The sequence below is a fragment of the Crotalus tigris genome, unplaced genomic scaffold (assembly GCF_016545835.1).
Source record: "Crotalus tigris isolate CLP2741 ecotype Arizona unplaced genomic scaffold, ASM1654583v1 scf7180000018151.1857312, whole genome shotgun sequence".
NCBI classification, from domain to species: Eukaryota; Metazoa; Chordata; class Lepidosauria; order Squamata; family Viperidae; genus Crotalus; species Crotalus tigris.
In genome coordinates, this window is record NW_024096849.1 from 738,362 (window position 1) to 808,975 (window position 70,614).

The 70,614-nt window shown below is 46.2% G+C and overlaps 2 protein-coding genes across 4 annotated transcripts; one reads left to right on the forward strand and one right to left on the reverse strand.

The window, feature by feature from the left end:
* The first annotated feature begins 4,662 nt into the window (after positions 1–4,662).
* ADRA1D (adrenoceptor alpha 1D) lies at positions 4,663–39,867 on the forward strand. The gene is made up of 2 exons (XM_039348366.1): positions 4,663–5,849; positions 39,017–39,867. Exons 1-2 carry the CDS (start codon positions 4,895–4,897, stop codon positions 39,586–39,588), a joined length of 1,527 nt encoding a protein of 508 aa, XP_039204300.1. The 5' UTR covers positions 4,663–4,894; the 3' UTR covers positions 39,589–39,867.
* An 8,862-nt stretch (positions 39,868–48,729) lies between these two features.
* Positions 48,730–66,376, reverse strand: LOC120310213 (spermine oxidase-like). 3 transcript variants are annotated; one of them, XM_039348369.1, is made up of 6 exons: positions 66,119–66,376; positions 59,619–59,845; positions 55,586–55,759; positions 53,403–54,105; positions 51,320–51,408; positions 48,730–49,054 (listed from the first exon to the last, which is right to left on the reverse strand). In XM_039348369.1, exons 1-6 carry the CDS (start codon positions 66,324–66,326, stop codon positions 48,917–48,919), a joined length of 1,539 nt encoding a protein of 512 aa, XP_039204303.1. In that variant the 5' UTR covers positions 66,327–66,376; the 3' UTR covers positions 48,730–48,916. The 3 variants fall into 3 exon arrangements, with proteins under 3 accessions (XP_039204303.1, XP_039204302.1, XP_039204301.1); XM_039348368.1 differs by having other exon boundaries at positions 51,248–51,408; positions 53,403–54,102; positions 66,119–66,375; XM_039348367.1 differs by having other exon boundaries at positions 51,248–51,408; positions 66,119–66,375.
* Positions 66,377–70,614: the final 4,238 nt, after the last annotated feature.

The window sequence follows — 70,614 nt, forward strand, 5'->3', positions numbered from 1 at the left end:
GTCACTTGTCTGAGATGGTATAGGTTCTTCTGCTTGAGCAGGGGGCTGGACTAAAAGACCTCCAAGGTCTCTTCCAGCTTCTATTCTATTCTATTCTATTCTATTCTTATTCTTATTCTTTCCTATTTTTATTCTTTCCTATTCTATTCTATTCTATTCTATTCCATTCCATTCCATTCTATCATTATTCTATTCTATTCTATTCTATTCTTATTCTTATTCTTTCCTATTCTATTCTATTCTATTCTATTCCATTCTATTCTATTCTAATTCTTTCCTATTCTATTCTATTCCTTACTCTATTCTATTCTATTCTATTCTATTCTATTCTATTCTATTCTATTCTATTCTATTCTATTCTATTCTATTCTTATTCTTTCCTATTCTATTCTTTTCTAATGCAGTATAATACAGAATGTTACATTATACAAAACCTTTATAATGCTCTGGAAGCATTATACAGTGCTTCCAGAGCTTACTCATGACAGTGAGATCACAGGGTGTGCAAAACATCCTCAAAAAAAGATATTTCAAGAGTTCCCAGTTCATAAAAACAAACACCGTCACTCCCAAGCTTTGTCCCAGGAACAGGATCATCAAAGGAACGATTTCATTCCATTCTGCTTTGAATAATCCACACGGGGAAGAATAAGCATTCCAAGCATGCTCTTTCCTCTTGTTTCACAGCCATAAAACTAATTAGATTAATAAAGGGTCTAGGCAAGGATTATTACCCTATCTTCAAAAAAAATTGGCCAAGGAGATGATTTTTATTTCAAAACATAATATCTAGGCAGCATTCCTGGAGGGGAGGGAGGGAGGGAGGGAGGGAGGGAGGGAGGGAGGAAGGAAGGAAGGAAGGAAGGAAGGAAGGAAGGAAATGAATCCATTCAGGGTTACAGTTGGAAATGAAGGGAGGGAGGGAGAAAGGAAATAAATTCAAACAGAATTACAGTGGGGAAAGAAGGAAGGAAGGAAGGAAGGAAGGAAAGGAGGGAGGGAGGGAGGAAGAAAGGAAATGAATTCATGCAGAATTACAGTGGGGAAAGAAGGAAGGAAGGAAGGAAGGAAGGAAGGAAGGAAGGAAGGAAGGAAGGAAGGAAGGAAGGAAGGAAATAAATTCATGCAGAATTACAGTGGGGAAGGGAGGAAGGAAGGAAGGAGGGAGGGAGGGAGGGAGGGAGGGAGGGAGGGAGGAAGGAAGGAAGGAAGGAAGGAAGCATTTCCTCCATGGCTTTCTTCAACAGATGCTTTAATTTCCCCAATCCAGGGTTTCCAGGGTCCTCCCATCCAAATGCCAACCACGTTCAATCCAGCTTAGCTTCTTTCGGAACCTCCAACATGACCAAGGAAAGCTGCTCTCCAGTCCAGCTGGAGTCTTGCCTGCTGTGGGGACCCACCCCACCCCCCTCCCTCCAGGGGCTGCGCAGGGGTGAAGGGTGGCTGGGCAGCGCAGGAGCACCCCTTAGCACCCGTCTTCTCCCTGCCCGGTCACCCATGAGAACAATTACCCAGTGGAACGACTTGCCACCAGAGGTTGTGGGTCTTGCTGGAGGTTTTCAAGAAGAGATTGGACAACCATTTGCCAGAATGGTATAGGGTTTCCTCCTTCAGCAGGGGGTTGGACTAGAAGACCTCCAAGGTCCCTTCCAACTCTGTTATTCTGTATTCTGTAAACATTCAGAAGAGAAGGATTAGGGGTAACATGATAGCAGTCTCCCAGTATTTGAGGGGCTGCCACAAAGAAGAGGGAGTCAAGCTATTCTCCAAAGCCCCTAAAGGCAGAACAAGAAGTAATAGGTGAAAGCTCATTAAAGGGAGAGCCAACATAGAACTAAAGAAAAATTTCCTGAAAAATGAGAACAATTAACCAATGGAACGACTTGCCTCCAGACCTTGTGGGTACCTCATCACTGGAGGAGAAAGAATAGAATGGAATAGAATAGAATAGAATAGAATAGAATAGAATAGAATAGAATAGAATAGAATAGAATAGAATAAGAAATAAGAAATAAGAATAAGAATAAGAATAAGAATAGGAAAGAATAGGAAAGAATGGAATAGAATAGAATAGAATAGAATAGAATAGAATAGAATAGAATAGAATAAGAAATAAGAATAAGAGTAAGAGTAAGAATAAGAATAAGAATAAGAATAAGAATAGGAAAGAATAGGAAAGAATGGAATGGAATAGAATAGAATAGAATACAGCATGGAATACAGAATGGAGTATAGAATGGAATAGAATTAAGAATAGAATAGAATAGAATAGAATAGAATAGAATAGAATAGAATAGAATAGAATAGAATAAGAAATAAGAATAAGAAATAAGAATAAGAATAGGAAAGAATGGAATGGAATGGAATAGAATAGAATAGAATAGAACAGAATAAGAAATAAGAATAAGAATAAGAATAGAATAGAATAGAATAGAATAGAATAGAATAGAATAGAATAGAATAGAATAGAATAGAATAGAATAGGAATAACAATAGGAAAGAATTAGAATAGAATAGAATAGAATAGAATAGAATAGAATAGAATAGAATAGAATAGAATAACAGAGTTGGAAGGGACCTTGTAGATCATCTAGTCCAACCCCGCGTCCAAGAAGAGACTGGACAGCCATCTGTGCGGAATGGCAAAGGGTCTCCTGCTCCAACAGGGGGGGTTGGGCCAGATGACCTCCAAGGTCCCTTCCAGCTCTGATGGGTTTGTTGTTGTTTTTTCCCCCCTGCCAGGAGCCACCCGGGCACAGTCGGCGGCTCGGAGCGCTGCGACAAGTCGGGCGCCCTCCCGGCCCTTTGCTGCCCTCTAGCGCCTGCCGGGCGCCCGGTCGGAGCGCTGGGAATCCTTCAATGGAGCTATTTCGGGCAGCGGCGAAGCCCCGCCCGCCTCCCGCCGCGCCTCCGCGGACAAACGCGGCGGGGACCCTCCGCTCCCGCCCCGCCCCGCCTCGCCTCGCCTCGCCCCGGCCGGGGACTCGCTCCGCTCCGCGCCGCTTGCCGCTCCGCAGCCCCCCGCGCGCGGCACCTGAGCGCCCGCGGCTCGGTGCTGCGCAGGGACCGCCGCCGCCGCCGCCACCGCGTAGCCGAGTCCGGGCTTTGCAGGCTGGCTGCTGCGGGAGCGGGGAATTGAAGAAGCAGGCTGGTTGTCCGGTTCTGCGGAACGAAGGAGGCTTGAGGGAGCTCGAGAAGGGGTGAAGAGGCTTTCTTTCTTTCTTTCTTTCTTTCTTTCTTTCTTTCTTTCTTTCTTTCTTTCTTTCTTCCCTTTCCTTCCTTCCTTCTTCCCTTCTTCCCTGCCTTCCTTCTATTATTTCACCCACTTTATCCTTTCTTTCTCTGGTGCTTGTCCCTTCCTTCCTTCCTTCCTTCCTTCCTTCCTTCCTTCCTTCCTTCCTTCCTTCCTTCCTTCTATTATTTCCTGCACTTTATCCTTTTTTTGTGCTTGTCCTTCCTTCTTCCCTTCCCTCTATTATTTCACCCACTTTATCCTTTCTTTCTCTGGTGCTTGTCCTTCCTTCCTTCCTTCTATTATTTCACCCACTTTATCCTTTCTTCTGCTTGTCCTTCCTTTCCCTTCCTTCCTTTCTTCCTTCCTCCCTTCCTTCCTTCTATTTTCACCCACTTTGTCCTTTCTTTCTCTGGTGCTTGTCCTTCCTTCCTTCCTTCTATTATTTCACCCACTTTATCCTTTCTTCTGCTTGTCCTTCCTTTCCCTTCCTTCCTTTCTTCCTTCCTCCCTTCCTTCCTTCTATTTTCACCCACTTTGTCCTTTCTTTCTCTGGTGCTTGTCCTTCCTTCCTTCTTTTCTTCCTTCTTCCCTTCCTTCTATTATTTCACCCACTTTATCCTTTCTTCTGCTGGTCCTTCCTTCGTTCCCTTCCTTCCTTTCTTCCTTCCTCCCTCCCTTCCTTCCTTCCTTCTATTATTTCCCACACTTTCTTCTGCTTGTCCTTCCTTCTTTCCCTTCCTTCCTTCCTTCCTTCCTCCCTCCCTCCCTCCCTCCCTTCCTTCTATTTTCACCCACTTTTTCTTTTCTTTCTCTGGTCCTTGTCTTCCCTCTCTCCCTTCCTTCCTTCTTCCCTTCCCTCCTTCCTTCTCTTATTTCACCACTTTATCCTTTCTTTTTCTTGTGTCTTTCCTTCCTCCCTTCTTTCCTCTCCTTTTTCCTTCCCTTCTTTCCCTCACCCTCTCCCAGCTCACGGAAGGATAAAAGGCCTCTCAAAATAGCTCTGCTGTCAAACATTCCGGTGAAGAGTGCTGGGGTGGGGGGGGGAGAGGAAGTGTTAGCCTTAAGATTTGCTATAACCCGAAGAGAAAGGAGAACAGACGCCTGAAGGCGCATCGGTTGGGAGAAGCCAAGGGGAGGCGGACTTCTTGAGATCCAGCTCCTTTGCGGAATAAATCTGCCAGGGATGCTGCGTGGCTGGGGACGGAGAAAGCGGTGAGAAATGTTCGGACAAAGTCGACCTTCGCAGGAATTAACTGCAGGGGACAGGAGATAGTGTGAGAAAGAAAGGGAAAGAAAGACAGACAGACAGACAGACAGACAGAAAAAGAAAGAAAGAAAGAAAGAAAGAAAGAAAGAAAGAAAGAAAGAAAGAAAGAAAGAAGGAAGAAGGAAGGGAAGGAAAGAAAGAAAGAAAAGGAAGGAAAGAAAGAAGGAAGGAAAGGAAGGAAAGAAAAAAGAAAGAGAAAGAAAGAAAGAAAGAAAGAAAGAAAGAAAGAAAGGAGAAGGAAGGAAGGAAGGATTATCTCCAAAGGCTAAAAAAAGGGGAGGGGTCTTTGGGATTTTCCAGCCTTCCTGCTAAGATGTGGTAGGGGGCGTGGGAGACACAAGGCAGCGCTTCTGAGCCTGTCCCCAATGGAGTCTCAGCCGTCTTGAAAAAGAATGACTTTCTCTGACCGGATTAATGCCAGCTTGAATGGGAACCACACAGGAGACCTTGGCGGGATTAACGGGTCCTGGATCAGAGGAGATGTCCACTCCGACAGCGGCCGCAACGCCTCGGCGGCTGTGGGACTGAGCCTGCAGTCGGTGGGCGTCGGGGTCTTCCTCGCCATCTTCATCCTCCTGGCCATCGTGGGCAACATCTTGGTCATCCTCTCGGTGGCCTGCAACCGCCAGCTGAGGACGGTCACCAACTACTTCATCATCAACCTGGCCATCGCCGACTTGCTGCTGAGCACCACCGTCCTACCCTTCTCGGCCACCTTGGAGGTCCTGGACCTCTGGGTCTTCGGCCGCATCTTCTGCGACATCTGGGCCGCGGTGGACGTCCTGTGTTGCACCGCCTCCATCATGAGCCTCTGCATCATCTCGGTGGATCGGTACATTGGGGTCAAGTACTCCCTCAAGTACCCCACCATCATGACGGAGAAGAAGGCCGTCGTCATCCTGGGGGTGGTCTGGCTGTCCTCCATGGTCATCTCCATCGGACCCCTTTTGGGTTGGAAGGAACAGCCTCCGGAAAGCGACCAGCTCTGCACCATCACGGAAGAACCGGGCTATGCCATCTTCTCCTCCCTTTTCTCCTTCTACCTGCCCCTGTTGGTCATCCTGGTGATGTACTTCAACATCTACGTGGTGGCCAGGAGGACCACCAAGAGCCTGGAAGCTGGGGTCAAGAAAGAACGGAACAAGTCCATGGAAGTGGTGCTCAGGATCCATTGCCGGAGCGTCCTGGAGGATTCCTTGGCCAGCACCAAGAGACACACTTTCAGAAGCTCTCTCTCGGTCCGGCTTCTGAAGTTCTCCAGGGAGAAGAAGGCAGCCAAGACGTTGGCCATCGTGGTTGGAGTCTTCATTCTCTGCTGGCTGCCGTTCTTCTTCGTCCTGTCTTTCGGTAAGTGGGATCCCCCCTCGGCCTCATCACGTTTCCGGGGGTTGGTTGAGCAAGTGGTGTGGCCTGCCCATGTTTTATCTCTGGTTCAGAAGAAACAATTCTCTCCTCTTAGAAGAGATCAAGCATGGAGATTCTTATTCTCCAGTTGGGCCCTCCAGTGTGGCCTGACAAGTTTCTGGCTTTAAATCCAAATTCAGGGGTCCAAGGTGCTCTCTTGAGCTTGGTGGTTTTCTTGCAAACGGTTCATGACCCATCTAGGTAACATCATCAGTGCTAGAAGGGAGAAGGGTTTGTGGAGAGGAGGAGGAGGAGGGGGGGCAATGACGACAACTATGGGGTCCTTAGTGCTCTCTGAGCTTGGTGGTTTTCTTGCAGACCTTTCATGACCCATCTAGGTAACATCATCAGTGCTAGAAGGGAGGAGAAGGAGGAGGAGGAGGAGGAGGAGGAGGAGGAGGAGGAGGAGGAGGAGGAGGAGGAGGAGGAGGACTGTGGGATCCTAGGTGCTCTCTGAGCTTGGTGGTTTTCTTGCAGACGGTTCATGATCCAACTAGGTAACATCATCAGTGCTAGAAGGGAGAAGTGTTTGTGGAAAGGAGGAGGAGGAGGAGGAGGAGGACAACAACGACTATGGGGTCCTCGGTGCTCTCTGAGCTTGGTGGTTTTCTTGCAGACCTTTCATGACCCATCTAGGTAACATCATCAGTGCTAGAAGGGAGAAGGGTTTGTGGAGAGGAGGAGGAGGGGGGGCAATGACGACGACTATGGGGTCCTTAGTGCTCACTGAGCTTGGTGGTTTTCTTGCAGACCTTTCATGATCCATCTAGGTAACATCATCAGTGCTAGAAGGGAGAAGGATTTAAGAAGAGGAGGAGGAGGTGGTGGTGGTGGTGGTGATAGCGGTGGACTGTGGGATCCTAGGTGCTCTCTGAGGACTTTAAATGGACCTTTGACGTGCTTTTCATTACACGCAACTGGAAAGGTGTCGTTCTCGGTGGGTTGTGGGCCTGCAGATTGGGCAGGGCTGATGGGAGCTATAGTCCGACCGGGTCTGGAGAATCCCAGCTCTTCCTGTCCTGTTGCATTTCCTGCTTCCTTAAATCAGCGCCTCGCTGAAATTCTCAGTAAAATTATCTCTCGCCACAGATGTTTTCCAATACCTTCAGGTTCTTTGGAGAATAGCTTGGCCCCGTCTTCTCTGTGGCAGACCCTCAGATAATGGAAGACTGTTCTCCTGTCACCCCTAATCCTCTTCTGAACTTTTACAGAATAGAGTTGGAAGGGACCCTGGAGGTCATCTAGTCCAACCCCCTGCTCAGGCAGGAAACCCTATACCATTTCGGACAAATGGCTGTCCAGTCTCTTCTTAAAAACTTCCAGTGTTGGAGCATTCACAACATCTGGAGGCAGGTTGTTCCACTGGTTAATTCTTCTCACTGTCAGGAAGTTTCTCCTTAGTTCTAGGTTGCTTCTCTCCTTGATCAGTTTCCACCCGTTGCTTCTTGTCCTGCCTTCAGGGGCTTTGAAGAATAGCTTGACTCCCTCTTCTTTGGGGCAGCCTCTGAGATACTGGAAGACTGCTATCCTGTCCACCCTCGTCCTTCTCTTCGTTAAACTGGACATTCCCAATTCCAGCAACCGTTCTTTTTTCACTCATCCTGGTTTGAGGCACCGGGCTGTAAGCCAATCTTAAAGAACAGACAGGCAGCCCCAAGAATTGAAGAATGTGTAAGTTGGAAGGGACCAGTCAAACATGTCAAACTCACGACGTCACGTGATGTCGTGCAATGTATCGGGACTGTTTTGCCATTGCCGGGGTTTTTCCCTCAAGGACAGGGTCTTCCTTTTGAACCAAATATTGGTCCATTGGTTGTGACAGGATCCGATTGACTGGCGTGTCACCTGAGTCTGACGTCCGGGGCTGAGAGGAAGTGACTGGCCCAAAGTCACCCAGCCGACTTTTAGGTCTAAGGCGGGACTAGAACTCACCGTCTCCTGGTGATTGGCCCAAAGTCACCCAGCCGGCTTTTAGGTCTAAGGCGGGACTGGAACTCACCGTCTCCTGGTGATTGGCCCAAAGTCACCCAGCCGACTTTTAGGTCTAAGGCGGGACTAGAACTCACCGTCTCCTGGTGATTGGCCCAAAGTCACCTAGCCGACTTTTCGGTCTAAGGTGGGACTAGAACTCACCGTCTCCTGGTGATTGGCCCAAAGTCACCCAGCTGACTTTTAGGTCAAAGGCGGGACTAGAACTCACCGTCTCCTGGTGATTGGCCCAAAGTCACCCAGCCGACTTTTAGGTCTAAGGCGGGACTAGAACTCACCGTCTCCTGGTGATTGGCCCAAAGTCACCCAGCCGACTTTTCGGTCTAAGGCGGGACTAGAACTCACCGTCTCCTGGTGAATGGCCCAAAGTCACCCAGCCGACGGTCTAAGGCGGGACTAGAACTCACTGTCTCCTGGTGATTGGCCCACAGTCACCCAGCCGGCTTTCATGCCTAAGGCAGGACTAGAACTCACCATCTCCTGATTTCTAGCTTGATGCCTTAATCATTAAACCCAAACCGGCTTTCTTCTTGCTCTTAGAAAAATAGTATTCCTCTGTGGAGCAAATGAGGAGTAGATTCTGAAACCCATCCGATATAGTTAGCCTGGATTGCTGATGCATTAAGCAAACTCAAGTTAACGGTCAATTTTTTATTTTTTCCTTTTGGGAAATTGGGATTTACGACCACAGGAACCTCAGGGGGGAAAAAAAATCACTGTTGATTAGTGTTCCTGGTTAGCTCATTATAGCCTGCCCACGCTGGCTGACTAAAATTGAAACTGTTGTTTGGCTTTGCATCCCACTCCCAAATTAAGGAAAATTCCCTGAGCCTTTTTTCTAGATTAAAGGAAAATTAATTCTCCAGTATTATCCCTGAACGTTATTAAATAGGCTAATATACCAGTTTATAGAAAATATCCAGGCAGGAAACACAGCATTGGATCAATTGTCTGAAAAACGGTGTTTTGTTTTTTTTTTCAACTTTGGCACCTTTCAGCTGTGTAGGCTTCGACTCCCAGAATTCCCCAGCCAGCATTCTGGCTGAAGGATTCTGGGAGTTGAAGTCCCCACAGTTTAAAGCTGCTGAAATTGAGAAACACCTAAAGGACACTAGGCAATGTGTATTTCTAATCAACCTAAGGAGGCTTAGGTGGATGGGAGACCACTAAGAAATCCAGGAACGATAAAGTAGACTGAGAATTTGAAATATCCCAGGAAAAGGTAGCGGTTGGGTTTGTGGCATGGGTTGTGTAGACTTGTTGGTCAGTTATAGGGGGATCATGATGTGTATTCAATGCAGGGCGTGGTGTCTTGGAAATCTCAGGCCTTTTTTAATCTGACGTTTCTAGTCCATATTATGGCCAAAAAAAAACCTGTTAGAAAGCGGCTTGCACTAATCTCAGCATGTGAAGCAAGCAGTTTATGGAGAACAATGTTCAGTTTGTTTGGCTCTCTCTCCTGCAAAAATAATCTAAAAAATAGCTTGGGTGGGTTGCAAGAAATGAGGCATCAATAGAAGAAGTAACATTTATTCAGTGCAAAAGCGGACTTTCTAATCAGCTTCACAAAGATGTGGTGATGCCTGAACACTTTGGAGTATTTTTAAAAGAGAAAATTGGGTCTTCAATGTTTAAGCAGGGCTGGCTGGGGAATTCTGGGAGTTGAAATCCAGCATCTTAAAGGTGCTGAGGATAATAAACACTCCTCTAACGGAAGCTTATCGTCCCAATAGCTGATTTTTAAGCGTGTACATGTGGTGCCGTCTTTCACATTCACACACAAGGTGAGGCACAATGACTTTAAAAGGAAATACAAGTCAAAGAAATAGCCAGTAAAAAGAGCCACTAATTTTTGTCAGCCAAACTTTTTTGCCTGTTTCAGAAATTTAGGTGTGTTTGTTTGTGTCTTTTTGTGCTTGTGTCTGAGAGACAGGAAGGAAGGAAGGAAGGAAGGAAGGAAGGAAGGAAGGAAGGAAGGAAGGAAGGAAGGAAGGAAGGAAGGAAAAAAAGAAGGAAGGAAAGAAGGAAAGGAAGGAAGGAAGGAAGGAAGATATAGAAAGGGAAGGGAGGGAGGAAGGAAGGAAAGAAGGAAGGAAGGGAGGGGTGAGAGGAAGAAAGGAAGGGAAGAAGGAAGGAAGGAAGGAAGGAAGGAAGGAAGGAAGGAAGGAAGGAAGGAAGATATAGAAAGGGAAGGGAGGGAGGAAGGAAGGAAGGAAGGAAGGGAGGGAGGAAGGAAGGGAGGGGTGAGAGGAAGAAAGGAAGGGAAGAAGGAAGGAAGGAAGGAGGATATAGAAAGAGAAGGGAGGGAGGGAGGAAGGAAGGAAGGAAGGAAGGAAGGAAGGAAGGAAGGAAGGAAGGAAGGAAGGAAGGGGTGAGAGGAAGGAAGGAAGGAAGGAAGATATAGAAAGGGAAGGAAGGGAGGGAGGAAGGAAGGAAGGGGTGAGAGGAAGAAAGGAAGGGAAGAAGGATATAGAAAGGGAAGGAAGGGAGGGAGGGAGGGAAGGAGGGAGGGAGAAAGGAAGGGAAGAAGGAGATAGAAAGAAGGAGAAGGAAGGAATTTCCCAGCTTTAAGAGCCAAAATTCATGGGGAGTTATAAAATAGAACGGAATCAATGAGACAACTCTTGAATCTGAATGTTGAAGACAACTGCTAGATCTTTTTAGGCACCAGAAGGCACACGGAGCTCATTTCCACCTTACCTGTGGCAGTGCAGTGTTGTGGTTAGTGCTGGGTGTGAATCCAATTTCCTCTCAACCGTGGAAAGCCCGTGGAAAGTCACTCCTTCGCGCCCACGCACACCCGCTTTCTGCACGTTTGCACAATCTCCATCTTAGCGTTGTTGAGGAGAGCTCGACCAAGAAATTCAAAGCGTGGTAATTTTGCCTGCGAATTTTGATCACCTGACCGTCACCAGGTCGTAAAGGTGAAATACGGTCATCAGTCCCTTTTTTCCCAGTGCCGCCGTAACTCTGAGCGGACACTAAATGAGCTGTTGAAAGTCAAGCACCGGCTGCCGTTCGTCCTTGCTCTTTGCTGTATAAATCTTTCTCCTTAAAAAAAAAAAAAAGGGTACAATTGATTCGCAAAGCTTTGCAGGCTGGCAACGACAGCGACACCCTATGAATAATAGCGTGCAAAGGACAAAATGTTGGCATCCCACTTGAGCTGCTAGCTTTTTTTTTTTTTAAATGCAAGCCAGCTCTTTATGCAAAAGACCTCGAGGTCTCCAGCCTTTGGGGCAGGGGGTCAGACTAGAAGACCTCCCGGAGCCCTTCCAGCCCCAGGCATCTATGACTCGAAGACGTGGTTAGCGTAGAATTTGTCTGTCGGCTGCATACAGGTAGACTTTGACTCCTAAGCCCAGCTCGGCCTCAAATTTCTGTTGGCCAAGCAAGACAACGTTCAAGTGAATTGTGGCCAACTTTACATCCTTTTTTGCCATGTTGTTAAGTGAATTGTTTCCTTCGTTAAGTGACTCATGCGGTCGTTAGACCTTGCTAGTGACAATGGGCAAGACTCCAGGATGCTGCAATCATTTTAAATACAAGCTAGCTGCCAAGAACCCATAGCTTGATCATCGTGACTGTGGGGGGCTGCTGCCATAGTCATAAGTACGAGGACCAGCCATAAGTCACTTCTTTCAGTGCCATTGCAACTTTGAGCAGGCGTTAATTGAATGGTTTAAGTTGAGGATGCCTTGTATTGAATAGATATCAGAAGAACTAAGGAGAAACTTCCTGACAGTGAGAACAATTAACCAGTGGAACAACCTGCCTCCAGAAACGGTGAATGCTCCAACACTGGAGTTTTTTAAGAAGAGACTGGACAGCCATTTGTCTGAAATGGTATAGGGTTTCCTGCCTGAGCAGGGGGGGTTGGACTAGATGACCTCCAAGGTCCCTTCCCACATTATTATTATTAACATTAATATTATTAATATTATTATTATTATTATTAAAACAATATGATATTCACTGGATCCTTACAGCTTGGGGCATGTGAAGTACCTCTTTACAATGCCTTGGTATGGCCATACTTGGAATACGGCATCCAGTTTTGGTCACCATGATGTGAAAAAGATGTTGAGACTCTAGAAAGAGTGCAGAGAAGAGCAACAAGGATGATCAGGGGACTGGAGGCTAAAACATATAAGGAACGATTGCTGGAATTGGGAATGTCCAGTTTAATAAAGAGAAGGACAAGGGGGGACATGATAACAGTGTTCCAATATCTCAGGGGCTGCCCCAAAGAAGAGGGAGTCAAGCTATTCTCTAAAGCGCCCGAAGGCAGGACAAGAAGCAACGGATGGAAACTAATCAAGGAGAGAAGCAACCTAAAACTAAGGAGAAACTTCCTGACTGGAAGAACAATTAACCAGTGGAACAACCTGCCTCCAGAAGCGGTGAATGCTCCAACACTGGAAGTTTTAAAGAAGAGACTGGACAGCCATTTGTCTGAAATGGTATAGGGTTTCCTGCCTGAGCAGAGGGTGGGACTAGATGACTTCCAATGTCCCTCCCAACTGTGTTATTCTATATGCGTTGGTGCAGTCTTGAAAAACACAAAAAACGCCGCCACCAGCTACCGTATTTACGCCTTTCTCAAAACAAAGGGAAGAGTGTAGCTATTATCTAAACAAATACAGCAGTAAACATCTGCTAACTCCACTTTACTAAGGTTCCTCGGTCAACAATCTGGCCGGTGAGCTCCTCAAATCCGGAATTTTAGAGCTGCGTCGAGCGTTTCCCAGCGAGATATATTTAACATAAGTCTCCTCTCTGATTGAGAAGATGTAAAAGTGACGGAGCTATTTTTACGCAGTCCAGCGCTACAGACATGAGTCAGCTTCCACCTCTTCTGAATACAGATTGGCAGTTCTGGGCTGGAGAGAGGAGGTGGTGGTGGTGGGTGGTCCAAAGCCAAAAAAGAGAAGTGGGGGAAATAAGAAGATTTGAGACCCCAGATCTGGGCATTTCCCCCCTCTGCAATGCATCTCTGGGGCTTCGAACCGAAAGGGGGGGTCCAGAGCATGGGACACACTGAGGCTCCTTGCCAGGTATTTGTCACTGCAAGCCGCGTTTGCGTTAATAAAGGAGAATCTTTGTAGCTCAGGGTTGAAATGAGGGGTCCTGGGTGCTTTCTGAGCTTGCTGGCAACATCATCAGTGCTAGAAGGGAGGGAATGTGCAGGGGGGGGGAGGAGGAGGAGGAGGAGGAGGAGGACGACGACGACGACAACTGTGGGGTCCTTAGAGTTCTCTGAGCTTGTTCATTTTCTTGCAGACGTTTCATTACCCCACTAAGCAACATCATCAGTGCTAGAAGGGAGGGAATTTGCAGGGAGGAGGAGGAGGAGGAGGAGGACTGTGGGGGTCCTTGGTGCTCTCTGAGCCTGTTCGTTTTCTTGCAGACGTTTCATTACCCAACTAGGCAACATCATCAGTGCTGTGATAATGAACCACTGATGAAGTTACCTACTTCGGGTAATGAAATGTCTGCAAGAAAGCAACAAAGCTCAGAGAGCACCAAGGACCCCTCAGTCTTAGCATTACCCAGTGCCAACGTCCTTGTATGTGTGGTTGGAGGGAAATGTTGCTGGCCTGGCTGAGGAATTCTGGGAGTTGAAGTCCACCAGTCATCAAAGGGCCAAGTTTGAAAGGCCCCCTGCTCTATAATATTATCCCACCTCTCAAGGGCAGTTTGGCACGTCTTGTGCACCACAGCGAAAGGAGATGAATTTCATTTTCATTGAGCTGCCTGGAGAACAAGCCCAGTGATGTAATGTGGGATTAACTGAATTGGGCTGATTCACAAGCCATGTTTCAGCAGATCCTGGCTTAGTGCAATGCCTAGACTGATATCTACCAGGAATTAAGAACTACTGTGTGATAAAGACGTTCTGGGTGGCTGAGTTTTGACTGTTTTGACTGTTTGTGGATTTTGTTATGTTTTGTTTCGTGTTTTAAAAGATCCAGACACACCAAGCTATCCGGAGCATAATCCATCTTTATTTCTCCATTCATTTCCTGCTCTCCAAAAAAAAATCTGCAGGAACTTTCACCAACCTGGTTTGATAGTGCAAACTTGGGAGACTCCAAGTGGTCTTGCAAAATAATCTGGGGAACCATCATGCCATATCACTCACACACACACACACACACACACACACACACACACACACACACACCACATACATGGGGAGGGAAAGAATTTACAGAAGCATCTTGAAGCCTCGTTTATTATTTTTGTGTTTTCGAAGGGTTACACGTGTCTCTAGGATGGATCAAAGCCTGGGAAATTTGGAGTAAACCTTTTCATGCCAGCTTGTCCTCCAGACCTGCTAGAGATCTTAAATGGCTTGACCACGTTCGTGGAGGTGTCTGAAAGTTGTCTGAAGGTTGTATCCTTGCAACTGGACTCATTTTTTTTTGTTGTGAGTTTGTGAGGGGTTGGGCTGCCCATGCAGGCCGCTTCATCCGTCAGAGCAAGCAAATTATTGTTGGAATGTACCAACTTCAACCTCAATCAATGAATCAGAATAGAGCTGGAAGGAACCTTGGAGGTCATCTAGTCTAACCCTCTGCTCAAGCAGGAGACCCTATACCATTTCAGACAGATGGCTATCCAGTCTCTTCTTAAAAACCTCCAGTGATGGCGCGCCCATGATTTCTGAAGGCAAAAACTGTTCCACTGGTTAATTGTCCTCACTGTTAGGAAGTTTCTCCTTAATTCCAGGTTGCTTCTCTCCTTGCATTAGTTTCCCTCCATTGCTTCTTGTCCTGCCCTCTTGTGCTTTGGAAAATAAATGGTCCCCCTCCTCTTTGTGGCATACTGCTATCATATCCCACCTAGTTCTTCCTTTCTCTAGACCAGTGGTTCTCAACCTGTGGGTCGGGACCCCATTTGGGGTCGAATGACCATTTCACGGGGGTCGCCAAACAACGCCGTCCGCCATTTTTTCCCCCCTTTTCTTTAGCTGTGCTACTCCCTTTTATTCTACTGGCTTTTGAAAGCCAATAGAATAGACTCTCTTGAATAGAGTCTAATTCTATTGGCTTTCAAAAGCCAATAGGAATTGTCCAGGCTGTCTCTGCCCTGCTGAGCCCGCCAAAAATCCCATTCTGCAAACGGTGCTGCACCGGTTGAGTAGTCCTCGACTTACGACCGGTTGAGTAGTCCTCGACTTACGACCGGTTGGGGTTCGGGGCATTAAAAAGATTGAGAACCACTGCTCTAGAAGGCCATACCCAGTTCCTGTAGCCGTCCTTCATATGTTTTAGTCTCCAGGCCTTTAATCATCTTAGTTGCCCTTCTCTGCCTTTTTTCCAAAGTCTCAACAACTTTTTTGTAATGTGGTGATCAAAACTGGATGCAGTATCCATCCAGTTTTGCAACATCCATCCTCCCCAAAGTGCATCGCAATACGTCGATGAAGATTCTCAAGCTTCCTGCTACAGTTGTCTGAAGGATGAGTCATTTGCAACTGGGCTCATTTGTCGTTGTTAGTTTGAGAAACATCTCCCAAATGAACAACAACAATTAGTCCAGTTGAAATCATTCAGCCTTCACTGGTCCACCTCTTCTCCAAAGCGCCAGAAGGCCAAGACAAGAAGCAACGGATGGAAACTGATCAAAGAGAGAAGCAACCTGGAATTAAAGAGAAACTTCCTAACAGTGAGAACAATTAATCAGTGGAACAACCTGCTTCCAGAAGTGGTGTTCCACTGGTTGATTGGACAACCATTTGTCTGAAATGGTGTAGGGTTTCCTGCCTGAGAAGGGGGCTGGACTAGATGACCTCCAGGGTCCCTCCCAACTCCGTTATTCCGTTATTCTATTCTGTTATTGAGAACCTTCATGGAAAATCGTGGAGATGATTTGCTGTTGCTTACGCAGAGAAGGAGATAGCTCAGCATCTTCGATAGCTTCTTGTTGTTGTTAGTTGTGAAGTCGTGTCCGACCCATCGCAACCCCATGGACAACGTTCCTCCAGGCCTTCCTGTCCTCTACCATCTTCTGGAGTTCATTGAAGCTCACGCCTACTGTGATTCCATCCAGCCACCTCGCTCTCTTTCGTCCCCTTCTTCTATTGCCCTCCATCTTTCCCAGCATTAGGCTCTTCTCCAGTGGATCCTTCCTTCTTATTAGGTGGCCAAAGTACTTGAGTTTCAACTTCAGGATCTGGCCTTCTAAAGAGCAGTCGGGGTTGATCTCCTCCAGGACTGACCAGTTGGATCGCCTTGCAGTCCAGGGGACTCGCAGGAGTCTTCTCCAGCACCAGAGTTCAAAGGCCTCCATTCTTTGGCACTCAGCCTTTCTTACGGTCCAGCTTTCACAGCCATACATTGCAACTGGGAAAACCATGGCCTGGACTATACTATACTATATTCGATAGCTATCTGGAAGCTATTTGGTTTCTTAAAATCAAATATCAGGAGCTGAAGTCCGCTTCAGTTTTTGAAGCCTGAACTCAAGTTCCCCTGATCTTTGTTTATTTTCTCAATTCTTAGATTGAGGGTTCTTGGGATGGAAACCAAATTATGCTTGGAATTCTGAACGTGGGGGCTGAACATTGTGGTCTTAACATTTCAGCGAGAAGACTCAAGTTTTAGGCATCATTTTTCAGGCAGCCAAGGAAGCTGTTCTCAAGAACAACATTGGGAAAAGGCCAGGGCATCCTTTTATTTTATTTTATTTTATTTTATTTTCTCAGTTAAATTTGGGTCCTGAGACGTGGCATATCTAGGTTTCAAGACGTGACCAAAATACAGATTCAGCTCCTGAGCTGAAAGTCAGTTAAACTGTCCCTAGCTAAGAGCATGAGATTCAATGTAGCTTTTCTTTCCCACACTAGAAAAAAGGATTTTTTTTAGAGGATTTTTTTGGGGGAGACATCATATATCAGGTGGATTAAACTGTGAGATCTGGGGCTCTAGAAAGAGTGCAGAGAAGAGCAACAAAGAAGAGGAGAGGTCTGGAGGCTAAAGAATACGATGAACGATGGAGGGAACAAAGCACCAGAGGGAAGGACGAGAAACAATGGTTGGAAACCGATCAAAGAAAGAAGCAACCTGGAATTAAGGAGAAACCCTGTCCCATTTCAGACAGTGGCTGTCCAGTCTCTTCCTATAAATCTCCAGAGATAGAACACCCAGAACTTCTGGAGGCAGGCTGTTCCACTGGTTAATTGTTCTCACTGTCAGGAAATGTCTCCTTCGTTCTAGGTTGCTTCTCTCCTTGATTCGTTTCCATCCATTGCTTCTTGTCCTGCCTTCCGCCTCTTTGGAGAATAGCTTGACTCCCTCTACTTTGTGGCAGCCCTCAAGACTCCACATGTTTGAAGCCCTCAGCAACATCTGGTGTTCCAGCTTCGGATTCTGCATTGCCCTAATTTGGTTACTCTGTTTTGGCATCGAGAACTTAAAATATCATTCATTTCCCCTATTTTTCCAAGGAGTTGTCTTTCTGGCCACAATAAAGCTCCACCTGGTGTTTCCTTCAAGAGCTGTTTTGCAATCGGAGCAAAGTCCGTCTCTGGCACTTTCCCATCGCTCCCACGTTAAATGCAGCAGGCGAGCTAAAATACCCTGAAATTTACAGCCTGCCAGCTAAAAAAGGACTCCCATTATTTAATATAGGTACTCTGCCCAAGAAAATATGGCTTATCATCCAAAGGCATTTATTTTCTGGAAACAGAATGTCCTCTTTAAAATGCTTTTAACGCTGAACCGCCCACTCTGGCAGGGAGTAATTAAATTAAATTTGGGGACATCACAGGGCATATTAATCCCGCATTACATCCCGGCGAGCCCCGAAAGATACAAATATGGATTGGAAAGCCATTTTTTCTGGGTTTGTTTGCACAGATGCATATAAAAGGACCGCCTATTTATACGTTATTTTTTTTTACCCTTTATCTCTTATATCGTAATTATAGCTACTTTGTTCATTAAGCTAAATGGCCTTGTAAAAAAAAATTCCTTAGGATGGGTAAGTCGTGAAACGCATGTAGTTATTTGTCTGTCTGTCTGCCTCTCTCTCTCTCTCCGTCTGCCTGCCTGCCTGCCTATCTATCTATCTATCTATCTATCTATCTATCTATCTATCTATCTATCTCTCTATCTCTATCTCTCTGTGTGTCTATCTGTCTATCTATCTATCTATCTATCTATCCATCTATCTATCCAATTCGATCTATCTGTCTGCCTGCCTGCCTGCCTGCCTATCTATCTATCTATCTATCTATCTATCTATCTATCTATCTATCTCTATCTCTCTCTCTATCTATTTATTTATCTATCTATCCATCTATCTATCCAATTCTATCTATCTATTTATCTCTATCTATCTATCCAATTCTATCTATCTATCTATCTATCTATCTATCTATCTATCTATCTATCTATCTTTTTCTCTATCTATCCATCTATCTATCCAATTCTATCTATTTATCTATCTATCTGTCTGCCTATATCTATCTATCTATCTATCTATCTAATTCTATCTATCTATCTATTTATCTATCTATCTATCTATACAATTCTATCTATTTATCTGTCTGTCTGCCTGCCTGCCTGCCTATCTATCTATCTATCTATCTATCTATCTATCTATCTATCTATCTATCTATCTATCTATCTATCTATCCTATCTATCTATCTCTATCTATCTATCTATCCAATTCTATCTATTTATCTATCTATCTGCCTGCCTGCCTGCCTATCTATCTATCTGTCTGTCTGTCTATCTATCTATCTGTTCTATCTATCTATCCAATTCTCTCTCTCTCTGTGTATGTGTATATATATATATATATATATATATATATATATATATATATATATATATATATATATATATATATCCATCTAGCTATCCAATTCTATCTATCTATATTTATCTATCTATCTATCTATCTATCTATCTATCTGATTTTTATCCTGTCTTTGTAACTTTATATTCAACTCAAGGCATTGAACATATCTAATATTCCTTCCTCCCCCTATTTTGCCCGCAACAATAACCCTGGGAGGTGGTTTGGCCTTGGAAAGAGGGACTGGCCCAAAGTAATCCAGCGCTTTCATGCCTAGGACTAGAATTCACTGTCTCTGGGTGATTGGCCCAAAGTCACCCAGCTGACTTTTGTGCCTAAGGCAGGACTAGAACTCACCATCTCCTGGTGATTGGCCCACAGTCACCCAGCTGGCTTTCGTGCCTAAGGTGGGTCTAGAATTCACCGTCTCCTGGTGATTGGTCCAAAGTCACTCAGCCAGCTTTCATGCCTAAGGCAGGACTAGAACTCACAGGTTCCAGCCTGCAGGGTTAATCATTAATCAAACCGGCGTATAGTATTTATATCCGTGTTTCTTAGATCTGGCCCTGTTAAGACAGGTGGATATCCGCTCCCAGAACACTCCAGCCAGCATAGTCACCCAGTGTCCTCTGCATGATGGTTAGATCATCTAGGAATTCAATAGATCTGACCAGCATTCCATTAAGGAATGTTGTCCTAGCTGAAGAAAGTTCTCAGACTTCCGACATTAATTCATCCTGTCTCAATACACAGGGATTCCTCAACTTACAACAATTCAGTTGTTGTTGTAAGCTGAGAACTATCTATAATAGATAAAGGAGCGCCTGTTGAGATTTCTATCATGCATGATAAACGCCACTAGGATTAGAACTCGGTACGTTGAATGGCAGAAGAATCATCTCATTGTCCAACCAACATGGAAGGAAGGAAGGACTTCGCAAGCCAACGAGAGGCGTAGGAAATGTGGACCTTGCTACAAGAAAAAGCCTGGGAATTGTTATCAACTCTTGCAGTCAAGTTTAGCCTATTGGCGGCTAGGTTGGCGCTATAACTCCCAAGGAATCTGGCTCAAAGCCGTGAGTGGTAATGAAAGCTTGTCAGGCCAAACCAGAAAACCCCTGCATTTCATAATGTCCTGTAATTTATTGGCCTGGCAGAGAACTTTTGAGTGCTGATCTTGATGGATAGCTCTCTTGATCTGAGCCATGCTAATGTGTTTGGCTCGGGTCAGAAATAAGTAATCCCTCTCAAAGTAATCACACAAATACGCACACATACACAGAGAGAGGGAGGGGGAGACAGAGAGAGAGACACACACACAAATACACAGAGAGAGAGAGAGAGAGAGAGAGAGAGAGAGAGAGAGAGAAAATGAGAGAAGGAAGGAAGGAAAGGGAGGAAGGAGGTGGAAGGGAGGGAGGGAGGAGGGAAGGAAGGAACAAAAGGAGGGAGGCAGGGAGGAAGGAAGGAGAGAGGAAGGAAGAGGGAAGGAGGAAAGGAAGGAAGGAAGGAAGGGGAGAGGGAGGTAGAGGGAGGAGGAAGGAAGGGAGGGAGGAAGGAAGGAAGGAAGGAAGTGGAGAGGAAGGAAAGAAGGAAGGGAGGGAGGCAGGAAGGAAGGAGAGAGGAAGGGAGAGGGAAAAAGGAAAGGAAGGAAGGGAGAGGAAGGGAGGGAGGGAGGAAGGAAAGGGAGGAAGAGGGAAGAAGGAAAGGGTGGAAGGAAGGGAGGGAGGGAGGCAGGAAGGAAGGAGAGAGGAAGGGAGAGGGGAAAAGGAAAGGAAGGAAGGGAGAGGAAGGGAGGGAGGGAGGAAGGAAAGGGAGGAAGAGGGAAGAAGGAAAGGGAGGAAGGAAGGAAGGATGGAAATTTACTCCTGCCTTTTTCAACATTCTGCACCCAGAAAACGCAGGTTTGTACTTCCTTCGCTGCCTGCTCAGAAGGCCTCTGCAACAGTTGTGTGGTGTGTTGATAAGAGCTGCATCTCCTTGTCTCTCGACAGGGACAAACCGGCCACTGAGGCTCTATTTATGGACCCAGCGGCTGGCAGTGTTTCCACAACCCGGTGCCCACCTAGGATTTGCAACTGGGTTCCCAGCCTTCTCCCCAGGGCTGAAGCCCCCCCCCCTGCGAAATCACGGCTGCAATTTCTCCCTGAAAACGTATCTTTTTCTCCCAGGTTTTTTTTTCTGCATTTCCCCCCCCCCCCCATTAGGCATATTATATCAAGTGTGTTACAGGCGGTCTGGCCCATCTCCTTGGCCTTGATGGCTGAGCTAGGCTGAATATTTTGGAAAGTTTATCAGCGTTCCCTTTTTTTTTTTTTTTTTAGCCTCCTAAAAGGGTCGCCAGCCGGTTAAAAGGCCCGAATTATAAAATTATAAAAGGATAAGGATATCTTGGGCGAAGGACAGAAGCTGCTGACCCGGGTACAAAGCCAGACAGAAACAAGCTAATGTACGCAACCTGGCCTTTTCCAAATCAGGGCTGCCTGGGGGATGCTGGGAGTTGAAGTCCACAAGTCTTAAAAGTTGCCAACTTTGGAAGTCCCTGCTCTAAATGATTGACAGCCTCAGCGTGGCTGGCTGAGGGATGCTGGGAGTTGAAGTCCACAAGTCTTAAAAGTTGCCAACTTTGGAAGTCCCTGCTCTAAATGATTGACAGCCTCAGCGTGGCTGGCTGAGGGATGCTGGGAGTTGAAGTCCACAAGTCTTACAGTTGCCAAGTTTGAGGACTCCTGCTCTAAATGATTGAAAGCCTCAGCGTGGCTGGCTGGGGGATGCTGGGAGTTGAAGACCAGTTGCCAAGTTTGAGGACTCCTGCTCTAAATGATTGACAGCCTCAGCGTGGCTGGCTGGGGGATGCTGGGAGTTGAAGTCCACAAGTCTTACAGTTGCCAGATTTGGAGACCCCTGCCCTAAATGATTGACAGTCTGAGCGTGGCTGGCTGGGGGATGCTGGGAGCTGAAGTCCACAAGTCTTACAGTTGCCAAGGTTGATCCCTCCTTCCTCCTTTGATCCCTTTGTCTATGTCTCCCTTCACTGGGACTGTCTGCCAAGGTTTGATTCCATCTGTCATCGGCTCGCTTAATGACGATTAAGGATTGGCGCATCTTTGGAGCCCTTCCAGGTCCTTGTCAGGCATTTCCTGTTGGATGACAGGCTGCATCTCTCCGCTGGCTTTTTAAATGCTTTCCTGTTGCCATTAAAGGCCCTAAAACTCTTCCCCAGGGCTTATAATTTAACGTTGGCTTTAATAGTTTAAGCAGTGGTTGTTGTTTTTTACATGCATTTGGATTGCAATTGATCTTGGCAGTCAGTTTAAAGAGGCTAATAAACACAAATATAGAATAATAATGAATAGATATCTGCTAGCAGCAGCGGGACCGTCGTGCCCCCTCCCTTTGGTGGGGGGATTTTTGGTTAGAGAAAGGAGGAAGATTTTTAAGAACGGGGGGGGGCAAATTCCTTCCCTTCGCACCAAATATGACACATTTGCTTTGTTCACACAAGGAAAAGACTGAAAGCAACAATCTCTAAGGGGCTTGAGCAGGGGTTTCCATTCAATGTTCAATTCAGAATAGAGTTGGAAGGGGCCCTGGAGGTCATCTAGTCCAACCCCCCCTGCTCAGGCAGGAAACCCTATACCATTTTAAACAAATGGCTGTCCAGTCTCTTCTTAAAAACTTCTAGTGTTGGAGCATTCACCGCTTCTGGAGGCAGGTGGTTCCACTGGTTAATTGTTCTCACTGTCAGGAAGTTTCTCCTTAGTTCTAGGTTGCTTCTCTCCTTGATGAGTTTCCATCCGTTGCTTCTTGTCCTGCCCTCAGGTGCTTTGGAGAATAGCTTGACTCCCTCTTCTTTGGGGCAGCCCCTGAGATACTGGAACTCTAGAGAAAAGAAGGATGAGGGGTAACATGATAGCAGTGTTCCAATATTTGAGAGGCTGCCACAAAGAAGGGGATCAACCTATTCTCCATTTTCACCAGCACTGATGATGTTACCTAGTTGGGTCGTGAAATGTCTGCAAGAAAACCACCAATCTCAGAGTGCACCAAGGACTCCACAGTCTTCCTCCTCCCCCTCCCCCTCCTCCTCCTCCTCCCCCTCCTCTCAGCACACCCCACTCCCTTCTAGCACTGATGATGTTACCTAGTTGGGTTGTGAAATGTCTGCCAGAAAACCACCCAGCTCAGAGAGCACCCAGGACCCCACAGCTTGGTTCTGAGCTTAAATACTCTCTTTCTGTTGAGTGATTTCACATTAGAATCACAGCATCACCGCAGATTTTATTATCTGGCTGGTAAAGCAGCCAGAATCTAGAAATTTGATAATTAAACAAATGCATAAATAAATACATAACTATCCCAGAGCTGGCAGGAGCTTCTGCAGTTGTGAATGGCCCCGATTTGATTCAGTGTGGTTGTTGTTGTTGTTTCTGAATCTAGCAAAGATCGTGCAACAGGCTCTTTAGGTGATCACCCCTAAAATCTTTTTAGATTTTAGTACACAGCTGGTATCTGCTCCTACTCTTATTTCTTTGTGATCATTTTTGGCAGTACTCTCCCTCTGAAAACGCTGAGCTTTTTGTCCTCCCCGCTTTTAATTGCTGCTTTGATTAATTGTCTAATGAGCATGTTGCAATTTGACAGGTCTTATTTATGTCTTTTATTGGATGTCACCCTGACGGCGAATCGTTGTAGGGCAACTTACACCTTACAGGAATTACGTAAAGTGCAGCGCCCCCCTCCCCTGCCCCCCCTGCATCTTGTTTTCCCCAAATTAATTACACCTGGAGAAAAGGATGGGCTAGGCAGATGTTTAGACCGGATTTGACATTGTGATCCACCTGTCGAGCGCTTCCCTGAGATAGACAGGTGTGGATTGTTTGGCGGTGTTACAAATATTGTGGCAGGATGGAAGCTGTTCTGAGTAAAAACTGCCTTCCGCAATTGATTGGTGGTTTTTCTCAGCACTGAGGGTGCTCAAGTGGTGCTCCAGATGTTTTGGGATTGTACTCTGTTGCTACTACCTTTGCTTTCTTTCTGTTTGCAGATCTTTCTCTTTGGTTATCTTCTCCGGTTCTCTCTTCTTATTTTGGTTCGTTGCCATCAGCCAGATGTTCAGAGCAGAATTGGCCTTTTTTTGGTCCACCTACTGAGTCCTTCCCAAGGACCTGGGATAGACAGATGTTGCTGTTTGATGGTGTTAAGGGGTCTCCTCGCAGGATGTTAGCTGTTCCGGGCACAGCTGCCTCTTGCAATTGACTGATGGCGAATTTGGTTACTATTATGGTTTGTTACACGGTCAGCCAGATGTTTAGACTGGATTTGGCATTTTTGTCCACTTCTCGAGTCCTATCCATGGACCTGGGAAAGGCAGATGTGGTTGTTTGATGGTGTTATGGGTATCGTTGGAGGATGTAAGCTATTCCGAGTAAAGCTGCCTTTTGCAATTGACTGATGGATAATCTGTCAATGACGATGGGGTTCAAATGGTACTCCAGATGTTTTGGGATTACACCCAAGGCTCCTATTACTATCAGTACTACCCTTGCTTGCCTTTGCCACAGTCATTCTATTTCTATTTGTAGGTCTTTGTATCTTCTCCCGTTCTTTCTCTTTTCTTCTGCTCTTTCCAGGCATTGCCACATCCACTATCCAGACTTTTGTGTCTTTCTTATCGACAATTGTTAAGTCCGGAGGTGTGATGTGGCCGGTTTAAATTCTAAAGTCTCAGAGCAGTTGTAAATTTTCCATTTTCTACCACTCTCTCTATTTTATGGTCCCACCAGTTCTTGCTTGCAGGCAAATGATATTTCTTGCAGATCTTCTAATGCACCATTGTTGCTACTTTGTCATGCCGCTGCTGGTAGTCAGTCTGTGCGATCTTCTTGCAGCAGCTTACCAGGTGGTCCACTGTTTCTTCAGATCCTTTGCATAGGTGGCACTTACTGTCTGTTGCTATCTTCTCAATTCTGGCTTTGTATGCATTTGTCCTTAAGACTTTGGACCAATTCACCAGGAGACAGTGAGTTCTAGTCCTGCCACAGACATGAAACCCAGCTGGGTGACTTTGGGCCAATCAGCAGCTGACTGTGAGTTCTAGTCCCACCTTAGGCATGAAAGCCAGCTGGGTGACTTTGGGCAAATCACCAGGAGATGGGGAGTTCTAGTGCCGCCTTAGGCATGAAAGCAAGTGAGTAACTTTGGGCCAATCACCAGGAGATTGTGAGTTCTAGTCCCACCTTAGGCATGAAAGCCAGTTGGCTGACTTTGGGCCAATCACCAGGAGATGGTAAGTTCTAGTTCCACCTTAACCATGAAAGCAAGTGACTAACTTTGGGCCAGTCACCAGGAGATGGTAAGTTCTAGTTCCTCCTTAGCCATGAAAGCCAGCTGAGTGACTTTGGGCCAATCACCAGGAGACAGTGAATTCTAGTCCCACTTTAGCCATGAAAGCAAGTGAGTAACTTTGGGCCAATCACCAGGAGATTATGAGTTCTAGTCCCACCTTAGGCATGAAAGCCAGCTGGGTGACTTTGGGCTGATCATCAGGAGACGGTGAGTTCTAGTCCCACTTTAAGCATGAAAGCCGACTGGGTGACTTTGATTTACGTATAAGGTAATAAAGGCAGGATAAAAATCTAATGAATAAATAAGAATAGCTTGGCTGATAAAACCAGTACTGCCCTCAGCTCAAGACGTCACATTTAAGTATCTTTGCTTTGTGCCCGGTCCCTGTATTTAAAAATCCCACATCCAATACACTGCAGTCGTGTGGTTCTTCAACAAAAATGAAAGGTTAAAACTAAAGTGGAAAGGGAGCCAATGTCTGCCCTTAACTATTGCCGTCAGTTGTCAGAAGTGTGTCTTTTCCATCGTAAACCCCTCTTCCTTCTCCTGCCCGTTGGCGTTGTGTTTAGATTGAAAACATTCCACAGCTACTTCTCTGTGCCGTTGTGTGTCTGTTGTGCAGCAATCAGCACAGTGTTTCTTATGTTTAATTACATTCACAAGAGGCTCTAAGTTCGTCTAGCCTCAATGGGGGAAGATGCACACAACTGTCGCTTTTGCGTTAACTCGGCTGTTATTTATAAAAGCCAGAAAATGACCACAAAGAAATTCTCTTTCCGAAAAAGATCCAGCTGCCGTTTTTTTTAAAAAAAAAAAAATAATAAAATAAAATAAACAGCATAACTGAGGTTTCCAGATGGAATTTTGAATATTCAGCCGGAAGGACGATGCTCGAAGAAAAATCTCCCAACTCAAGAAAAGGGAGGTCCCGGGAACTTTTCCAATCTTGAAAATTAGGATGGTTGTGTTTTTTTAAAAATTTAAAATTAAAAAAAAAAAATCTTCATTCCTCGTTGCCTTCTGCACAATTAGCTAAATCAAAATAAATGTTGTGGCTCTCCACTGGCTAATGCAATCCTTAATTGAATTTGTTATAGTACATTACGTTTGTTGAGGAGGTGTTCAAAAGACCATCTCCTTTTTCTCGCTTTGCTAAGCTTGGTTTGCAAAAGAGGGGAGGGGGGGAAAGCAAAAATCAAAGGCAGATGGAAACAGGGAAGCCTCATGGAAAGGCAAGCAGGAAGGGAAGGAAAAATAAAATCAAAGCAGAATTACACTTTTTCCTAACTACAAGGCTTAGGCCTAGGCAACCTTGGCTCTTTTATGACTGGTGGACTTCAACTCCCAGAATTCCTGAGCCAGCCATGCTGAGGGGGAAAGGGAGAGGTTTCCATGCTCAGCCATGCTGGCTCAGGAATTCTGGGAGTTAAAGTCCACGAGTCATAAATCAGCCTAGGCCTAGGCCAGAGGTAGGCAACCTTGGCTCTTTTATGACTCGTGGACTTCAACTCCCAGAATTCTTGAGCCAGCCATGCTGAGGGGAAAGGGAGAGGTTTCCAAGCTGAGCGGTGCTGGCTCAGGAATTCTGGGAGCTGAAGTCTACGAATCATGAAGGGGCCATAGTTCCCCCATGCTGGCTCAGGAATTCTGGGAGTTGAAGTCCACGAGTCATAAAACAGCCTAGGCCAGAGGTAGGCAACCTTGGCTCTTTTATGACTCATGGACTTCAACTCCCAGAATTCCTCAGCCAGCATGGCTCAGCTTGGAAACTCTCCCTTTCCCCTCAGCATGGCTGGCTCAGGAATTCTGGGAGTTGAAGTCCACGAGTCATAAAAGAGCCAAGGTTGCCTATCCCCAATCTAGTCTCTTCTTAAAAACCTCCAGTGATGGAGTGCCCACGATTTCTGGTGGCAAGTTGTTCCACTGGTTAATTGTCCTCCCTGTCAGGAAGTTTCTCCTTAATTCCAAGTTGCTTCTCTCTTTGTTCAGTTTCCAACCATTGTTTCTCATCCTTTCCTCTGGTTCTTTGGTGAACAACGTGACCCCCTCTTCCTTGTGGCAGCCCCTCAAATACTGGAACACTGCTATCGTGTCTCCCCTATTTCTTCTTTTCTTCAGACTAGCCAAACCCAAGTCCTGCAGCCGTTCTTCGTATGTTTTGGTCTCCAGAAGTTGCTCTTCTCTGAACTTTTTCCAAAATCTCAGCATCTTTTTTTTTTTTTTGTAGTGTGGGGACCAAAACTGGTTGTAGTACTTGATACTAGAGGAGGAACTGACAGGGTCTGAGAAGGAGATATCCAGGCAGGGGTAGAAGATACTTTTGATCCGTTGAAGGATGGGCACAGCACCCTTCAACTCGGTAGAACTTTCAAGCTGGATCTTCATCCAAGAAGAAGAACAATTGGAAAAAACGTTGGATTAAAATGAGCTAAACGTTTTGGTTATCCACATGGGAAAACATGTGGCCGAGGGGCTTGAAATGTACATTGTGTTCCAGTCTTAAAGAGGGTTTTATTTAAATTTCCCCCTGAGAAATCGCCTAGAATGTATAAAGGCACTTTGGAGGCATGTTGAACACGGGGACAGCGTGAAGGGGACATTCGGTCATGTTTGGTCACGGCTGTGTGAAAAGCCAGAAACATTTTGCCTACAAATACGTGCACTAATTCAGAAGATTTTAAAGACAAATGGAAGAGAATGTTTGTATCTCAGGGCTGAACGGTGGGGCCCGGGATGCTCTCTGAGCTGGGTGGTTTTCTTGCAAAAGTTTCATGACCCAACTAGGGAACATCATCAGTGATACATGGGTGTGGGGTTTGGGGGGGAGGAGGAGGAGGAGGAGGAGGACTATGGGCTCCTTGGTGCTCTCTGGGCTTGGCTGTTTTCTTGCAAATGTTTCATGACCCAAACTAGATAACAACCTCAGTACTAGAAGGGAGTGGGTTTGTGAGGAGGAGGAGGAAGAGGAGGAAAAAGACTGTGGGGTCCTTGATGCTCCTAAGCTTGGTAGTTTTCTTACAGACGTTTCATTACCAAGCTAGATAATATCATCAGTGCTACAAGGGAGGGGGGCTTGAGGAGGAGGAAGAGGAGGAGGAGGAGGACGACGACGACGACGACTGTGAGGTCCTTGGTGCTCTCTGAGTTGGTTGTTTTCTTGCAGTTATTTCATGACCCAACTAAGTAACATCATCAGTGCTAGAAGGGAGTGGGATTGTGAGGAGGAGGAGGAAGAGGAGGAGGAGGAGGAGGAGGAGGAGGAGGAGGAGGAGGAGGAGGAGGAGGAGGAGGAGGAGGAGGAGGAGGAGGACTGTGGGATCCTAGGGGCTCTCTGAGCTTGGTGGTTTCCTTGCAGACGTTTCATGGCCCAACTAGATAACATCATCAGTGCTAGAAGGGAGGAGGAGGAGGAAGAGGAGGAGGATGAGGAGGAGGACTGTGGGGTCCTGGGTGCTCTCTGAGCTTGGTGGTTTCCTTGCAGACGTTTCATGACCCAACTAGGTAACATCATCAGTGCTAGAAGGGAATGAGGAAGGCAGAGAGGAGGAAGAGGAGGAGGAGGAGGAGGAGGACGACTGTGGGGTCCCTGGTGCTCTCTGAGCTTGGTGGTTTTCTTGCAGACGTTTTCATGGCCCAACTAGGTAACATCATCAGTGCTGGAAAGGAGTTGGATTTGCTCTCATCTTGTATACTAGTGACTTGCCCTGTCGGGGTTCCTGGCGGTTCCTTGATTAAGTTCTTGTTTGCTGTTTGTTTGTTTGTTTGTTTGTCAGAACTGACAGTTTCTTGGCTGGGGTATTGTTTATAATGCCAACAAGCTAAAAGCAAAGAATAGATTAATCAGGGAATCAAATAACTTTATACAATATACTATTGTAGATGATGGTGGTGATGATGATGATGATGATGATGATGATGATGATGATTCCACTAATATATGAGAGCAATCCCACTCCCTTGTAGCACTGATGATGTTACATACTTGGGTCATGAATTGTCTGCAAGAAAACAAGCAATTTCAGAGAGCAACAAGGACCCCACCGTCGCCGTCCTCCTCCTTCCTCCTTCCTCCTTCCTCCATTCCACAAACCCCACTTCCTTCTAGCTCTGAAGATGTTACCTAGTTGGGTCATGAAACATCTACAAGAAAACAATCAACTTAGAGAGCACAAAGGACCCCACAGTCGTCCTCCTCCTTCTTCTTCTTCTCCTCCTCCTCCTCTTCTCCTCCTCCTCCTCCTCCTCCTTCTCCTCCTCCTTCCTCCTCCTCCTCCTTCTCCTCTCTGCAAACCCCCCTCCCTTCTGACACTGGTGATGTTACCTAGTCGGGTCATGAAACGTCTGCAAGAAAACAACCAACTTCAGAGAGCACCCAGGACCCCACAATTTTAAAAAACTAATGCACAACTAATGAAAGCAGAGGCTTTTCTGGTAGGGCTAATGGATAAACGGCTGGAAAAAAAAAAACTTTGTTTTTATGCATGACAACTGCAGCGAGACCGTTACACGTTCCAAAGTGGAAAGATCCAGTGCTGCCCACAAGGGAAGAGTGGTTGGTGAAGATGATAACTTTATAATTTTAGAACTGTAAGCCGTCCAGAGTGACTTGGTTGAGTTGGGTGACTATAGAAACTGAACGAGTAAATAAGAAAAATAAATAAAGGATGGAACTTGCAGAGATAGCTCGCTAAACCGGCTTGCGTGATTAGGGGGACAACCTCTGCTAGAAACCTTTTATAGACTTTTCACGCGAATGGCAGAAAAGAGGAACTTTTGATTTGTGGTTTGGATGATTAGGAAATATTTGATAATGGAAAAAAGAAAAAAAAACTTTTTTGTCGCCACAAAATAAGAGATGAAACTTTTGTAATCGTACTTGTATGGGCTACAAATACATTTGGAAACCTTTTCTATTTCTGGGTGATTTTTTCAGCCAGTCACCAGGAGACGGTGAGTTCTAGTCCCGCCTTAGGCATGAAAACTGACCGGGTGACTTTGGGCCAATCACCAGGAGACGGGGAGTTCTAGTCCTGCCTTAGCATAAAAGCCAGCTGGGTGACTTTGAGCCAATCACCAGGAGACGGGGAGTTCTAGTCCCGCCTTAGGCATGAAAACTGACTGGGTGTCTTTGGACCAATCACTAGGAGACTGAGAGTTCTAGTCCTGCCTTAGGAATGAAAGCTGGCCCAACCCACCTAACAGGGTTGTTGTTGTCTGAAAGAAAAAAGAAGGTATCTTGGATATGTTTGCCATATTGAGTTATTTGTAAAAAAGGTGGATTACAAATAAGATAAAAAGGAAGGGAAGGGGAGGAGAGGAGAGGAGAGGAAAAGGGAGGAGAGAAGAGAAGAGGAAGGGAAGGAGAGGAAAGGAAAGGGAAGGGAAGGAAAGGAAAGGAAAGGAAAGAAGACAGAAGGGAAGGAAAGGAAAGGAAAGGAAAGGAAAGGAAAGGAAAGGAAAGGAAAGAAGACAGAAGGGAAGGGAAGGAAAGGAAAGGAAAGGGAAGGGAAGGGAAGGAAAGGGAAGGGAAGGAAAGGAAAGGGAAGGAAAGGAAAGGAAAGAAGACAGAAGGGAAGGAAAGGGAAGGAAAGAAGACAGAAAGGAAAGGAAAGGAAAGAAGACAGAAGGGAAGGAAAGGAAAGGAAAGGAAAGAAAACAGAAGGGGAGGGAAGGGAAGGAAAAGAAAGGAAAGAAGACAGAAGGGAAGGAAAGGAAAGAAGACAGAAGGGAAGGAAAGGAAAAGAAAGGAAAGGAAAGAAGACAGAAGGAAAGGAAAAGAAAGGAAAGGAAAGGAAAGAAGACAGAAGGGAAGGGAAGGAAAGGAAAGGAAAGAAGACAGAAGAGAAGGGAAGGAAAGGAAAGAAGACAGAAAGGAAAGGAAAGGAGAGGCTTTTTAGGCTAAAACTGATAAAGCCCAAAAGAGGTGATTGTATTAGGGAAGGACAAAGAAGTTTAAAAACAAAGTTTTCCCTGTTTCCCCTTTGGCACATGGGCCCTGCCCGGAGCCAATTCCCTATTCAGGGTGTCCTGTTTTCACCCCTCTTCCCTTCCTCGGCTGGCATCAGCCTGGAATGTCTCTTCCGAAGCTGCCACTCCTTCAGCCATCCCAAAAGAAGACGGGAGTTTTGAGGAAAGATTTTCCTGGGCATCTGCTCTGCCTCAAGGGATCCCTAGGTGGGCAGGAAAGGGCAAGCAAGGACATCAGGAGCCCAAGGAGACCTCAACACACAGACACACACACACACACACACACACACACACACACACGTCAAAGACCATGGGAAAATATGTGCATTTTTTCACACGGAATCCATGCGGCCAAAAGCTGGAACTTGGCAAATCACTGGTGTTCTTTTTGGCAAAGGAGCCCCGCTAAGCCTGGAAAAGGAGCATTGGGGGGGCCACATTGTGCAAAGGTTTGCTTCTGCAGCTTTCCAGATAAAGTCAGCCATCCCCCCCCCCTCTCTCTCTCCCTCCCTCCCTCCCTTCCTTCCTCCCCTTCTCTTGCTTTCTCCTTCTCTCTCTCCTTCCCTCTCTCTTCCTCTCTCTTTCCATCTCCCTCTCCTTTTCTCTCCCTCCCTCTCTCTCTCCTCCCTCCCTCTCTTTCTCCCCCTCTCCTTCCCTCCCTCCCTCTACTCCCTTTCCCTCCCTCCCACCCTCCCTCTTTCTCTCCCTCCCACTCTCTGTCCTTCTCCCACTCCCTCTCTCTTCCATTCTCTCTCTCTTTTTTCCCCCTCCATCTCCTTTTGCCCGCCCCTCCCTCTCCCTCCCTCCCATTCACCATCCCTCCCTCTCTCTCCCTCTTCCCCCCTCTCTCCCTTTCTCTCCCTCCCTCTCTCTCCCTCTCTCTCTCCCTCCCTCTCCCTCCCTAGCTAGCTTTCATGGCTTAAGCAGAACTAGAACTCACTGTCTCCTGGTGATTGGCTCCAATTCACCCAGCCAGCATGAAAGCTAAGGCAGAACTAGAACTCACTGTCTCCTGGTGATCGGCTCTAAAGTCACCCAGCCCGCATGAAAGCTAAGGCAAAACTAGAACTTACCGTCTCCTGGTGATTGGCTTGAAGTCACCCAGCCCGCATGAAACCTAAGGCAGAACTAGAACTCACTGTCTCCTGGTGATTGGCTCCAATTCACCCAGCCAGCATGAAAGCTAAGGCAGAACTAGAACTCACTGTCTCCTGGTGATCGGCTCTAAAGTCACCCAGCCTGCATGAAAGCTAAGGCAGAACTAGAACTTACCGTCTCCTGGTGATTGGCTTGAAGTCACCCAGCCCGCATGAAACCTAAGGCAGAACTAGAACTCACTGTCTCCTGGTGATTGGCCCAAAGTCACCTAGCTAGCTTTCGTGGCTTAGGCAGAACTAGAACTCACCATCTCCTGCTTTCTAGTCTGGAGTCTTAACCAGCTGAGCCAACTGACTATGGTTACGATTAATCCAGACAGGGCAAAAAACTAAAGCCACAACTCACCTTGAATCTGTTCCATCTTCGAAGGAAGGGATGGGCATTACAGACTGGAAACCGTTCTTCGACGCCAGGGAAATGAATTTTCTAAAATCCGCTGAAAATGGGGACATTTGTAGCTGCAAATATTCCGAAGGGACCCAGCCTTTTTGAACATCCCGCGATTCCTTGCTTGCTCGCTTCGAAACCTTTGAAAGAGAGTCTTGTTTTGGGAAAAGCCAGGATGAAAAGAGAAAAGCTGGCAGGAATCAGGGGTTGGGGAAAAAAATGTCTCGCTTTCGTTTTGTCTTGGTTTTAAGAAAAACTAACCGGAACTGCTATCTTGGTTTGCATCCCAGTTCATGGTGGTTAAAACCAGGCTTTTGGTGGCATTGCTTGTGTTGGGGGAAAAAAAACGTCGAAATTCTTGCAACGGGGCCAAATTGGGGCCCAGGTGAGAAACCCCAGAGAGCCGTCAAGTTGCGCTTTTAACACTGCCGCAACGTAGCTACCGGAACTCACTTAGCACATCATAAATATCACCCACCACGCTTCGCCGGCAGATAATTTTAATCTGCTGCAAAGTTTTAATGGCTCCCTTTGGCCCACACAGATTCCGAAGCCAATTTGTCTGCTGAATCGCTTTGGAAGTTATCCGCGATCCTCAGTTTACGACCACGATAGAGCCTCAAATTTGCATCGCTAAGCAAGACGGCTGTTGAGTGGATTTCGCCCTGTTTTACAACCTTTCTCGCTGCAGTTATAAGTAAATCGCTGCAGTTGTTAAGTTGTTAAGTTGTTAAGTTAGTGACACGGTGGTTAAGGGCATCTGGGTTCCCACTTTGCCAGTCAGAAGGTCACCAAAAAAAGGGATCACGTGATCCCGGGATGTTGCTGCAACCGTCATAAATAGGAGTCGGTTGCCAAGCGTTTCACTTTTGATCCCGTGACCAACGGGGAGGCTGCGACGGTCATGAGTGTGAGGAAAAGTAAGTTGCTTTTTTCAGTGCCGTTGTAACTAAGGGTCACTAAATTGAACCGTTGTAAGTCGAGGACTACTCATACTTTTTAAAAAAATGAGAAGGACAGAGACAAACATCTCCCCGTTGTGAGTTGTGTAGTCTGCAGTGTGTTACAGCCGCAAACTTCAGCCCTTGCATTTTGCAGTGTGGAAATAATCTGTCCGTGCGCAGTCTTTTCTGCATCACAATGATGGACATGCCCACTCGAACACACACACACACACACACACACACACACAGGCAGGAATCCTGGCTTTGGCCAAACCGGGAATTGCAGAATGAATAAAATCTTCATTTTTGTTGTGTAACAGATCACTCTTAGCCGAACACAGAAGCATTGTGAAGCGGTGGAGCAGAAGGATAATTTGGCTGGACCCACTGATGTGTGTGTGTGTGTATGTGTGTGTGTGTGTGTGCATGTGTGTGTGTGTGTGTGTTTCCCCTGTGGGGGGGAGAAATGGGTCTGGGGAGGGAGCATGGCCACAGCACAGCAGAAAAAAAAGTGATTTATTTATTATTATTCCCCCCCTTGTTTCTGTTGGGCTTCCGTTCTTTTTTCTTCAGCCGCTTGTGAGGTGGATCCAAGAAATGGACCTCATCTCAAGGTGGTGAGAAACGAGGCTGCAAAGGATCAGTGGTTTTGGCCAGATGGGAAGGGGTCATTAAGCGAATCACATAGTCATTAAGCGAATCTGGTTTCCCCCGTTGACTTTGCTCGTCGGAAACCAGCTGTCATAGATCACAGGAAATACCCCCCCCGAGGTGCTGCAATCCTCTCGTCAATACACGCTGGGCACCAAGCACCCGAATTTTGATCCTGCGACCGTGGGGATGCTGCGACGGTCGTAAGTGTGAAGACTTTGGTCGTAAATGCGAGGACTGTGGGAAAAACCTCACTTTTTCAGGGCCCTTGTAATGTCGAACCGTCGCTAAACAAACAGTCGTCAGTCCAGGAAGACCCGTGTTTCTTTACGAACGTTGGTTCCTGCTTTTTGAGTCGCCATGTGTATTTTATGTTTTGTTTTTGTTGTTAATTGTGTTTAAAAGGCGGGATACGCTGCTCAGGGTGAGCGTGGCTTGGACGGGCTCAGGCCTGTTTCTGTTCCTTTCAGGAATAAAAATAAATTATTAGAGAAATAAACTCCTTGCAAGCTACACGAGAGAGACAGACAGGTGAGGAGAGAGAAAATTCAGCTCCATTTTGGCCTTTTCCAGTGCCGGAGTCAGAATGAGGGAAAAATCTTTTCCTCAGAAAAGAGGAGATTGCATTATAGTCTCCATTGTTGCCAGCCAGCGTGAAAGGAAGCTTAAGAATTCAAAATTAATAGAATTAAGGAGAAATTTCCTGTCAGGGAGAACAATTAATCCGTGGAACGGCTTGTCTCCAGAAATTGTGGGTGCTCCATCATTGGAGGTTTTCAAAAGGAGACTGGACAGCCATTTGTCTAAAAGGGCATAGAGTCTCCTGCTTGAGCAGGGGGTTGGACTAGATGACCTCCAAGGTCCCTTCCAACTCTGTTATTCTGTAAAGGTTCAGAAGAGAAGGACTAAGGGTGACATGATAGCAGTCTTCCAGTATCTCAGGGGCTGCCCCAAAGAAGAGGGAGTCAAGCTATTCTCCAAAGCACCTGAAGGCAGGAGAAGACGCAAACTAGAACTAAGGAGAAACTTCCTGACAGTGAGAACAATCAACCAGTGGAACAGCTTGCTACCAGAAATCGTGGGTGCTCCATCACTGGAGATTTTTAAGAGGAGACTGGACATTCACCAATCTGAGATGGTATAGGTTCTCCTGCTTGAGCAGGGGGCTGGACTAGAAGACCTCCAAGGTCCCTTCCAGCTCCTATTCTACTCTACTCTACTCTACTCTACTCTACTCTACTCTACTATACTCTACTATACTATACTATACTATACTGGTATATTATTTCTATATTCTATACTCTATATTCTATTCTATTCTGCATTCTATTCTATTCTATATCCTGTATTTTGTTCTATTCTATTCTATTCTATTCTATTCTATTCCATTCCATTCCATTCCATTCCATTCCATTCCATTCTATTCTATTCTATTCTATTCTATTCTATTCTTTATTCATTATTCATTATTTCCTATTCTAATTATTTCTTATTCTCTATTCTATTCTATTCTATTCTATTCTACTGAAGTTTATAAGCCAGTTGCATCCCTAAATCAATGTTTCTCAATCTTGGCTTCTTTCAGATGGATAGATTTCAACTCCCTGTACTGCATTCTAGAACTTTAACATGAAATAATAAAAATAATAAAAGTATTATGGGGATGAGCACCTGTTTCCCCTTCTCGCTTTCGAAGCTTTCGGGCCTCTAATAACAACTGATCCCTTTCAAGCCTCTTTGACACTCGGATTTAGCTCCGATACCTCGCTAGCGCCGGCTTTATACCCATTATATGAATTAATAATACAGTCACGCAAGAGTCATGATTCATCTAAAATTAAAAGGCATTCAGGCTGACTCAGAAAGTTATTCTTAGAATTCCTCAGGGCAATAGTCCTGCAGCTTGGAAGAGGGCAAGGGAGCCCCCTGCTGGAAGAGAGCAGCATTACACTTTGGATCATTTTTAGATAGAAATCTGGAATGGCTTATAACAGCGGTTCTCAACCTTTTTAATGCCGCGACTCCCAACCGGTCGTAAGTCGAGGACTACTCAACTGGTGCAGCACCGTTTGCAGAATGGGACTTTTGGCGGGCTCAGCAGGGCAGAGACAGCCTGGACAATTCCTATGGGCTTTTGAAAGCCAATAGAATTAGACTCTATTCAAGAGAGTCTGTTCTATTGGCTTTCAAAAGCCAATAGAATAAAAGGGAGTAGCACAGCTAAGGAAAAGGGGGAAAAAATGGCAGACTACGTTGTTTGGCGACCCCCGTGAAATGGTTGTTCGACCCCAAATGGGGTCCCGACCCACAGGTTGAGAACCACTGGCTTATAAAATAATTTTGCACTGCTCAGGTGACCCTGAGGACACAGGTAATCCTCCAAATGGCCTCAACAACTCTCTAAAAGAAGGCAGATGACCAGCTGTCTGCAAGGAGTGAAGCAAATTTAACAGCTGCAGGGATTCACTTAAGAACCGTCACGAGAAATATTGTAAAATGGGTCCAAACTCAGCATCCCAAACTTTCAGTGACAACCCCAAAGGTGCTTTTTTCAAGAGACAACTGGACTTTCTTCTTTTTCTTTTTTTTTTTTTAAGACGGTTGCAATGTCCCAGGACCACGTGGTCAATTTTGCAGCCTTCTGACCAGCAAAATTCACTGCTGTTGCAGTTGTGTATTGTCAGAATAATCTGGGGGTCCAATTTGGGGGTCGAATTCAAAACAGGATCGCCCAACAATAAATACAAATGAAATCCAGACAGCTTTGAGGAAAGGAAAATTATTTATTCCCAAAAGCAAAGAGGTTTGCCTTGAGGGCAGCTACAGAGAACATGGGGTGCAGAGACACTGTTTTATAGGGGAGCTTGTCCTGATTGTGGAAATGTACACGTGCTGATTCTAGGCCACAGGGGTGGGCAACCTTGACTCTTTTATGACTCGTGGACTTCAACTCCCAGAATTCCTGAGCCAGCATAGGGAACTCTGGCCCCTTTATAACTTCTGGACTTCAACTCCCAGAATTCCTGAACCAACATGGGGAACTACGGCTCCTTTATGACTTGTGGACTTCAACTCCCAGAATTCCTAAGCCAGCCATGCTGAAGGGAAAGAGAGAGGTTTCCATGCTTAGCCATTCTGACTCAGGAATTCTGGGAGTTGAAGTCCACCAGTCAGAAAGCGGCCTAGGCCGGAGATAGGCCACCTTGGCTCTTTTATGACTCGTGGACTTCAACTCCCAGAATTCCTGAGCTAGCCATGCTGAAGGGAAAGGGAGAGGTTTCTATGCTTAGCCATGCTGACTCAGGAATTCTGGGAGTTGAAGTCCACGAGTCATAAAACGGCCTAGGCCCAGACCAGAGTAGGCAACCTTGGCTCTTTTATGACTCGTGGACTTCAACTCCCAGAATTCCTGAGCCAGCCATGCTGAGGGGAAAGGGAGAGGTTTCCAAGCTGAGCCATACTGGCTCAGGAATTCTGGGAGTTGAAGTCCACGAGTCATAAAAGAACCAAGGTTGCCTACCTCTAGAGCAGGGGTCCTCAACCTTGGCAACTTTAAGACCTGTGGATTTCAACTCCCAGAATTCCTCAGCCAGTCTTAAAGTTGCGACGGTTGAGGACCCCTGCTCTAGAGTAATATTTGAGGGGCATGGGTGTGTACATGTCATCTATGATGCTTATTCTCTTGTGAACAAGCAGCTCTGTTTAATTAACTCTATTTCTGTTTACAGACCTTCTCCTTTGATATGTGGATTACATCTGGGTAACTTATTTGGATGCTTAAGGAAGTTTAAGTAAAAGATTTCTCCCGTTGACTATTTTTACTTGATTAACTTAGCTTCAGCTCGGTTGTCAGTTATCTAGCAGAGATGCTCGTTCTCAATCTATAGTGGATTCTGTTAACGTTTAAGGGGAGATGGAGAGAACATAAAGAATAAACTATATTTTGATACAAAACTTCCCACAGCTCAACCCCAGCTCCTGTTCATGACAGGTATGGAGCTCAGCGTTCAATCCCAGCTCTTGTTCATGAAAGGTATGGAGCTCAGCGCTCAATCCCAGCTCTTGTTCATGAAAGGTATGGAGCTCAGCGCTCAATCCCAGCTCCTGTTCATGACAGGTATGGGGCTCAGCGCTCAATCCCAGCTCCTGTTCATGACAGGTATGGAGCTCAGCGCTCAATCCCAGCTCTTGTTCATGAAAGGTATGGAGCTCAGCGCTCAATCCCAGCTCCCATTCATGAAAGGTATGGGGCTCAGTGCTCAATCCCAGCTCCTGTTCATGAAAGGTATGGAGCTCAGCGCTCAATCCCAGCTCTTGTTCATGAAACGTATGGGGCTCAGCGCTCAATCCCAGCTCGTGTTCATGAAAGGTATGGGGCTTAGCGCTCAATCCCAGCTCCTGTTCATGACAGGTATGGAGCTCAGCGCTCAACCCCAGCTCCTGTTCATGAAACGTATGGGGCTCAGCGCTCAATCCCAGCTCTTGTTCATGACAGGTATGGGGCTTAGCACTCAATCCCAGCTCCTGTTCATGACAGGTATGGAGCTCAGCGCTCAACCCCAGCTCCTGTTCATGAAACGTATGGAGCTCAACGCTCAATCCTAGCTCCTGTTCATGACAGGTATGGGGCTTAGCGCTCAATCCCAGCTCCTGTTCATGACAGGTATGGAGCTCAGCGCTCAATCCCAGCTCCTGTTCATGACAGATATGGAGTTCAGCTTTCAATCCCAACTCCTGTTCATGACAGGTATGGAGCTCAGCGCTCAATCCCAGCTCCCGTTCATGAAAGGTATGGAGCTCCTGCTTTGTCCTAGCAAGACCCTTTCTCAAGTCTTCTTCCATCTTGTTTTCAGGTTCCTTCTTCCCTTCCCTGAAGCCCTCAGGAATGGCCTTCAAGATTATCTTCTGGCTGGGCTACTTCAACAGCTGCGTGAACCCCATCATCTACCCCTGCTCCAGCAAAGAGTTCAAAAGAGCATTCATCCGCCTGCTGAAGTGCCAGTGTCGTCGGAGGAGGCCCATCTGGAGGGTTTATGACAACCCTTGGCGAGGGGCCTCCGTCAACGGCTGTAGCCAAGACTCGGAGAGGGAGCCCGGATCCAAGATCTCCACCCTCAACGGCTCCTTCATATTGAACTCCAGCAGCTTGGAACAATCGAGCAGGAGGAGAACTCTGAACTTGAAGAGGTGGAGGATATTCTCTCCGTTCCACAAGCCCACCGTCCAGCTGAAGGAGAAAATGAACAGTCTCTCCCACAAAATGCGTGGCAGCTCCCTCAGAGGCGGCATGGCGGCCTCCTTCAAAACGGAGGTGGAGTCGGTGTCCATCGGCATCCCCAATGAGTTCTTGGAATGCATCGACTACCACATGTACGACGATCTGACTGACTCGGAGTCTTGTGGGCTCAAAGAGACGGATATTTGACACTAAGGGGGAACCCGCTCGGTTTTTTTCTGGATTCAGTTTGGTTAGTCTCCATCTTATAAGTGGTTGGTTGACAAAGGTGGATGCACTCCATGAGTGAGACAGGTAGACTAACCAAGGTAGTTATACCCCCGTTGCTTTGCATTCAGAAGACACCGCATAACTTTTTGGGGAGCTTGGTGCTCTCTGAGCTGGGTGGTTTTCTTGCAGACGTTTCATGACCCAACTAGGTAACATCATCAGTGCTAGATGGGTGTGGTGTTTCGGGGGGAGGAGGAGGAGGAGAAGAAGAAGGAGGAGGACCGTGGGGGTCCTTGGTGCTCTCTGAGCTGGGTGGATTTGTTGCAAACGTTTCATGAACCAACTAGGTAACATCATCAGTGCTAGAAGGGGGTTAGGTTTCTCTCTTTGTTCTCCTTTCTAGCACTGATGATGTTACCTAGTTGGGTCATGAGAGGTCTACAAGAAAAGCACTCAGTTCAGAGAGCACCAAGGACCCCCATAGTTCAACCCTGAACTACGAAATGTTCTCTTCTGTGGGTCTACATACCCTGGTCTCCAAAGAGTAAAGAGCAGTCTATCATAACCCTGCTTGCAAATGGAGTCGCAGTTATCTAAAGAAGGCCAGTTGGCCACAATGTTGAGAAGGATAAGTACAGATAGTCTTCAATTTACGACAGTTGAGGCCCAAATTTCGATTGCTCAGCAAGGCAGTTGTGAAGGGAATTTTGGCCCATTTTACTACTTTCCTCGCCCCTGTCATTCAGTAAATCACTGCCCTTGTTAAATTAGTAACATGGTTGTTTACGTCAACTTTGCTTGTCCAGAATGCTGGCTGAGGAATTCTTCACAGTTGAAAATCACCGCATTAGGGGAAGGAAGATCAACTATAAAACAGTTCCTCTTTGTTGTGACTTCCTAGGTCACAACTGACTTCATCAATGCATTAAGTTAATTAAAAAAAAAAAAAAAGACAAAACAGTAAGCCAGAATCTGCCGTACAGCCACGGATGGGGGAAGCCAAATTAATAACTTATTGAAGTAATTATTTGTACTTTATTTAAAGGACTAGATGTCCTGGAACTGTCAGCTCTAAGTTAGCCCAAAATAATTGTCCCCAAAAATATTCCACTTGTACTAGAACAGGAACTCACTCATTGTACTTTGCCAAGTGATTTGGCACAAGGATTCCTAACTATCCCACATAATAAAAAATAAATGCAGAATAATAGAATCAAAGGGACCTTGGAGGTCTTCTAGTCCAACCCCTTGCTCAGACAGGGGATCCTCTATCATTCTGGACAAAATCCACAATTCAGAATTCAACGACTTATAATAAATTGGGTATCTGTTTTCAGGCCCAGCATGAGACTCCAAATCAGCGGCCGAACTTGGCTACTTGACTGTCTAACAGGCTACCTGACTGTCTAACCTTGAGAAAAGGGACAATAACATTGACACAAAGACTTAATTATAACTCGGTCAAATTTTGTGAAGCACTTTTAAGAAAAGCCCTTCTGCAATCTTCTAAATCAGGGGTTTCCCCCCCCCCAATTTTGGCAACTTTAAGACGGGTGGACTTCAACTCCCAGAATTCCCCAGCCAGAATCCCCCACTGTTCCAAATGCACCATTCCCCTCCATGCTGCTTTGTGCAACTTTAGAATTTTCAAATGAAAGAGAGAACCAAAGAGAGCCAAATATAATCCCTCCCATTTTCCCTGCAGCCCTTAGTCCAATTTCCCTAGAACCAGCATCTGGGGCTATGAAGTACCAAGTTTCGTTCTCATAGAAAGAAGAAAGAAAGAAAAGAAAAATATATTTCATTGCACTTAAACTCAGCTTGGTGGACAGTTTTTTCCTTAAATCCAGTATTTCCTAAATCAACCATCTGTCTCAACATTTCCCTTTGGGGTTAGGTCAGGGGTAGGCAACCTTGGCTCTTTTCTGACTCGTGGACTTCATCTCCCAGAATTCCTGAGCCAGCCATGCTGAGGGGAAAGGGAGAGGTTTCCAAGCTGAGCCATGCTGGCTCAGGAATTCTGGGAATTGAAGTCCACGAGTCAGAAAGCGGCCTAGGCCCAGGCCAGAGATAGGCAACCTTGGCTCTTTTATGACTGGTGGACTTCAACTCCCAGAATTCTGAGCCAGCCATCTGAGGGGAAAGGGAGAGGTTTCCAAGTTGAGCCATGTTGGCTCAGGAATTCTGGGAGTTGAAGTCCACGAATCATAAAAGAGCCAAGGTTGCCTACCTCTGGGTTAGGACATCAAACGGCAGGAACCAGGAGGTGATTGTAATTGCTCAGGTGAAGACTTAAATAAAATGAGCGTGTTTGGGTTTGGTAAATCCACGGATCACGCAATGATTTTAACTTTTTGAGCCCAAGAGACATGGTGTCACCTTTGAATGGGATGCTGGAGAGCTCAATAGTTAAGAGGTACACAAGCAAACTAAACTGCAGTGTCCAGTAGTGTCACAAATGCATATTTGTCTTGTTTGAGAACTGCATTGAGAAACACAGTGTTAATTTGAACTGTATTCCAGGATTGGCTTGTCTGCAGCTGAGAGAACTTGCAATCATTTAAGACTTTTAAGAAATCTGTCCTTAAGGCCTTCACATTATATATTTTGAATACCCTGATGTCACAGATGTATTATTTATCATTGGAAAAGAACATCTTCCACGCTCCTTTTTTTAAAAAAAAAAAATTTCTGAGGAAAAAAAAACAATTTTGAAAAAAATCAGGAAAAAAACCTCTTTTTTCCCCCAATTTTTCCATTTTTTTTTCCAGGCCTCCCATCTCTAGTAAACTTGGCAACTTTAAAACTTGTGGACTTCAACGCCCAGAATTTCTCAGCCAGCCGTGAATTCTGGGAGTGGAAGTCCACCAGTCTTCGATTTTGGAATTGTAGGTGGTTGAAGTCCACCAGTCTTAAAAGTTGCCATATTTGGAGAACCCTTGGCCTAGACCAGGGCCTTCAAACTTGGCCCTTTTATGACTTGTGGACTTCAACTCCCAGAATTCCTCAGCCAGGCTGGGAGTTGAAGTCCGCAAGTCATAAAAGGGCCAAATTTGAAGACTCCTGGCCTAGAGGAAGAGTGGGTAGCCCTAGGCCAGGGGTAGGCAACCTTGGCTCTTTTATGACTCGTGGATTTCAACTCCCAGAATTCCCGAGCCAGCCATGCTGAGGGGAAAGGGGGAGGTTTCCAAGCTGAGCCGTGCTGGCTTAGGAATTCTGGAAGTTGAAGTCCACGAGTCATGAAAGGGCCATAGTTCCCCCATGCTGGCTCAGGAATTTTGGGAGTTGAAGCCACGAGTTCATAAAAGGGCCAAGTTTGAAGACCCTGGCCTAGTGCCAACCGCAATTAATGTAAAGTGAATTAATCATGTTCAGTTCTATGGATAATGCATATTCGTCCCGTTAAATTGTTCCGTTTCCTGTTCTGTTTATCCTAAAATGTCCAACCTAGGCCAGGTTGGTTAGAGTTTGTGAAGGGTTTCGCCTTTGCCGCAGCTGCAGGAACCCCATTGTGCATATTTGTTGGGGGTGTGATGCGGGAGTGTGTTGGCTCATGTTGAAAAATTTGTCCCCTGATATATGTATGAGGCAGCAGCATTGTCAACAACCACAGCATGTGAATTGATGCAGTCAGGCCTATGTGAAAAAAATGAATTGAATCCCAAAGATGCTTTTTCACGACTGGGACTTGCTTGTATTTCTTTGAGACAATTTCACTCCTTATCCCCGAAGCTTCTCAGCTCTACTGGATGGTGGGGAAAAATGGAAAGATTTATACTCCTATGCAACAGATTTATACTCATTTGGCATCTTTTAGAGAGCCGTTGAGGCACTGGGAGGTTTACCTGGTCCCTCAGGGTCACTTGAGTGGTGCAAATGGGTGTGAGTCCTCTGGAACTGTGAAAGGGGATTGTGTTGTAGACAGGAGATAGATAATTTTGTATCTCTCCAACACAGATAAACCTCCAAGTGGTCTCAACTTCCTCTCTGAAAGATTGCAAATGCCAGCGGTCGGCAAGGAGTATAATCCTTTCCATTCTCCACCATCCAATCAGAACTGAAGAAGCTTCTGGGATAGAAGCGAAATATCTTCAAGAAAAACAAGAAAGTCCAGTGCCTCTGAAAACGCATTTTGGGACAACCATGAACCAGGGTGACGGAATCTCACATGCAAGTAACAGTGAAGAATCCTGAATCAAGGAAGATTTTTTGAACTCCTGAATCTAAGGAATGAACAGCTGATTTGTACACTACGGGTTGGTGTGCAAAAAGGAGCTTTGGCTGCATGGGTGAAAGTCCTAATGCAAAGAATGCTTAAATTCCCATGTGTGTTAGCAACTCCTTAGATGCTGCATTTGTCACTGGTGAAGAGGCGAGCTTTTTTGTTTTGTTTCCCCATGTTCAAAAACTCGCTTCTTTGACACTAAGAGAATTTCTCCACCCTCTGGGGGGAAAAGGGAAAAACAGGCAAGTAGAGATTTTATCCTTTCAGTTACAGGCGAAAATGCAGACGTACGGAGCTGGAGAAAGGCGATATTCTGTTAAATAAGACGGAACACCCGATCCTCAGAAAATATATTGGGAATTTCTAAAAATCTGGGCCGAATAGCGAAGCCGTCCTCTGCATTTCTTCTGTCGGCGAATGTTTTATAACCTTTCATTTTATTGTTTAACAACTGTGTACAAGGTGTACAGTTCATTGGCGGGACCTTGATATTCTACGCCCGACTTTCTTCAGCCCCCTTCCTCCTTAAAAAACACTGCAAGTGTATTTATTTCCCCCCCCCCCCCCCCCGGCTGAGGAAACGCGATGGGTTCATTTCCTGTCAGCTTTCCCACACAAAAATGTACATTATATATTGTTTCTTTGTAACCCAATACATGCACAATTCTTCGTTCGGTGCATTGTTTGCTGACCGGTGTCGGTTTTTTTTCTCTTTGTGGATGGCTTCTGGTCTTCTCCTCTTAACCGCAAACAGAATGTGTATTTACGCTCAACACTTGGGGGGGGGGGGGGGGAATACCTCAGCTTAACACCGCAGTGAGCATGAAATTTCTGTGGCTAAGTAACATCGTGTTAGTGAGTTTTGCCCCATTTTACGACTTTTCTTGACATCTCTCCGTGGCCTTAAAATCTGACGCCAACTTAATGAATAAATAATCATTAAGCCTGTTGTGACAAATGAGGCAGCTACAGATCTGGCTGCACCATCCACAGGCCCGCTAGAGGGCGCAAGTTAAATGTTCCCAAGTTTTCCATTTGTTCTTCATTGCTTTCTGAGTTGGATAGTCCTCCCGTTTACAAAGGTCATTTAGTGACTCGTTCACAGTGACAACAGCACTGAAAAAGAAAAAGTGACGACCTGCTTTTCACACTTACGGCCATTGCAGCCTCGGCCAGGTCACGTGATCAAAATTCGACGCTTGCAACTGACTCATATTTATGACGGCTGCATGTCCCGGTGTCACATCATGACCTATTGTGATCTTCTGACAGGCAAATCTGGTGAAGCCAATTCACTTAACAATGGTGTTACTCACTTCACACACAGTGATGCACTTACCAACCATGGCCAAAGAATGTCAGAAATGGGCAGAACTCTTCATTGGCGACAGAGGTTTTAGCCCCTCTATTTGTGATGGTAAAGGTGAGGACGATCTGTATTTGCAGCTCAGATCTAATCACTTGGAGTATATAGAAGTGTGGTTTTTTTTAAAAAAAAAAAATCCATATGAACATCTGATTTTTTCAGTTATAGATGTGCACCAGAGGCAAAGCAGTTACCCATTTTTTGAATTCAAAAATTCTGTGTGAAAAGACTTCAAGGAAGCGAATTAGACATCTTAATAGAACCGAATATTAGAGTGCAAGAAGACTAACATTCTGATTATTCCTCAAATGCTTGCAGGAGGTTTGTCTATTCTATTCTGATTTCTTCTGTTTCTATATCTATTCTATGCATATTTTGTTCTATCCGTTCCATTGTATTGCATATTTCTATTCTATTCTATTTTCTATTCTATTTAATTAACTCAATGAATAACTAAAATCAGCAAGATATCCTGACATAGAACAATACATAACAGGCAACAACATGTATCATGGCCGACATCTTGAAGACCAGTTTTTGGTCGATCAGTGAATGCATCAGGGCTATAAACACGGAGTATGGTTAGTTCCAGTCGCGCCTTATGCACGAAAGACAGCTGGTACTTTGGACCCCAATCACCAGGAGACAGTGAGTCTAGTCCCACCTTAGGCCATCGAGAGGCAGCTGGGTGACTATGGGCCAATCAATCGGAAAAAGGGAATTCTAGTCCCCGCCATTAGCACGAAAGACAGCTTGGGTGACTTGGGCAATCACCAGGATACGGTGAGTTCTAGTCCCTCTTAGCACGAAAGCAGCTGGGTGACTTTGGGCCAATCACCCGGAGACAGTGAGTTCTGGTCCCCTCGTCCATGTTGCCACCCATCCAAAGAAACCGCAAAGTCTGGTGCTGCTTAGCTTCCGGATATCTTCATATAAGCATTGGTTTTCTCAGCCTGTCAACGACCATTTCACGGGGTCGCCAAACACGCTGTCCGCGCATTTTTTTTCCTTTTCCCTATCTGTCCTACTCCCTCTTATCAGGGGTGGTGCCACACCACTTGGTGTCACCACAACTGGGAACTGTATTATGGGTCACGGCATTAGAAAGGTTGAGAACTACTGATATAAGGGGTTGGTGCTACCACCAGCGTGGTTGCTGTACAACGGCTCTAGTTTCCAGGTCATCTGATTGACAAGATAAGTTACGAAAGCATTTCTTCCATCCTGGATTTTATTTCAAACGGCAGCCCTTCCTCCCACGACTTCCAAACAGGTCGATTTTAAATGATCGGCTTAAACAATGGCTAATTTAGGGCAGCAGAGAATCCAACACCCCTCGTGAAGGGCAGATTGTTCCCATAGTGAACCTACCGGTCAGATAATGTTAGATCTGGGAGAACAAAACTAGACTAAGTGAAGCAGGTGGGTGCCCAATTAAGGGGTGCAAGGAAACCCTTATTTTTTTTCCTTCTCCGTGTTTGAGACTAGGGCATTATATTGTGTGGCCACCAAGTGTCAGGACTCATAGCAGAAACTGTAGAGTAAGGCAGTGTCTACAAATCATAGCATTCCCCGTAGATGAACCAAAGCACGGGATCCGTATATACTAGACCAGGGGTGGGAACTATACCTTTTTATGACTTATGGACTTCATTCCCAGATTCCTGACCAGCTGGAACTAAGGCCCTTTATGACTTGTGTTGACTCAACTCCCAGAATTCCTGAGCCAGCATGGGGAACTAAGGCCCCCTTATGACTTCTGGACTTCACTCCCAGAATTCCTCACGCCAGCATGGAACTAGGCCCCTTTAAATGACTTGGTGAAACTTCAACTCCATAATCCTCAGGCAGCCTGGGGAACTAAGACGCCCCTTATGACTTTCTGGACTTCACTCCCAGAATCCCTCAGACCCCCTTATGACTTCTGGACTTCAACTCCCAGAATTCCTCAGCCAGCATGGGAAACTAAGGCCCCCCTTATGACTTGTGTGGACTTCAACTCCCAGAATTCCTCAGCCAGAATGGGAACTAAGACCCCCTTATGACTTGTGGACTTCAATTCCCAGAATTCCTGAGCCAGCATGGGGAACTAAGACCCCTTTATGACTTGTGGACTTCAACTCCCAGAATTCCTCAGCCAGCCATGCGGCTCAGGAATTCTGGGAGTTGAAGTCCACAAGTCATAAAAGGGCCTTAGTTTTCCCAGCTCTGACCTTTGTCATGATTAAAAAAAGAAAAAAAGAAACAACTAAGGAAGACACATGACAAAACCAACAACATCTTCAAAGGAATAAAATACACAAGGGAAGAAGAAAACAACACCACACCACCCTTCCTGGATATCCTCCTCAGCCGAGGAAATGACGGAAAATTAGAAACACATCTACAGAAAAACAACCCAGACTAAACAAGTGTTCCACTATCAGACTAACAAAACTCTGTAGTTTCTAGCAATTTCTAGTCCCACACCTCAGCCATGACAGCCCGCTGGGTGACTTTGGGCCAATCACCAGGAGACGGTGAGTTCTAGTCCTGTCTTAGGCATGAAAGCTGAATGGGTGACTTTGGCCCAATCATCAGGAGACGGTGAATCCTAATGCTGCTTTAGGCAAGAAAGTTTCGGCCAATCACCCGGAGGTGGTGAGTTCTAGTTCTGCTTTAGGCAAGAACGTTTGGGCCAATCACCCGGAGTGGGTGAGTTCTAGTCCTGTCTTAGGCAGGAAAGCTGGATGGGTAACTTTGGGCCAATCATAGGAGATGGTGAGTTCCAGTCCTGCTTTAGGCAAGAACCTTTGGGCCAATCACCAGGAGGTGGTGAGTTCTAGTCCTGCTTTAGGGAAGAACTTTTGGGCTAATCACCAGGAGACAGTGAGGAGAAGAAGAAAGTGGGATGAGGAAGGAGGAAGAGGAAATAGAAAAAGGAGGAGGAAAATAGAAGGAAGAGATAGAGAAGAAGAAGGTGGGATGGGGAAGGAGGAAGAGGAAACAGAAAAAGGAGGAGGAGGAGGAGGGGGGGGGGAAATGTCGCCATGCTTCTGGCAATGAACGCTGCCCACACACCAGAAAAGGGTAACCATTGCAACATTTATTGAACTATAGAAGGCACTTACAATACTGGGAGAGAGAGGGGGGGAGGGAGGGAGGGAGGAAGGGAAGGAAGGAAGGAAGGAAGGAAGGAAGGAAGGAAGGAAGGAAGGAAGGAAGGAAGGAAGGAAGGAAGGAAGGAAGGAAAGAAAAAGAAAGAAAGAAAGAAAGAAAGAAAGAAAGAAAGAAAGAAAGAAAGAAAGAAAGAAAGAAAGAAAGAATCTCTCCAGAAATAAAGTCAGAAAAAGCTCGGACACGAGGAATTAAACGTTTGCCCAGGCAGAAGGGGGCACGCCCTTTCCTGTTAACGATACAAAGAAGGTGAAAAGAAACTTTACAGTCCACCAACTAGGGATTAAAATAGCGAAGACTATTTTTTTTTAATATAAAAAAGATAAAAATGTTTCTAGGATCAGCATGTTGTTTTTTTTAAAAAAAGAAAGAAAAGAAAAGAAAGAAAGAAAGAAAGAAAGAAAGAAAGAAAGAAAGAAAGAAAGAAAGAAAGAAAGAAAGAAAGAAAGAAAGAAAGAAAGAAAGAAAGAAAGAAAGAAAGAAAAAGTTTTGGTTTAAGATGCCCAACAGTAAAAAGGAATTCAGAGTGGAAAAGGTCTTCTGCCAGTCCCCCGACCGTCTCAATTCTTGCAGGAGAGAAGATCTTGGTACATTTCGGTCAGACGGGTCGCCTCTCTCTGGCCTGACAGCAAAGCACCATGGGTAGTGGAGTAGTACTTCCTGTGCGTCGCCTCGCCCGAAAACATCACCTGCAGAGGCTGGAGACCCAGGTGAGGGAGACCGCCGGAGGAGAAAGAAGAAAGAGGGAAGGAACTTAAGAAACGTTTTTCACAAATTAACAACACTACGGATCGAATTACGACGGTCCATTTAAAGTAGGGGTGTCCAACTCAATTTCACTGAGGGCTGCATCAGCATTGCGGTTGCCCTGGGGGGGTGTGTGTGGCCAAGGTGGGTGTGGCCTATTGGGTGGGTGTGGATGGAGTGGGTGTGGCCTGCTGGGTGGGCGTGGCCAGCTCTACATCGTTCGTATCAAGGGTGCCTGTGGGGGCCTGGGCAGGAGTGGGACAGATCTGAGGGTCTCTGGCAGAAGGGGGGGGGGACCAGGGCAGAGCCCATCAAGCCGGATAGGTGAAGCAGGCGAGGGCCATTTGCTGGCCACTTCCAGGCGATGGTGCATTTCTTCATTCCTCACAAAGGGTGACCCCTCCCCAGCATGCACCTAGGCGGCACGGGTGACGTGGCAGGGGCTGGTTCCTCGCTGTTTCCAGACGGCCTTGTGGAGCTAAGACTGAATGCGTTTCAGCATAGATGGCCACCACAAAATTGTACATTGGCTCCCGGCCGGCCTGGGCTAGGGCCAAGGCAGCGGGGGCCGTTCCCTCACTGTTTCCAGGATGGCTTCATGGGCCGCATGAAACCATGTCGCAGGCCGCATCCAGCCCCCGGGCCTTGTGTTTGACATGTCTGATTTAAAGGCACTGAAAAAAAGGGAAACTTAGGACACTTTTTCACACTCAAGACCGTGGCAGCCTCCCCGTGGCCGCGGGATCCAAATTCAGAGGCTTGGCGACTGACTCGCACTTACGACGGTCGCAATATCCTGGAGTCACATGATCCGCTTTTGCGACCTTTGGACAACGCCACTTAACATTTTACTAACTTCACAACTGCAGGGCTTAACAACGGTGGCAAGGGAGGTCGTAAAATGGGGCAGGACTCACTTAACAAGTGTCTCACTCAGCCGTAGAAATTTTGGGGTCCGTTGTGGTCGTAAGCCAAGGACTACCTGCCTCCTATCACATTACTTCACATCACAAAGCAATTCTATCACACGGCCTTTCAGGAACCAAGAGGACACCAGGAATAACTTCAGAAAATATTTACATATTCTAGATTCCTCCAGAGTCAAAAGAGATGTCGGAAGATCTAGTCTGGTTTACCAGTGAAGGCAACAGGATGGAAAGTTCTAGTGCTGCCTTAGGCATAAAAGCTGGCTGGGTGGACTGGCTGGGCCAATCACCAGGAGACAGTGAGTTCTAGTCCCGCCTTAGGCACGAAAGCCAGCCAGGTGACTTTGGGCCAATCACCAGGAGACGGTGAGTTCTAGTCCCGCCTTAGGCACGAAAGACAGCTGGATGACTTTGGGCCAATCACCAGGAGACGGTGAGTTCTAGTCCCGCCTTAGGCACGAAAGCCAGCCGGGTGACTTTGGGCCAATCACCAGGAGACGGTGAGTTCTAGTCCCGGCTTAGGCATGAAAACCGGCTGGGTGACTTTGGGCCAATCACCAGGAGACTGTGAGTTCTAGTCCCGCCTTAGGCACGAAAGCCAGCCGGGTGACTTTGGGCCAATCACCAGGAGACGGTGAGTTCTAGTCCCGCCTTAGTCACGAAAGACAGCTGGATGACTCTGGGCCAATCACCAGGAGACGGTGAGTTCTAGTCCCGCCTTAGGCATAAAAGCCAGCTGGGTGACTTTGGGCTATTCTTGCAGCCCAAACTACCTCCCAGGGTTGTTGTTGTTGTGGTGAAGAAAATAGGGGGAGGAAGCAGTATTACCGTAGGTACGTTTGCTGTCTTGAATTATGTATAAAGTAATAAACGCAGGATATAAATAAACAGATATATAAAAATTATGATATTCTATATAGCGCCTGATATATTCAGCTATGTTATTGTTTTGTTAATATTTTTATGTTTATACTTGTTATGTTTACCCTTCTCTTGCAGACATTTCATTACCCAACTAGCTAATAGCATCAATGCTAGAAGAGTAAGGTTTGCTGAGAGGAGGAGGAGGAGGAGGAGGAGGAGGAGGAGGAGGAGGAGGAGGAGGAGGGCGACGACGACTGTGGGGTCCTTGGTGCTCTCTGAGCCTGGTACTTTTCCTGCGGACGTTTCATGACCCAACTAGCTAACGTCATCAGTGCTAGCAGGACTAATACCTACCACTGTTTTGGAACTCTCTGTGTAAGGCAAGGGTTTCGCAAGTTTCTCCACATCTGCTCCGCTCGACCCTACCTGCGTGTAGGAGTAAGAGCCGCGGATATAGGGGTTGCTGCCCCAAGAGGATCGAAGGATCCGCCGAGGTTTCGGAATGTCTGGATTCCCTAAAGTGAAAAAAAAAAAGGAGATTGTGGTCACGTGACCCTAATTTAAAGGCTTGGCAAACGACTCGCATTTACGACAGTCGTAGCGTCCCTGAGTCACGTGATCCCGGTTTTGCGCCCTTCCGACCAGCCAAGCCCATGAGTAAGCCAGATTCACTTAACAACCAGGTTACTGACTTAACAACTGCAGCGATTCATTTAACAACCGTGGCAGCAAAGGTTGTAAAGTGGGGCAAAACAAATGCCTCACTTAACAACAGAAATTTGGGGCTCAAGTCCGGCCGTTAAGCCGAGGACTATCTGTATTGATTAAAAAGAGATTATTCTAGCAAGTATGACGTTTTGGTTGCGGAGAGCCGGTTTAACAGACAGGAGTTTAAAAAAAAAATCAAGGGGAATTTGGGTCCACCGTTAAATAAATATTATTAAAAAGTTTGCATCCGGCTCGTTCTGATGACGGTTGCAGAGTTATCTGACCATTTATTTACGGTCAGGCCCAGGTGGAAGAATGAAAACAAAAACAAAAAACCACAAGCTGAAACCAGTCAAAACAATTCTCCTTAAAACTGGTTTTTCTGCTTTGGGAAAAGTTGCTGGCAGCATCTTCAAATTAAAAAGCAAACAGACGGATCAGCAGAAAATACACCTCAGCAACACGACTGAGGTGTAACATATGATTCGCCCATATGTCTATTCTGCAAAGCCACGTATCGTCTGTAATTTTGGTAAATAACTTGAAAGCTTCACGTGGTTTGGACATCCTCAAACCACGTTAAGAAATGACTGGAGGAGGAGATGAGAGTGGGACAGATGACCAAGGAGTACATTTTTGATTTCTTTTGAAATGTGTAGACCAGAGGAAGGCCACCTTAGCTCTTTTAAGACTCGTGGACTTCAACTCCCAGAATTCCTGAGCCAGCCTGGCTCAGCTTAGAAACCACTCCCTTTCCCCTCAGCATGGCTGGCTCAGGAATTCTGGGAGTTGAAGTCCACCAGTCATAAAAGAGCCAAGGTTGCCTACCTCTGGCCTAGGCCTAGGCTGCTTTATGACTGGTGGACTTCAACTCCCAGAATTCCTGAGCCAGCATGGCTCAGCTTGGAAACCTCTCCCTTTCCCCTCAGCATGGCTGGCTCAGGAATTCTGGGAGTTGAAGTCCAGAGACATAAAAGAGCCAAGGTTGCCTACCCCTGGTGTAGACCAAACGTTGGTCAAAAATCTAGTTGTTGACTAGACTACGAAGTTCAAGCAACACAACGGAAGGCGACAGGGATCACCAATCCCTTCCATAGTGATTCCAAGAAAAGGTCCTTGATTTTTCCATCTAGTTACCAAAATTCAAGCTTAATTCGAAGGAAGTGTCCCCTTCAGTGTTCCTTTTCTAATGAAGTTCAACATGAGATGTAGGCCAGGGGTCCTCAGACTTGGCCACTTTAAGACTTGTGGACTTCAACTCCCAGCATGGCTGGCTGGGGAATTCTGGGAGTTGAAGTCCACAAGTCATAAAGTGGCCAGGTTTGAGGACCCCTGATGTAGGCCAATGTAGGTAGAAGGACATCCCATTCCTTGACCAAGGAAGATGTAGGTGGAAGCATCTACATCTGCCTTGGTCCATCAATGAGACGTGGCTCCTCCCACAATGAGGAAGTTCCTCATGGGATTTCTTGGAAGCATCTACATCTGCCTTGGTCCCACCATAAATGGGACATGGCTCCTCCCACAATGATGTTCCTTATGAGTCTCCTTGGAAGCACCTACCTCTGCCTTGCTCCCACCATAAATGGGATGTGGCTCCTCCCACAATGATGAAGTTCCTCATGGGACTCCTTGGAACTACCTAGCTAAGCCTTGGCCCCATGACTAATCACGGCTCCGCACTGTGATTAAGTTCAGGGAGAGCCACAACGGGGACCTGCAGAACCCATCCCTGCATCGCTCTCCACCCCACCACCTGGTCCTTCCCACCTTCTCCACCCCAACGGGAAGAAGCGCAGACCTGTAAACTTGCGAAGCATCTCGGTGCAGATCTCCGCGACGGTTTCGTCGTCGTACTTCTCCATGATGAGGGCCTCCTCGCCACAGATCCAGCCGCTCAGGACGTGGCCGTAACGCTCTGGCGGGTAGAGGACGTCAAAGCTGCAGATCTTCTTGTACCACAGCTCCTCCGGGTAGGTGAGGCTCTCAGCTTCGGCCTCGTCTTCCCAGACGAACTGAAAGCTGTTGCATTCCGGGCTCCAGAAGGGCGCCTCAAATTCCAGGAAGATCTTATCGGTGGTGCTAATGCCCAGCTTCTGGATAGCCAGCACCTTCTCGTCAGGCAACGGCGGGTAGAACATGTCTTCGTGGCGCTTTTTCAGGACCCCCAAAGACACCGTCACGATGACGTGGTCGGCCAAGATGAACTCGCAGTCTTCGCACTCCAGCAGGACGCTGTACCCTGCGTTGTCTTCCAGGCGGTCTTCGTTGTGGTCGGCCACTTGCTCGATCTCCTTGCTGATGGACTGGTTCCAGTGGATACACTTGACCGGCTTGTTCAGATGGATGACCGACTCCGGGATAGACCGGGACAGGATCTCCACGATTTTCATAAAGCCGCAAGGGATGATGTGGTGGGCTCCGGGGATCTCGGTCCACTCCCCAAATTCACTGAGAGAAACTTCATCCATGCTGTGAGAACTACTCTCACAACTTTCCACCTGCTCCAGAAGAATCAGAAGACAAGATTTCCGTTAGGATGTTCTTCTCCGGATGGGAGAACACGGATGGAAGCCGTTCCTTCCCAACCTGACAATCGTCCGGTATATATTAGGCCAATGTTAACCCTACAAGTTCAACTTCCAAATGTTGAGGCCAGTTCCCAGAATTCTCAGCTGTGGGTCTGCTAGCTGGGGAATTCTGGGAGTTGAAGTCCACACATCTGGCAGCTGTGAAGGTTAGAGAACGTTAGAGGACACTCTTATCTTTCACATACGTTACGTCCTGTTGATGTACTTAGTGGTTTACCCTGACCACAGACCCTCCTCAGTCTGATTTCTCGAGTTTCCAGCTGGTTTTCATCTCAACAGATCTAGAAGGGACCAGATTGAAGAAGATCGAAATTTTAAGCCAATCCTATTCATTGTCCACCAGCACCATATTTTTTTTTGGGTGGTGATGGCTTCAGGTCAGTTTGGACTCTTGGTGACTGCCTGGACAAGTCTTGCATTTTGTTGGAAGCATATTTGGAAGTGGTTTTCCCTGGTCTTCTTCTTGTAGGGTTGAGATAGGGTCCAAGGCCACCCAGCTGGCTTCATGGTGGAAACAAGACCAGACCTCACCATCTCCCAACTTCTGATTCCATGCCTTTATTCACTATTCCAGACTACCTCTTAACAACCTAATACAGTTGACCATCTGCCCAGGGGTTGGCATCAGACACAATGCTTCTATGAGATGTTATGGCCCATATTTCTAACCTGAAGTATGAGGAATGTATGGCGGGCCACCAAGTTTTGAGCTCCACATCATATATACTACAGCGTTCACCAATGTGAGAACTTAAGTTTGGATTGCAAACTGCACACCTCTCAAGACAACTGCTGTCAATCATAAAATATGAGGGAATTCTGGGAGCTGTAGTCTCATCGGTTTCAGGGAATGTCTAGTTTAGTGAAAAGAAGGACTAGCAGGTGTCGTGATAGCAGTGTCCCAATATATAAGGGGCTTCCACAAAGAAGAGGGAGTCAAGCTATTCTCCAAAGCACCTGAAGGCAGGACAAGAAGCAACGGATGGAAATTAATCAAGGAGAAGAAGCAACCTAGAAATAAGGAGAACAATTAACCAGTGGAACAGCTTGCCTCCAGAAGTTGTGGGTGCTCTATAACTGGAGATGTTCAAGAAGAGATTGGGCAAAAACCTGTCTGAAACAGTATAGGCAGCGGTCTTCAAACTCGGCCCTTTTGTGACTTGTGGACTTCAACTCCCAGAATTCCTCAGCCAGCGTGCCTGGCTGAGGAATTCTGGGAGTTGAAGTCTACAAGTCATAAAAGAGCCAAGTTTGAAGACCCTTGGTATCGGGTCTCCTGCTTGAGCAGGGGGTTGGACTAGAAGACCTCCAAGGTCCCTTCCAACTCGTGTCATTCTGTTTTCAGCCTGGCGCCTCAACCGCGAAACCCCATTGGCTCCCATCCCCTCCTTACTTTCAGGTATTGTTGGATCATGGCAAGCTTCAGCTTCTTGACCGTCTCCGACTCGTCTGGATCGGCCTTGATGCGTTTGCGCACGACATCTCGCGTGAAGATCCCCACGCTATTTTGGCTGTCGGCATTGACTGGTTTACCATTCTGGAAAAACTCCTGAGTCAGGTTATAGACCTGTTTCGAGACGGAGAGAAGGTGCATAAGAGCAGAGAGCGTCAAGAACCCAAGCAGCTCTCACCACTTTCCACCTGCTCCAGAAGAATCAGAAGACAAGATTTCATTTAGGATGTTCTTCTCCTGATGAGAGAACACGGATGGAAGCCGTTCCTTCCCAACCTGACAATCGTCCGGTATATATTAGGCCCATGTTGACCCTATAAATTCAACTTCCAAATGTTGAGACCAGTTCCCAGAATTCTCAGCTGTGGGTCTGCTAGCTGGGGAATTCCACTTATCTGGAAGCGGTGAAGGTTAGAGAATGTTAGAGAACACTCTTATCTTTCACATACATTACATCCTCTTGATGTATTTAGCGCAGGGATCTTCAAACGTGGCCCTTTTATGACTGGTGGACTTCAACTCCCAGAATTCCTCAGCCAGCGTGCCTGGCTGAGGAATTCTGGGAGTTGAAGTGCACCACTCATAAAAGGGGCAAGTTTGAAGACCACTGATATAGACTTTAAGAGGAGTGGATTTCAACTTCCAGAATGCCTCAGCCAGTGTGCCTGGCTGAGGAATTCTGGGAGTTGAAGTCCACCAGTCATAAAAGAGCCAAGTTTGAAGACCCCCTGATATAGACTTTAAGAGGAGTGGACTTCAACTCCCAGAATGCCTCAGCCAGTGTGCCTGGCTGAGGAATTCTGGGAGTTGAAGTCCACAAGTCATAAAAGGGCCAAGTGTGAAGACCCCTGACCTAAGGTGAAGACAAGAAGTAATGGATGGAAACTCATCTAAGAGAGAACCAACCTTCCTCAGTCTGGTCTCTTGATCTTCCAGCTGGTTTTCACAAATCTAGAAGGGACCAGACTGAAGAAGATAGCAATTTTGCCATCTCAAGCCAATCTTATTCACTCTCCAGAGAAAAGCAACAAAGAAGATCAGGGGTCTGGATGCTAAACCACAGGAGGAACAACTGAAGGAACTCAGTAAGTCTAGTCCTGGGGTCTTCAAACTTGGCCCTTTTATGACTTTTGGACTTCAACTCCCAGAATTCCTCAGCCAGGCATGCGTGCCTGGCTGAGGAATTCTGGGAGTTGAAGTCCACAAGTCATAAAGGGGCCAAGTTTGAAGACCCCTGGTCTAGTCTAACAAAGAGAAAGACTAGGGGTGATATGGTAGCATCTTCCAGTACTTAAGCTCAGAGTCAACCTATTCTCCAGAGCACCTGAGGGCAGGACCCCACCATCCAGTCAGAGCTGAAGAAGCTTCTTGGCTGAGAAGCGAAACATCTTCAATGAAAAACAAAGAAGTCCAGTTGCCCCCTGGGGGGGGGGAAAGCACCTTTGGGATTGTGACTGAAAGTTTGGGGTGCTGAGTTTGCAGCCATCTTATGCTATTTCTCGCCAAGGTTCTTAAAATGAATCCCTGCAGCTGTGAAGTGGGTCACAGAATTGTGACGTGGATCTGTCTTCCCTGTTGATTTTGCTGGTGATCACGTGACCCTGAGGCACGGCAATCCTCATAAACGCCTGCCATTCGCTAAGTTCGATCATGCGACCGTGGGAACGCCGCCACAGTTGTGTGAAAAATGGCCCTAAGTCACTTTTTTTTTTCAGGGCCATTGTGACTTTGAACGGACACTAAAGGAACTAAATGAACCTGACGGTGAGAACAATTAACCAGTGGAACAACCTGCCTCCAGAAGTGGTGAATGCTCCAACACTGGAAGTTTTTAAGAAGAGACTGGACAGCCATTTGTCTGAAATGGTATAGAGTTTCCTGCCTGAGTAGGGGGTTGGACTAGATGACCTCCAAGATCCCTTCCAACTTTTATTATTATTATTATTATTATTATTGATCATCGCACAGTCAGCCAGATGTTCAGACTGGATTTGGCATTTTTGTCTACCTATCGAGCCCTTCCCAAGGACCTGGGATAGGCAGATGTGGATGTTTGATGGTATTACAGGTATCATCGCAGGATGGAAGCAGTGCCTAGTAAGGCCGCCTTTTGCAATTGACTAATAGCGAATTTGTCAATGCCAATGGTGTTCAATGGTGCTCCCGTTGTTTTGGGATTGCACCCAAGGCGCCTATAACTATTGGTACTACCCTTGCTTGCTTTTGCCACAGTCTTTCTATTTCTATTTGTGGGTCTTTGTATTTTGTGATCTTCTCCAGTTCTTTCTTGTCTATTCTGCTGTCTCCAGGCACTGCCACGTCCACTATTATTACTATTACTACTATTACTATTGTTAAGTCGAGGACTACCTGCCCACCTGCCAGCCTCTGTAAAATAATAGTCACTCTTTTGATTATGGCAAAAATCTGATATAATCTTCTGTTCAGCACCAGGTTGCTTAAGCCTTCCTAAGCAGCTTGCCGAAAGAAAGCAGATCCCACTTTTGCAAGACAAGCAAAATAAAATAAATCCGGTGTTTTACTTCCTTTGGGTTTCCGGTGTCTGGAGCAAACCAAAAGCCCTGATTTTCAAACACCGGTCTGAAAGGCCGGGCATAGCGTCCCAAAAGCAGAGAAGGGACTGTAGACCATTGATTAATACCTTGATCCTAATTCCCAGCTTTTTAAATGATGCTAGGAATGCTCTGAGTAAGAGGATATTAATGAATGTAGCTCGCTAATGAACAAGCCAACACAATGCTGACAGTCTCTAAGGAGTCTGGGAATCCCCCATGAAGGTCCTTAGGAGCAAAAAAAAATGTTGCATGTGATTTACTCCCAAACACCAAACATAAGGAGGCCCATGTAATCTTCTATATGGCAACAAAGAGGTCACCAATCTTATTAACTGGGCAACGATTGCTCCTTCCCCACAGCCAGACTTTAAGAAATGGTTCTATCACTCCAGCCACGATAAACAGTCATTGTTACCGGAAGCCACAGATAATCCAGGCCAGATAACTGATCCAGCCTTCTTGCAAAGCTATCTAAAGTGGTTATTTTTCCCATTCATCGGCAATAAATGAAATTGAAATAAAATAAGTAAAACAACTGGATGACGTTACATAAGGAAGTTGGGTTTGTTTGTTTTTTTTTCTCCTTTCCTAAATTTAACCTTAAAGACTGGTCTAGATTTGTCAGAGAAGGAAAACTTGGTTTCTTCAGAAAGGAAGGGAAGGAGACAGAAAGAGAAAGAGAGAATGAGAGGGAGAGAGGGAGGGAGAAAAATAGAGACAGAAGAAAGAAAGAAAGAAAGAAAGAAAGAAAGAAAGAAAGAAAGAAAGAGAGAGAGAGAGAGAGAGAGAGAGAGAGAGGAGGAGGGAGGGAGGGAGGAGAAGAAAGAAAGAAAGAAAGAAAGAAAGAAGAAAGGAGAAAGAGAAAAAGAGAAAGAGAGAAAGATACAAAGAAGAAAGAACGAAAGAAAGAAAGAAAGAAAGGAGAAAGAGAAAGAGAAAGAGAGAAAGATACAAAGAAGAAAGAAAGAAAGAAAGAAAGAAAGAAAGAAAGAAAGAAAGAAAGAAAGAAAGAAAGAGGAAGGAGGTAGGGAGGGAAAGAGAAAGAGAGGGAAGGAGGGAAGGAGGGAGAAAGAAAGATAAAGAGAGAGAAAGATACAAAGAAGAAAGAAAGAAAGAAAGAAAGAAAGAAAGAAAGAAAGAAAGAAAGAAAGAAAGAAAGAAAGAGGAAGGAAGGAAGGAAGGAAGGAAGGAGAGAGAGGGGGAGGAAGGAAGACAAAAAGAAAAAGAGAGAAAGAGAAAGAAAGAAAGAAAGAAAGAAAGAAAGAAAGAAAGAGGAAGGAAGGAAGGAAGGAAGGAAGGAAGGAAGGAAGGAAGGAAGGAAGGAAGGAAGGAAGGAAGGAAGGAGAAATGACCTTCAGAGATCAGCAAGGGCTTTCCCAGAGCCTCGATCTACAAACCTCGTTGTATAAATCACTGAATTCTTCAACCACGTCTTTCGGGATCCTCTGCCCGCTGCTGGTGAGGTGATAGGCCACCCCATTCCTGGAGTAGAGGCTGATGCGACCCACGCTCCGCTCATCGTCGGTTGTCTCTTCGAGTAAGCCATTATCTTCTGCTAGATGATAGACGGGATTTCCATTCGAACCGTGGATCCACGTCGCTCCCAGTTCAAAAGTTGCGTTCGCTGCGACGGGAAGGGAGGGAGGGAGGGAGGGTTAGAGAGGGAAACCAAGGTGGATCCGAGAAAGAGATCTGCCTTATCCAAACCAATGGAGAATCAAAGCAAGATCATCAGATCCAGGAATCTATAACGCCAGGGCCAACATGGAGGCTACTGACCACCCTCAATCAGAGGAATTGTCTGAATGATTATTTATTATCTATCTATCTATCTATCTATCTATCTATCTATCTATCTATCTATCTATCTATCTATCTACCTACCTACCTACCTACCTACCTATGTATCTATCTATCTATCTACCTACCTATCTGTCTACCTATCTATCTATCTATCTATCTATCTACCTATCTATCTATCATCAATCTATCTCTATCTCTATATCCATCTATCTATCTGTATCTATCTGTATCTATCTATATCCATCCATCCATCCATCCATCTATCCCACCTTTATTGTTTTTTTTTATAAATAACTCAAGGCAGCAAACAAATCCAACACAACTTCCTCCTCCTCCTATTTTCCTCACAACAACCCTGTGAGGTGAGTTGGGTTGAGAGAGAGGGGCTGGCCCAAAGTCACCCACCTGTCTTCGATGCCCTAAGGCGGGACTAGAACTCACCATCTCCTGGTTGATTGGCCCACTCAGCTGCCTTCAATGCCTAAGGCGGGACTAGAACTCACCATCTCCTGGTTGATTGGCCGAAAGTCACCCAGCTGACTTCGATGCCTAAGGCGGGACCAGTACTGTTGATTGGCCCAAAGTCACCCAGCTGGCATTGATGCCTAAGGCGGGTCTAGAACTCACCGCCTTCTGGTTGATTGGCCCAAAGTCACTCAACTGGCTTCGATGCCTAAGGCAGGACTAAACTCACCGTCTCCCAGTGACTGGCGTAAAGTTGCCCAGCTAAGGTAAGAGTTGAACTCATGACCTCGTGCTTTCTAGCCTGATTCCTTTAACCCAGTGGTTCTCAACCTGTGGGTCGGGACCCCATTTGGGGTCGAACGACCATTTCACAGGGGTCGCCAAACAACACAGTCTGCCATTTTTTTCCCCCTTTTCCTTAGCTGTGAAACTCCCTTTTATTCTATTGGCTTTTGAAAGCCAATAGAATAGACTCTCTTGAATAGAGTCTAATTCTACTGGCTTTCAAAAGCCAATAGGAATTGTCCAGGCTGTCTCTGCCCTGCTGAGCCCGCCAAAAGCCCCAGTCTGGAAACGGTGCTGCACCAGTTGAGTAGTCCTCGACTTACGACCGGTTGAGTAGTTCTCGACTTACGACCGGTTGGGGGTCGCGGCATTAAAAAGGTTGAGAACCACTTCTTTAACCAGTAGGCCAACTGGCTCCTTATGAAGGACAGGAGAAGAGTCTCTGCACTCACTGAATCAACCCTTAATTTATGCAAGAAGCATAAAGGGGAAGCAGATTAAAGGACCTCGTGGAAAGACGTGTCCTGCCAATAATTTGGGGGACAAGCAAATGTGTCACAATGCTCTCTTCATCAATACAGACAGTCCTTGACTTACAACTGTTTGTTTAGTGACGATTCAAAGTACAGTATAGTACTTCAGTCCAACAGCACCGAAAAAAGGAACTTATGACCATTTTTCACATTTATGACCATTGCAGCCTCCCCCTGGTCACGTGATCATAATCCAGATGCTTGGCAACTGACTCATATTTATGACCGGTTGCAGTGTCCCCCGGGGCTCACTGGAAATGGAAATATATGAAGAACGGCTGCAGGAATTGGGCACGGGGTCCACGAGAGCAGAATTCCAGTATCTCAGGGGCTGCCCCAAAGAAGAGGGGGTCAACTTATTTTCCAAAGCACCAGAGGGCAGAACAAGAAACAATGGGTGGAAACGGATCAAGGAGAGAAGCAACCTGGAATTAAGGAGAAACTTCCCCACAGTGAGGACAATTAACCAGTGGAACAGCTTGCCACCAGAAGTTGTGGGCGCTTCATCACTGGAGGTTTTTAAGACGAGGCTAGACAGTCACTGGTCTGAAATGGTATAGGTTCTCCTGCTGAGTGGGGGGCTGGACTAGAAGACCTCCAAGGTCCCTTCCAGCTCTATTCTCATTGATGAATAGAATAGGATAGAATAGAATAATGATAATAGGATAGGATAGGATAGGATAGGATAGGATAGGATAGGATAGGATAGGATAGGATAGGATAGGATAGGATAGGATAGGATAGGATAGGATAGGAATAGGATAGGATAGGATAGGATAGGACAGGACAGGACAGGACAAGGCAGGATAGGATAGGATTAAATAAGAAGAATAGAATAGAATAGAATAGAATAGAATAGAATAGAATAGAATAGAATAGAATAGAATAGAATAGAATAGAATAGAATAGAATAGAATAGAATAGAAATAGGAATAGGAATAGGACAGGACAGGATAGGATTAAATAAGAAGAATAGAATAGAATAGAATAGAATAGAATAGAATAGAATAGAATAGAATAGAATAGAATAGAATAGAATAGGAATAGGAATAGGACAGGACAGGATAGGATATGATAGGATTAAATAAGAAGAATAGAATAGAATAAGACAATGGAATGGAATAGAATAATAGAGTTGGAAGGGACCTTAGAGGTCATCTAGTCCAAACCCCTGCTCAGGCAGGAAACCCTAAATCATTTCAGACAAATATGGCTGTCCAGTCTCCTCTTGAAAACTTCCAGTGTTGGGTTGATGGAAGCCCGCGCAGGAACAGCCCTGTCTCTGCCAGTGCTGGGTGCAAGCTACAGTAGGTTGACTTGCCCCCTAAATTTTTCGAATCGCACCCTGGCGGGTCAACGGGACCCGTCTTTCTCGTGAGAACGCTGGACGGATCGTGCCATTTCTCAAGCCTCATCCCAGCCGGCCCCGCTGACGTCCCTACCCCAAGAGCCGAAACCAGGAAACATCGCACAGGTGTGTTGACAGACGCGATGGTCCTCTAAGGAGTTGGGACAGTGAAGAACTTCCGTCCTGTCTGGCAGAACGCCCAGACCGGGGTCTATTTTGGGACCCCGGCCTTTTTGGCAGCCGAGGACCCCACTTCCCCTTCCAGATTTGTCGCCAAGGGCCGCACGACGCTCATAGTTCTTGGCTGAAAAGACGGATGTTGGACTCGTTAAGTTTCCTTTCTGGTCTGCTTCCCTCCCAGAAGCTCTTCAGATGCCTCCTGGTTTAATTTACTGCTGGGTGTTGATCAACCCAATGGAAGGGTGTGAGGTCAGAGAAAAGGAAGATTAAGCTACAATTCTCCCAGTTAATAAATACAAGCTCTTTCGGGAGATGTTGAGACAAGGGGAATTCCGATTATCAGATTTAAAACATTTGGAAATCAGTCGAAAACAAGGGTTTTATCGGTTCAGGATTTAAAAATTAGATCCAAAAGGGAAAAGAAAATTAAATACTATGAATACGTTTGACTTACTGATTAACCCAGGCAATATATATCTAATGGTTCTTGATTTATTAAAGGGGATATTGTGTTATTAAGCAGATGACTTAATACAGTGGGAAATAGAGAATTCTTAGGCATGTGGGTTTGTGGCTTTTGGCCCTGATTATTTTTCACTTTTTCTTTTTTTTAATAAAAACTTCTGTACTGGCATTCACGAAAGGAAGCATGTGTCAACTGAGGACAGGATCCCAGGAAGAAACACTTCCAGGATGTAAGACACAATTAATTGCTCTGTTTGTCGGCAAGGATTTGTTTTGTTTTTGCCAAAAATGCTCCAGGGGGGGGTGCTATTTATAGGCGCCCGAAGGTGGAAGACAAGGTATTTATAATGCGGACCAGCAGACCCGGCATGTATCCGAGGCCGACGAAAGGCTGGGAGAAAAAAAAAAACTTCTCACTCAACATTCACTGCGAAAGCGGAAGGACCTTTGGACCCCAGGAAACAGTAGCAGAATTGTGACCCGAAAAATCAGAGGAAAGGTAAACTGAGGCAAGGCTAGCCCAGGGACAGAACGGGGGGGGGGGAACGGCAGCTTTTTTTAACACCGGCTTTTCCCATTTACCAGTTTGAAAGAGGAGACTTCGGCCAGGAATTTTCAAGACCATCAGAAGCTCAGAACAGAAATTCCAAGTAGAGATAGTCCCGGACTTACAATTATTCGTTTAGTGACGGTTTCAAAGTTACAACGGCAGCGAAAAGGAGGGTCCTAGTGACTGTTTTTCACACCCACGACCGTTTGCAGCGTCCTCACGGTCACGTCATCCGAATTCGGGACGCTTGGTGATATTTATATGAGGGTTGTGGTGTCCTTGGGTCACGTGACCCTGGTTTTTGCCACTTTCCGACAGTCAGCATCAAGGGGGAACCCAGATTTGGGTCTTTTCAGAGAATTTGAGTGCGAATTTGAATGTATATGGCCCTAAGGCAGTGGTTCTCAACCTGTGGGTCGGGATCCCATTTGGAGTCGAACGACCATTTCACGGGGGTCGCCAAACAACGCAGTCCGCCATTTTTTCCCCCCTTTTCCTTAGCTGTGCTACTCCCTTTTATTCTATTAGCTTTTGGAAGCCAATAGAATAGACTCTCTTGAATAGAGTCTAATTCTATTGGCTTTCCAAAGCCAATAGGAATTGTCCAGGCTGTCTCTGCCCTGCTGAGCCCGCCAAAAGTCCCATTCTGCAAATGGTGCTGCACCAGTTGAGTAGTCCTCGACTTACGACCCGTTGAATAGTCCTCGACTTACGACCGGTTGGGGTCACGGCATTAAAAGGTTGAGAACCACTGCCCTAAGGCGTCTATTTCACCCTTTGATTCCCACACCCTGAAAAAATTACGATCGACTTTAAGGATACTAGGAGTTCTCTACCATGTACCCATTTCTCCAATTTGCGCACGCGCACATATACACATACACACACACACATACAAAAGAGCCAATGGTGAAGGCACTGGCCTAGAAATCAGGAGACGGCGAGTTCTAGTTCTGCCTTAAGCATGAGCCAATCACCAGGAGACGGCGAGTTCTAGTCCCCCCTTAGGCATGAAAGCCCATTGGGTGACTTTGGGCCAATCGCCAGGCGATTGTGAATTGTAGTCCCACCTTAGGCATGGAAGCCCACTGGGTGACTTTGAGCCAATCACTAGTAGACTGTGAGTTCTAATCCCGCCTTAGACATGAAAGCTGACTGGGTGACTTTGGGCCAATCACCACGAGACGGTGAGTTCTAGTCTTGCCTTGGTCATGAAAGTCAACTGGGTGACTTTGGGCTAATCACCAGGAAGCTGTGAGTTCTAGTTCCGCCTTAGGCATAAAAGCCGGCTGGGTGACTTTGGGCCAGTCATTCTCTCTCAGCCCAGCCCACTTCACAGGGTTGTTGTGAGGAAAGTAAGAAGAGGAAAGAGTATTAAATATGGTCACCAACTTGGGTTACTTTATAAATTAATAAAGGCGGGATACAAATTTAATAAATTAATAAATCTTTAAAACATCAATCCTGCATACTCTGAGACCAGAACCGGTATGCTGGGGGTCCCTCTGCAACTTCAGCATCCCATCTCCATCCTTGAGAATAACAGAGCTGGAAATGACCTTGGGGGTCATCTAGTCCAACCCCCTGCTCAAGCAGGAAACCCCATGCCATTTTATAACTGAATAACAGAATAACAGAGCTGGAAGGGACCTTGGAGGTCATCTAGTCCAACCCCCTGCTCAGGCAGGACACCCCACGCCATTTTATAACTGAATAACAGAATAACAGAGCTGGAAGGGACCTTGGAGGTCATCTAGTCCAACCCCCTGCTCAGGCAGGAAACCCTACGCCATTTTATAACTGAATAAAAGAATAACAGAGCTGGAAAGGACCTTGGAGGTCATCTAGTCCAACCCCCTGCTCAAGCAGGAAACCCCATGCCATTTTATAACTGAATAACAGAATAACAGAGCTGGAAGAGACCTTGGAGGTCATCTAGTCCAACCCCCTGCTCAGGCAGGACACCCCACGCCATTTTATAACTGAATAACAGAATAACAGAGCTGGAAGGGACCTTGGAGGTCATCTAGTCCAACCCCCTGCTCAGGCAGGAAACCCTACGCCATTTTATAACTGAATAAAAGAATAACAGAGCTGGAAAGGACCTTGGAGGTCATCTAGTCCAACCCCCTGCTCAGGCAGGAAACCCTACGCCATTTTATAACTGAATAACAGAATAACAGAGCTAGAAAGGACCTTGGAGGTCATCTAGTCCAACCCCCTGCTCAGGAAGGAAACTCTACGCCATGTCAGTGCCGTCGCCCTTACCGAGTCTCACGCTTTGGACTCTGCCTCCGATTCGATCCGACGCTTCGAGGACCGTCACATCCGTGAAGCCGTTTGCTAGGAGAGTTTTGGCTGCCGAGAGGCCAGCAAGGCCCGCCCCGATCACTACTATTCGCGGCTGTCGTGCTCCTCGTGGCCTACTACTAAGGGGGTCATCCGTACTCTCTTCCGATGTATCACCACTTTGCATGCCGTCCAAACTCTCTTCCTAAAGAACCTGCCAAGAGATCCAAATAAAAAAATTTTTAAAAAATAAACCCAAAAAATATAAATAAACCTCCAACCTGTCAGAATCCAATTATATTTCATCTTTAATTATCAAACATAGAAACTCCCAATTCTGCCTTCTCTGGATTCTGCCATAAGAGGGAGAAAAGGGGGAGAGCAAAGGGGCGTTATGGCCCTCACTTCCTTCAGCACACTTCAAAGGACTGAATGTGTGTTTATTGTGGCCTCTAAGCGTTAACATATCAAAGAAGAGTAATTGCCTTTCATGTAGTTATCTGAAGTCTCCATACAGACGGAAGAAGAAAGGGGATGGAATTGTGATACTTGAAACTATCACTGGAAGGGGGGTTGATTGGGTGGGACTACTGGGGAACCCCTTAAAACCTTGAATGGGAGAGCTTGAACCCCAAGTCCTGTCTAGCATGCCTGCAACCATTTTCTCTTAATAAGGATTCCTGTTGGAAGAGCTATTCCAAGAGTTCTGTCTTCTTAAGATGCAAAGTGGGGTGGGTCCTTACATTAGACAGGACTTGCAAAATTAATCCACCTGGAAGGAAGACCCTTGCCGGGGGATTTTGCAAAAATTTACCATGTCAGACAATTGAGCAAGAGAGGGGGAAAACTCCCTGGAAAGAGAGCCGCTGACCCAGTTGGAACACTTGCACAGATGTTGGGATCCGACCGACGAGTGCCAGATTCTCAGGAGAAGAAGTAATGTGGTGGAGACAACAGAGACACAAGCCTCGCTGTCGATGGGCGTTGGAAAGAAAAGTGAGTGGGAAAGGAATCAAGAAAGGTGACCTGAGACCGTACCACCGGGGGACCAAGCAACCAGAATTTGGACAGCAGGAGATGGAGAAATCCCTGCAAGCCAAGTGAAGAGGGAGGAAGCTGGGCACCGTACTCAGACTGGATCCTAGAGAAAGCTATTGACCTGATGAAGAGAACTCTCAGCTCCCTAGGAGAGGAGAAGACTGAACCCTACGGCTGCCCCAGTTCCTGGAGCCGCAAAGGGAGAGACACCGAGGGGGACGTGGAACCTGCAACCCCAGGGACATCTACTGATCCAGGAGCTCCCACCCCCTACCTGACCACAGATGGCAATCTGGACGGAAGGCACTACCACCCACAACAGAGGCACCGATCCATTCCAAGACGTCCACCGTTGGAAGTGAAATTCAAAGGGGAGCCCACACGCTTGGGATTTTTCCTAACCCAAGTCCTCAGCTACATGGAGGAATATGGGCAGGATATTCCCAGCGACAAAGCCCGCATCCGGATCGTGCAATCTGCCCTGGATGGACCAGCTGCGGATTGGGTCGTGAACTTGCATGACTCCAATGCCCCAGAACCTCAGTAACTTTCAACCGTTGAGCCATGTCCTCTTTGAGAAGACGATTTGAAGACCCCCTGGCTGATCGCAAGCCCCGTGAAAGAATAACAACGATGAGGCAGGGCAAAACGCCCCAGCGGCTGAGTATACACAAGAATTCCGGCCATTGCCAGGGACAAAACTGAATGGCCAGAAGACTCCTCCTTGGCCATTTCAAAGACGGGACTAAACTTATGATCTATCTGGATGCTTGCCTGCCCGAGGGGACCCACATCGACTTGAGGAATGGTACGTCTTGGCAGAGGAAGCAGAGATCGACATATTGAAGAGGCACCGCCGAGGAAAACAATGGAGCCGCACCCCGCCTGAGCTGACACACCAACCGGTGAAATCATCGGATACAGCCAAGAAGCAAATGAGATGTTTCAAGTGCGGAAGAGAAGGGCATCGAGCTGTAGAATGCCGCTCAAAGGCCCCCCAGCATAACCCAGACAGATCCCCAATCAACAAACCCGGAAAGTATTCAGCTAAGCCAAAAGAAACGGCCATGAGAATGATGGAAATTGCAGAAACCCCCACCTCTGCTCACCAAGGGGCAAGGACTCCAGCCTACACCACAGGGCCGGTGGATGCCTCAGATGACAGCTCGGAGGGCGAACCCCTGGTAAGTGGATGCATCACACCCATCTTCAAAACAGTGACTATATTAATCCCCACCATGCCCGAAGCTGTGAAGGTGAAAGCCTTAATAGACTCTGGCTGTACCCGCTGCCTCATTAGCCCAACACTAGTGGGGAATCTGGGCATCCCATCCAGGAGACTGGAACAACCAATCTCATTTGGCCAGCTAGATGGATCCATAGCAGGGGGGTTGCCAGCTACCCTAGCCACTCTGCCAATACACCTCTCCCTGGGCAACCATGAAGAGGACTTAACGTTTGTGGTGACCCCAGGTATGGAATGCCCCATGATTCTAGGGATGGAATGGTTGAAAAAATGGAACCCCTGGGTAAATTGGAGGACGACAGAAATCAAATTCCCGAAGGGGGACCCTATGGACTTAAAACCCCAAGGGAGGCTACCAGAATCAAGAATAGAAAAAGCATCCATAGGGGAGGACAAAAGATTAACAGAAATACCAAAGGAATATAGGGACCCTTGCTGACAGTCTTCAGGGAGTCTATTTCCCGAATGAGCTTCCCCCCACCGACACACAGACGTGTACCATTGAATTCAAGCATGGGCAAAACTCCCGAAGCCCAGGATAATACTCCATGAGCCCAAAGGAGAAGGAGGAAATGGAAAGATTTAGTAAAAAAAAAACCTGGAGAGGAGGTTTCATTGAGCCAGCCAAGCCTAAAAGGGCTGCCCGCGGTCCTTTTTAGAGAAGAAGAAGGATGGCTCCTACGTTTATGCGTGCGATATCAGGCCTAATAAGAATGCAGTGAAAGCGAACCTGATACCCGCTGCCACCTCATGAAAGACATGCTGTCACACCTATCGAAAGGGAAAATTTTTTCTAAACTAGACCTAAGGGAAGCTTACTATCGCGTGAGAATCAAGGAATGGGACGAATGGAAGACTGCATTTAACTGCCCCATGGGGTGCTATCAATTCAAAGTCTTGCCATTTGGATTACAAGGGGGCCCTGCAGTCTTTATGCAACTAATCAATGACGTTCTAAGGGAGCACCTGTTTAAGGGGTTCCTTGTTTACTTGGACGACATTCTTATCTTTACCGAAACAAAAGAAGAACACGTCAAACTTGTCAGAGCGGTTTTAAAGAAGCTGCGAGCCGCCCACCTATATGCCAAACTCTCAAAATGCGAATTCCACCAGGAAAGGATAGACTACCTAGGCTATCGCATATCCCCACAGGGCCTTGAAATGGACCCAGAGAAGGTCAGAGCAGTATTAGAATGGGCACCACCCCGCACAAGACAGCAACTACAAAGTTTCCTGGGCTTTGCAAATTTTTACCGCCAATTCATCCCCTCATTTGCACAGATAGCCTTGCCCCTCACTAACTTACTAAAAACGAAGGGAAAATCCTCAGTAAAACCTAGCCAGCCACTAAAATGGACAATGGAGTGCCAAGCAGCGTTTGAGAGACTAAAGAGACTTTTTTCTGCCGAACCAGTACTAAGGCACCCAGACATGGACAAAACCTTCATAATACAGGCAGATGCAAGTGATGTGGCAGTGGGGGCTGTGCTATTACAAGAAAATGATGATGCAGTATTGCAACCGTGCATATACATTAGAAAACTCACGAACAGAACAGCGTGGACCGTAGGGAGAAAGGAGGCTTATGGAGATTTATATATGTTTGGGCATACTCACAGTGGCGATGCGAGGCAAATTCCTGGAAGGCAACAAAATCCCCTTCCAGGTGTGGACTGATCACAAAAATTTGGAAGCCCTGAAAACGCCCAGGAAACTCAATCCCAAACAAGCCCGCTGGTCCCAGCATTTTCACCAATTCCAATGTAAGCTCAAACATTTACCAGGAAGAAAGAACTTCCTGGCAGATGCACTATCTCGCATGCCCCAATATAACAGCGCACGAACCACAGACTCTAGACCAATAATGGCAGAATCACAACTGGCAGCGACAGTAACCACAAGAACCCAAGCCAAAATAAAACCACAACTGGACAGCCAAACTGGGATTGAATTCAGAAAAAGTTTGGAAACAGATGATTGGTTCCAGAAAAACAAACATGTGTGCACAATGAGAGACGGATTGCCTTGGGTAGGGGAAAAGTTATATATACCAACAACTCAAAGACTAACTTTAATGCAACTTTGCCATGACACAAAATCAGCAGGGCATTTTGGATTTGTAAAAACTTTACACTTAATTAAACGGCAATTTTGGTGGCCATCAATAAAAAAGGACATAGAAAGTTATGTT

Bases quoted from the DNA above. Each gene is read 5' to 3' on its own strand.
- ADRA1D (XM_039348366.1), top strand. From the start codon at position 4,895: ATGACTTTCTCTGACCGGATTAATGCCAGCTTGAATGGGAACCACACA. The intron at 5,850-39,016 runs GTAAGTGGGATC...TCTTGTTTTCAG, and splicing joins CTTCTTCGTCCTGTCTTTCG to GTTCCTTCTTCCCTTCCCTG.
- LOC120310213 (XM_039348367.1), bottom strand. From the start codon at position 66,326: ATGCAAAGTGGTGATACATCGGAAGAGAGTACGGATGACCCCCTTAGT. The intron at 54,106-55,585 runs GTAAGGAGGGGA...ATTCTTCTGGAG, and splicing joins TGATCCAACAATACCTGAAA to CAGGTGGAAAGTTGTGAGAG. The intron at 49,055-51,247 runs GTAGGTATTAGT...CTGGGTCTCCAG, and splicing joins CAGAGAGTTCCAAAACAGTG to CCTCTGCAGGTGATGTTTTC.